Source organism: Mesoplodon mirus (genome assembly GCF_964341445.2).
Source record: "Mesoplodon mirus genome assembly, chromosome: 4".
In the NCBI taxonomy this organism is placed as follows: Eukaryota; Metazoa; Chordata; class Mammalia; order Artiodactyla; family Ziphiidae; genus Mesoplodon; species Mesoplodon mirus.
The window spans coordinates 22490657-22562745 of NC_138979.1; positions in this window are offsets into that span (position 1 = coordinate 22490657).

Sequence of the window (72089 nt, forward strand, 5' to 3'; positions counted from 1 at the left end):
AATGTAACTGCAAACACAGATTATTTCTTATGATAAAGAAATCATGTCTCAGAGAATGAAATGGGAGGTTGGAGGGCAGAACAGACACAGAGTCATCCGTGGGAGCAGGGTGGTGCCCTAAAGAAAGAGACCGTGATCTGTGTCCTGCTACAGACCAGTGATGGCCATGTACTTACTGCCTTTTGAATTGAATTAGCTATTGCTGTTATTTTATGCCTGTCCTACCATTGTGTGTTGGGAATGTGGGAAGAAAGTATGTTGTCTTTTTGGTTAACAAGCCTTCAAGCCAAGAGAAATCATACCTTGGTAATTGAACCAGTGGGCATCTGCTATACCTAGCCCTGATACAGATGAAGATATCTCGGACCTTGAACCTGAGCTTGATGCCATATGGGATGAGATCTTTGGGGTCGTAGGAGTGGACTGAGCATGGTTTACACAAGGGAAAAATGAAATAATTGTGGCCAAAGTTCTGATTATGACAGTGTGATGTCAGTGGAAAGATAACTGCACAGTCTTGGCTCTCTTGCCATTAAGATGTGAGGTCAATTTTTCCCCTCTTTAAATCTTGACAGGCTGTGACTGCTTTGGCCAATAGTGTCTGATAGAAATAACTCTATGTGGCTTTTGAGTCTAGGACATAAAAGACCTTGAAGCTTCTGGCTTGTTCATTGGAGGGAGCACTGTACTAAAGTGTTGATCCACTAAGAAGATTGACTACCCTGGGGTCACCGTGCTGTGAGGAAGCCCAAGCCACGTGTATTATTTTTCTTATATGTCACAATTGTCTTAAGGAAAGAGTGATGCTCAGTATAAGATTTTGGAGAACATTTTGAATATTACTTTTTTTCTTTCTGGATTGAATTTTAGATCAGTTCTTATCTGGAATAAGGCATTTAATCTCCCTAAAGGAGGGGCAGATCTAAACGTGTTTTATACTTAAGCAGGAGCAGCAGTAGATGGTATGTATTTAACATGTAACTGATGGTTTGACATGCTCCAGTAGAATCTTTTAGAACCTTAAAGTTTTGTGAAGAGCAACACACAGAAAGAAACAAAGGAAATGATATATGAGCATAGAGCATAGTTAGCTTTGGGACATGCAGGGGAAACCACATAGAGAGCATGCTTATGTCAGTAATAATCCTCCACAGTATGTGTTTTAATGAAAAAATGTGAGAGGATGCCTGGGTTCCTTTCTTACTCTGCATTTAATTAACATTTAAAGTTTCCTCATCTGTACTTTTTAGATTCCACATATAAGTGATATCATACAGTATTTATGTTTCTCTGATTTATTTCACTTTGCATAATGCCCTCCAAGTCCATCTGTGTTGCTGCAAATGGCAAAATTTCATTCATTTCTATGACTGAGTAGTAGTCCACATCTTCTCTATCCATTCATCCGTTAATGGACACTTAGCTTGCTTCCATATCTTGGAAACTGCAAATAATGCTGCTAGGAATATTAGGGTCCATGTATCTTTTTGAATTAGCATTTTTGTGGTTTTTTAGAATATATATCCAGTAGTGGAATTGCTGGGTCATAGGGTAGTCTTATTTTTAAAATGAAGATAGTATTAGGGTATTTCGGAGAAACAGAACCAATAATTTATACACACACACACACACACACACACACAAAGATTTTTTTTATAAAGTATTGTCTCATGCAGTTATGGAGGCTGAAAAGTCTCATGGTTTGCCATCTGCAAGCTAGAGACCCAGGAAGGCCAGTGGTATAGTTCAAGGGCCTGACATATACAAACCACAGAGCCAGTGGTATAGATTCCAGTCTGGGTTTGAAGGCCTGAGAACCTGGGGCATTGAGGGCAGATGCAAGGTCCCATCTCATCAGTCAGGCAGAGAGAGGACAGATTCAACCTTCCTCCACATTTTTGTTCTATTCAGGCCCTCAGTGGATTGGATGATGCCACCCACATTGGAAAGGGCCATCTGCTTTCCTCAGTTCATCAATTCAAATGCTAATCTCTTCCAGAAACACCCCCCCACCCTAGACACACTCAGAAATAGTGTTCAACCAGATTTCTGGGCATCCCTTGGTCCAGTCAAGTTGACCCACACAATCATCACAAAGATGATATTTCTTAACATAGCACACTGCATTAATGATTGACTGGTATAAAACTTATGAAAATAACTTTGCAGATTGCATCTCTATATAGAAATGGTGATTACTAACATGAGTCATGCCAGCTAATTCTGTCTCATCTTGGTATGCCAACATTCTCCACTTTGCCTGAAACTCCTAACTGTACCCTCTACAGTTTCATACAAATCACCTGGAGAACTCTTTCAACACAGGTTGCTGGACCCCATCATCAGTGTTTCTAATTCAGTAGGTCTAGTTCAGTGGGGCCTTAGAAATGGCATTTCTAAGTTCCCAGGTGATGCTGGTGCTAATAATGCTGGTCTGAGGACAGTAATTTGAGAACCATTAATCTAACATATGAAGTAAATCGATTTATTTCTTAAAAATCTGATAGCAGAGTGGGAATGCTTTCTGACCATGTTTGCATGAATCTCTCCCAAGAAATAGATGAGATGTTTACTCTTAAGATGTATTTCTTTTATGTTTTTAGTTATTTATTTTAGTCTTGGTAAAGCATCATATTTTAACAAGTAAAATAGTTCTTTTTAACCAAAGAAAAAAGGTTATATCTTTTATCATCAAGAAGATAAGCTTCATGAAGCCAAAGATTTTAGCTGGCTTTATTCATTGTTTTATTTTACCAGCACCTAGAATAGAGCCTAATATATAATAATTGTTAAATTAATATTTGGAGAAAGAATCTGTGAAGTATTACATTTAGACATAAAGTAAAAATAGAGAAATTAAATAAAATGATATTAATGAAAAGGTCATATTAATTTGTTAATTTTATTAATTTTTATTAATTTATTCATTTTTTTCAAATTAACAATTTCACTATCCTTTTACCTCTTAAAGAGAGATTTAATAGAAACAGTAATAATAAAGTGCAAGTAGCAGTTTTAATGCTTATGATGTATCAGACACCATTTTAGTCATTTCAAATGTATTAATGTCTTTAGCCCCAAAAGCTGCCCTATAAAGGAGGAATTAAAATTAACTTCCTGGGGCTTCCCTGGTGGCGCAGTGGTTGATAGTCCACCTGCCGATGCAGGGGACACGGGTTCGTGCCCCGGTCTGGGAAGATCCCACATGCTGCGGAGCGGCTGGGCCCGTAAGCCATGGCCGCTGAGCCTGCGTATCTGGAGCCTGTGCTCCACAACGGGAGAGGCCACTACAGTGAGAGGCCCACATACCACATAAAAATAAAATAAAAATAAAATTAACTTCCTATTGCACAGAGGTTAAATAACTTGTGCAAGATAGTCATTTTCTCAACTTGAAAGTTACTTGAAGAAGATTGTAAGAAACATCCGTACACCATAAAAATAGAAAATTCTAGGACTATGAGATACAAATTAGAATAGCAAGTCAAGACTTCAAGGTTTGATGGAAAAGAGACAGAGAAATGTTGGTGGGTAGAACACGGAAGTCAAGGGCATTTATTTTAGCTTTCCTTCCCAATAGGGAAAAAAGCCATTTAAGATGTTCAGGGACTAACTCTCTTGGCATAATAGCCTGGGGTGTGCCTAGTCTTTTTAGGTACCAAGACGTGATAGAGGAAGTTTCTCTAACCTGAAGCTGTTGGAATGAATCCACTTGTAGAATTGAAATGGAGTGAGGAGAGGTGATTAATTTGTGCCCAGCAACCCACTGCAATAAATATAACCAGAATCAGATATCAAATGTTCAGATATGAAGCAAATGTCAAAGAGGCTGGGTGATCAGAACAGAAAACCAGGAATGAGTAATTTGAGAAGACCTGGGCACCTTTCTGGAACAGGTGCCAAAGGTCAGCTTCTCAAGAATTTGAGTGGAGTGGTAAGTGGAGAGGAGCACAAAAATGATAATATTTACATGAAAATAGACATATTGACTTATTGTTTTTATCATTCACAGAGCATTTATTGAACATTTATTTATGCTGTGTTTTGAAGGGAGTAATAAAAAATGATGCTGTCCAGATAATGGTTTATGTAATCACTAAGGGCAGGACCTACAACTTAGTGATCTTGATTTTCTCCCTATATCTAGCACTGTGTAGAAAGTAGGCATTCAATAGACATGTGCTGAGTAACTAAATAAATGAAACAATACTAAAAAAAAGTATGGTCTCATAGGAATAAGCAGATCTCCACAAATAGCTATAACATGAAATATATCAAAAATGTCAGAAGCTCAGAAATAGAAAGAAATCATTTACACTGTTCATGACACAGGTGAAATTTGAGCTATGCCTGTTCAGGTTCATTCATCATTAACTTCTAAAGGTATTTATGCTTTGACATATTGTTTCTTCTTACTTGAATCACCTCCATTCCTTTCAGAAAAAGTAATGTTTACAAAGATACATAGCTTTTGTTCACTGTTTTTATTTGTACCTACACATGACATTATTGCCATCACTGGCATTATAATACAGTTCAACTGAGACATAGTGTGGAACAGCTGCTATGTGATCTACACTCTCCTCAGTAATGTGGTGGTTAAAAAAATGTTACTAAATCCCTCCGATTTGCAAATTTTTGAGGTATTTTGATAATAGCTGCTAATTCCCCATTATTAATATTATTGCTAAAGTTTGATTTTAGTTGGGGAATAAAATGAGCCAATGATTCCTCTGTACAAGTGAGCTGAGTTCAGTTGAATTGATCCCATCCAGTTTAACCATGTCTTGCTTAGTTTAAATGATGGCTATAGAACTATGCATTCTAGATCCAGAGCAGTTCGTGAGTCTGAGTTGTCCAGAGACTTGCTAATGATAAATGGACTTAGAAACGTATAGATTGAACAAACTTCACACGAACAAGGCAGTTGAGCCTCTTACAGTTAGTCTACTAACTTGTTCAGATGAGCTTGTCTACCTTGTTTTAATAATTTAACAATTGTGCAACCAGAACAACTAGTATATAAAGTAGTCTGTCAGATTTGGTGAGGGGAGACTTAATTTGCTTTATATTTGTACTTGCTAGACTTACTTTTCACTTACATATGACAGATTTTATTACAAACTTATGCTCAGCACCAATGTGATTACTAAACAAGATAGAAGAAGACCCATACTGTCACAAATATTAAGCTAGTCTTGGGTCCTTGGGGACATAAACCATATTTTAGGTGTCTGCAAATACTAAAAATATGACATAGTACTTCCTACATAAAGGGAAAATCTTTAAATAAAGGGTATGTCTTTAATCCCTTAAGTTGGAAGACTGAGCTAAGAATTGTTTTTTCTTCCTTCTAATGAATGAGGCTGAGACAGTTATGGGGATACAATACAGATCTTGAATACCAGAAGCCATATGTATCAATATATAATGCATTTTATGTATATATAAATAAATGCATTTCCATGCAGTTCTATTACATTGCTGAATTTCCTACTTCAAGGGGTCACAGATCTATAAATAATTATTTTTTTTGCTCTAGACCTAACATTTGGAACAGTTTGTTAATGTGCAATTTGTGTTGTTTGGGTATTAATTTTCTAGGTTTAGAATGATCTCTCTGTTACCTAGCCACTCATCAATCTGTTTAGACCTAAGCTTAAGCTTTATGTTTAGACTGAATATCAATTATGCATGCCATCCAATAAGTAAGATAAGCTCAATAAACTCCAACTCAACACAAAAATAAACATCCTGCATTATCGACCCAGAATCACTCAGAATGGTCCATATCTACACTAACACTCAAATCATGAAGTTCATGCTCATTTCAAAGTGGTTTTTCCAAAGTTTCAAATTCATGTTATTTGATGACACAGGTACATGATTAAATACTCTCCATCTGCAAGAGAAACATTTTTGCTAACTTCATGAATGTGTGATGTATATCTGGAAAAAATAAATTAACTGCAGAGCTTAGTTAACTGCCTGCAAACACCTAGGTTTCAGAAGGGTATCATTCACAGGAAAATATTTGACTTGACAATTTTTCTACTGCTAACCTAGCCTTATTCAGAGACTCTGAATCCAGATTTGTACAAAAGCACTTGACTGGGTAGCTGGCACAGGGCAAATTTAGTCTGGCATCAACCTAAATGAAACACAGTTCATTTATATTTCACACACACCCATACACACACACACAACAAAAGTAGGAAACAACCTTTTATCCAGATGCTTTAAAAAGATTTAACAGCCATGGTTACATTTCATACTGTTATTCGACAAGTCAAGGCATCACTAATTTTTGATGTTTTGAGAAAATTATTTTTATTGCTGCTAATGGAAAAAGAGGTTAAGGACACATGCGGGAGCACTGCTCAGAGGAAAAGCATTAATAGCAGGTCCAAAGAAAGGATTAATTTGTACATCGCCAGTATTCATGTCTCTTACCTCATTGGAAATAGCTGAGAGAGATGACATCATTCAGTTACTCTGTCCCCTTGGTCACCGCCTGGACCTTCCAGATCTCTGCCACTACCTGGCAGTGATGGGTCTTCTGGGAGGAACTTACAGGGTTAGTACATTTTTAAATCAACAAAAACGCTGACACACTCAGAAGGGAAATTAGGTATTTAAACTGTGGTTCTTTATTGGGTCAGGTGCTTTTGCAGTAAAAATGGCTTTAAAATTATGCTGGTCTCATCAGAGGAAACCTGAAAAATGTTCCTTTCTCAGCAGTATCATCCTGACCTATAAACCTATTGTTTAGCACAGTTTCAAAACCTTCTGTTTTCTGGCCATTTATAGATGGCAGCAAGCTTCAAACAAGGCTTCTTGTTTTCCCCTGTTGAACTTCAGTTGGCCTCATGCAGCTTTAACAAGATCCCTGAAGAAGCCAATTCAGAGAGATAAAAGGATGTGTGTACGCACATCTGTTTTATGAGTAGATGAGAGTCAGAGCCAAAAGTGTTTTCTAGACATTTTAAGGGAATTTAAACAACAGGTACTGTTTCATGCTGAGTCTTTTGTGCAAAATGCAAGCATTTTGGGAACTTATGTATACAAAAACAATTACATAGTTGAGCTATAAAATGTGTCAAATCTTTAACCACAAAACCCAAACCATAAAATATCTGTGACAAAATTACCAGCACCTTTGAAAAATACCTTCCCCAAATTAACCTCTTAATTATTTTTTTTCCTGCAAGCCATTTGCTAAAAAGAGGAAAATTACACTTTGGAAGGTCTGTTATTTTTATCCATCTATTTTGCCTGCATCTTTGACCAAAAAATACTAAATTAACTATAAATACATGAGTAGAATGAGCGGAAAAATATGAGTAGAAAAAATACACAAGTAGTGTCAGCAACATGTGCACCACTCATTATGTTAATGCCTCAGGAATGGTGAAAATTTATGGTCAAGGGCACCAAGGTTCCTTCCCTTTTATGAATAATATGCTTATTAGGAATATTTCATTTCTGACCCAGTCATCATACGTTTGGAAAGAAAATATGGCTTTAAGTGTAGATCTTTTCAAAGAAGAGAAATAAGTGGTTCTGGCTGAACCAGTATGTATTCTGGGCTGAACTCAAGATCATCTGCAAGATAGATTTTCAGCAGTGGTAGAGCCTGGGATATGTTAGTGACCAGCACCTATGAATGATGGCCAAGGAGGAAAATGTAAGTCATATCTGGGGCTAGAACTTTTCTCCTGGCCAAAATCATGCTGGATTGTGAAGAAGGAAAAGAGAAGCTAACTCTGGTGTGTGTGTGTGTGTGTGTGTGTGTGTGTGTGTGTGTGTGTGTGTGTGTGTGTGTGTGTGTGTGTGTGTGTGTGTGTGTGTGTGTGTGTGTGTGTGTGTGTAGTGTAGTGGTAGGGCTTCAGATAACTATGGAAAAGACTTGTTAGAAATTTCAAGAGCAAGTTTCCAGGTGAAATCTCTAATGGAACAGAAGGTAGATCAAGACTGAGGAAATCTTCAAGAAGTTTGATACACAGAATAATCACTGTCTTGGAGTGGAGCTTCTGGTGTCGCAGTGGGTGATACATCTATAGGCAGAGAAGAGGGTAGTCCACTTACTTGTGGGAGCTGCAGGGCTTACATTCTGACATACCCACAGAGATGGGATGAGGGAGTAAGGGAACAGATACATTTATATGTACAATGAAAATAGTCGGCTTGTTTAGTCTATGTTTGTTCTTTCCTTGGGAGCTGCATTATCTACTTGGGCTGCCATACAGAATAATGCAGATTAGGTGGCTTAAACAACAGACGTTTATTTTTGCACAACTCTGAAGACTGAAAGTCCATGATCTAGGTGCCTGCAAACTCGGTTTCTGGTGAAGACTTTTCCTGACTGGCAGAGGACCTCTTTCTCACTTTGTCCTCACATGGCCTTTCCTCTGTGCATGAGTACCCCTGGTTTCTCTTCCTCTTCTTATAAGGACATTAATCATGTTGGATTCCTTAATCCCACCCTTATGACCCTGAAGGTTCTTCCTCCAAATACAGTCACATTGGGGGTTGGGGCTTCAACACGTGAATTTGGGCAGGGGTTACATAATTCAGTGCGTAACAGGCACTCACCCTCAACTCTAGATTATTCTCTACTATTCTCTTTTATTGCCATTAGGTAATTAATTTCCTCTAAGTAGCTAATAATTCTTATATTAAACCTTTCCTGTTCAAATTACTGTGTGGTGTCTGCCTCCTGACAGAACCTGCCTGATATAGAAGATAAGCAGATGAACAGACCCTAAATCCCCTTTTCCTTATGATGGCTTAGTGTATAGAAATAAGCATTTGCTTTGCTCCCATTTTGATATCCCAGTTGGTAATTCTAAGTGGCCTAGGTTTACCTAGGCATTAAGACTTGATTTCATTTGTAATTTATATCTGTCTTTCCTGTGACTGGATTAAACCACATATGGGCAGATACTTAAACACTTCCTTTTTTTAAAATTTATGTTTTGGCCGTGCCATGTGCCTTGTGGGATCTTAGTTCCCCAACCAGGGTTCGAACCCGGGCCCCCTGCAGTGGAAGCATGGAGTCTTAACCACTGGACCACCAGGGAATTCCCTGCAAAAAAATGGTATTTCTTCGTTTTAATTTTAATTTTAATTTATTTATTTAACACTTCTTAATGAAGCCATCATCATGGTCTCCTTGATCTCCTGCTGTAGAATCCTTTCATCTTAGAAACTGAGCCAAAGTAAATTCAACATGACGGGCAGCCATCACAACATGGATTTCTAAATACGATGACTGTTGAGAAATGTGTAATCCCATGTCTTGTTTTGCCTTACTGATTGATCCAAAAATCACTTAAGGAATTAGGACCAGTGTGTGTCAATCTCAGAAATTAGCTGTTATGCTAAGATTTTCTTCTCTGGTAAAACCACTGCAAAATGACTCAGCCCCTGTGATTATGTCTGACCCTGCTCTGTGTTACCAAGTTGCTTCTTGGCCACGTCAATTAAGGGAGAAGTCTCTGAGCTCACTGCTGCCTGCTGGTTTGCCAGTTAAACCTTTACATTCAACTCGGAGTTAAAGAAGTTTACAAAGTAGGTAATTTCTGGCTTCCTAATGGCTTGCATTCAGTAATACAGGAAATACAACCTGCATGCCTCTCTCCACAACTCCAATTCCAGCCCTCAATTTTGTACTAAATAATTTAGGCCCTTCAGGCACTGGTTGATTTGATGTAAATATTACCTGCCCATATCAGAACCTCACAGTTCTTTTTTTAAATAATGTATTGGCATCTTCAAATGAGAGTGGAATCTGTTAACTAGAGCCCCATATGAAGGCCCAAGCATGGAAATGCACGTTAGGAGGAGCTGAGATAGAGTGAAATCCCTACCTGAGGAAAGGGCAAGTTGGGAGAGAGGACAGGGGTTAGATCTAAGGGCTCCACAGGTCAGTGCAATGAGGCAGGAGCTTAAAATGGAAGAAGAATGACTAGGCTTCTTGCTGTCATCATTTCAACCAAGTCACCACCATCTTGAGAGAAGAATCACATCCAGTGAGGATTCTGAGTTAATTTGCTGTGGGGGAAGAGATTTTTAAAAAGTCTCTCCTCCAGCTTGCCTTCTAAATCTTCAGCAAATTCGCTATTTCTCACTAGCGTTTTTAGAGCCACAGAGCCAATTTGGGACCATGTGTACTGGCACTGAAATCTGCTTCAGGATGAACACTGGATGGAAAAGGACTGCAATCAAGGACAGCCCCCCACCCGCAGTGTAGGATAGGGGTGAAGGCATGGGAATCAGAGTTCTAACCTGGTTCTGTCATTTGGTAGTTGAAAAGCAAGTGGCTTAGCCCTCTGTGTCTGTTTCAGTTTTCTCTTTCATACCATCATCATTATCATCATCTCAGAGTTCTGAGAGTTGAATATCAACACACCAAACTGACAAAACCAAACTGACACATTGTGAATGGGCAACAAGTGTTTTATCTATTTTTAGTTTTGCATGCTTTCGAAAGATAGGATTGCCTCCAGTCATATCTTCCAATATATCTGTTCTCTTTTTAAGAACATTTGTTGATTTGACAGCCTTATACATAAAAGAGCTCTGAAGTGCAGAAATGCTATTTCTAACTAATGAACCCAAATCTCTGTCTACTATTTAAGTCATTTAGAAACGTGATATAGACACAAGTTCATTTGTTTATTCATTGAGCCTTCTTCTTGTCCCTAATATCTAGATACTTTGCCCACTATTATAATATCATTAAATCAGACTATGTGTCTTGGAAATTGCTCTGATGATTGTATTAAATGAAAATGTAAGTGAAATCTTCACTAGAAGGACCTCAGTTTTGCTAAGTTTAGAAAACCTAATTTAGTAAAACCAATAGTGAGAAACTCATCTTGTTAGAGAAGAGGAAAGAAACGAACTCATGAGTACCTTGTAATGTTTACATGAAACCTAATTTAATATAATCCTCACAAGGAAAAATATTATCAAATCTATATACGTGTGAGAAAATCCTGGTTTTAAAATTAGGCATCCAAGCACCATGCACATATCACCCCTGGAGGTGGGTCTTTGGTTCTGCTGCACACTCTCCCTTGATTCTTGTTTTTGATTCATGCTTATTGCTCAAGCCCATCATTAATCCAGCCCATAATCTTTTGCCTTCAGTTTTATTCTCAGGATTTCTTCCTCTAAACCTGGTAACAGACTTGTCTTCTGTGGTCCTGACCTGCTTCTCTCTGCCCGACACTTCCTGAATTATCTGAGTGGCCACCTTCTTGAAGATCCCTCATCCCCCTACCCCCATTCAGGAATCAGTTGCTTTGAATGATCTTTTGGCTGTGTCTCCCTGGGTTCCATTCAAGAAATGATAGAAAAGACATGAAAGATTATTTTTGAAATATTCATTATACAGTAATATGCACTGATATTTTTAAGACAGTCAAAATGGTGAGAATCTCTCTGTCATTATATGATCAATTTCAAATATTGAAAGATATCTAAAAATGTGAATCAGGGGGCCTCTCTATTTCACATAGCAATATATAAATTAATTGAAGGTAGTTGCCAGTGTGTGTGATTAAGTAGTCAAGTAACTTTAGGGAAAGCATCTTATTCCCATAAACCCATCTAGGAAGAATGATTTGTGAAGTTGGAAATGTTGAAAGTGTTATTTTCAATGAACATTCAAACTGAAGGGAAAACTAAAAAAGGAAAAACAAAATACAACAAAACAAAATCCTAGGAGCATATGATCTCATAACCTTAGTGAAAGATACATGTGAAAAATGTCAAAAGCAGCTGCTCAGAATGGCGTGCAATTTAAAATATGAATTGCTTATTACTATAATTCGCTATTTAATATTTTTAGACTGTGGATGACTGTGGGTAACTGAAACCACAAAGAACCAAACTGCAGATCCTTCATATTGCATGCCTGGATGCTATAACTAGATTTCATCAGTGAGGAGGTGTGGTGGTTAGCCTGGGGTCTCTATCTTCAACAGAGATGGTCCAGATAAACTCTTCATTCAAGCAGAGTTTGGGCTACACTGTAGCCGTATGGCTGACAGGGTATTGGTGCTCCAGCCTGGTGTCAAGCCTGAGCCTCTGAGTGGGAGAGCCGAGTTGAGTACAGTTGGACCTCCAGAGACATCCCGGCCCCATGTAATATCAATCAGCGTCAGCTCTCCCAGAGATCTCTGTCTCAATGCTAAGACCTAGCTCCACCAAACAGCCAGCAAGCTCCAGTGCTGGGAGCCCCATGCCAAGCAACTAGCGAGACAGGAAGACAAACCCACCCATTGGCAGAGAGGCTGCCTAAAATTATAAGTTCACAGACACACCAAAACACACCACCAGATGCGGCCCTGCCCACCAGAAAGACAAGATCCAAACCCACCCACCAGAACACAGGTACCAGTCCCCTCCACCAGGAAGCCTACACAAGCCACTGAACCAACCTCATCCACTGGGGGCAGACACCGAAAACAATGGGAACTACGAACCTGCAGCCTGCAAAAAGGAGACCCCAAACACAGTAAGTTAAACAAAATGAGAAGGCAGAGAAATATGCAGCAGATGAAGGAGCAAGGTAAAAAATCATCAGACCAAACAAAGAGGAAATAGGCAGTCTACCTGAAAAAGAATTCAGAGTAATGATAGGAAAGATGATCCAAAATCTTGGAAATAGAATAGAGAAAATACAGGAAATGTTTAACAAGAACCTAGAAGAAATAAAGAGCAAAGAAACAATGATGAACAACACAATAGATGAAATTAAAAAGTCTCTAGAAGGAATCAATACCAGAATAACTGAGGCAGAAGAACGGATAAGTGACCTGGAAGACAAAATAGTGGAAATAACTACCACAATGCAGAATAAAGAAAAGGATTGAAAAGAATAGAGGACAGTCTCAAGAGACTTCTGGGACAATATTAAACACAACATTCAAATTATAGGTGTCCCAGAAGAAGAGAAAAAGAAAGGGTCTGAGATAATATTTGAAGAGATAATAGTTGAAAACTTCCCTAACATGGGAAAGGAAATAGTCAAGTCAAGGAACTACAGAGAGTCCAATACAGGATAAATCCAAGGAGAAACACGCCAAGACACATATCAATCAAACTATCAAAAATTAAATACAAAGAAAAAATATTAAAAGCAGCAAGAGAAAAGCAACAAATAACATACAAGGGAATCCCGATAAGGTTAACAGCTGATATTTCAGCAGACACTCTGCAAGCCAGAAGAGAGTGGCAGGACATATTTAAAGTGATGAAAGGGAAAAACCTACAACCAAGATTACTCTACCCAGCAAGGATCTCACTTCAGGCATCATATTCTTGTGAAATGTTACTATTATGTTCTCCACTGCCTATACTTGAAAATAACTGTAAAAAGTTAAAAGCAAAAGTTAAGACAATTCACCACCACCAAACCAGCTTTACAACAAATGCTAAAGGAACTTCTCTAGGCCGGAAACACAAGAGAAGGAAAAGACCTACAAAAACAAACCAAAAACAATTAAGAAAATGGTAATTGGAACATACATATTGATAATTACCTTCAATGTAAATGCATTAAATGTTCCAACCGAAAGACATAGACTGGCTGAATGGATACAAAAACAAGACCTGTATATATGCTGTCTAAAACAGACCCACTTCAGACCTAGGGACACATACAGACTGAAAGTGAGGGGATGGAAAAAGATATTCCATGCAAATGGAAATCAAAAGAAAGCCGGAGTAGCAATTCTCATATCAGACAAAATAGACTGTAAAATAAAGACAAGAGACAAAGAAGCACACTACATAATGATCAAGGGATGAACCCAAGAAGAAGATATAACAATTGTAAATATTTATGCACCCAACATAGGAGCACCTCAATACATAAGGCAAATACTAACAGCCATAAAAGGGGAAATCGACAGTAACACAATCATAGTAGGGGACTTTAACACCCCACTTTCACCAATGCACAGATCATCCAAAATGAAAATAAATAAGGAAACACAAGCTTTAAATGACACATTAGACAAGATGGACTTAATTGATATAGGACATTCCATTAAAAAACAACACAATACTCTTTCTTCTCAAGTGCTCATGGAACATTCTCCAGGTTAAATCATACCTGGGGTCACAAATCAAGCCTTGGTATATTTAAGAAAATTGAAATAGTATCAAGTATCTTTTCCAATCACAACATTATGATACTAAATATCAATTACAGGAAAAAAATTGTAAAAAATACAAACACATGGAGGCTAAAGAATACACTACTAAATAACCAAGAGATCACTGAAGAATTCAAAGAGGAAATCAAAAAATACCTAGAAACAAATGACAATGAAAACATGATGTCCCAAAACCTATGGGATGCAGCAGAAGCAGTTCTAAGAGGAAAGTTTATAGCAATACAATCCTACCTCAAGAAACAAGAAAAATCTTAAATATACAAGCTAATCTTACACCTAAAGCAACTAGAGAAAGAAGGATAAAAACCCCCCACACTTAGCAGAAGGAAAGAAATCATAAAGATCAGATCAGAAATAAATGAAAAAGAAATGAAGGAAACAACAGTAAAGATCAATAAGACTAAAAGCTGGTTCATTGAGAAGATAAACATAATTGATAAACCATTAGCCAGACTCATCAAGAAAAAAAGGGAGAAGACTCAAATCAGCAGAATTAGAAATGAAAAAGGAGAAGTAACAACTGATACTGCAGAAATACAAAAGATCATGAGAGATTACTGAAAGCAACTCTATGCCAATAAAATGGACAACCTGGAAGAAATGGGCAAATTCTTAGAAAAGCACAACCTTCTGAGACTGAACCAGGAATAAATAGAAAATATAAACAGACCAGTCACAAGCATTGAAATTGAAACTGTGATTAAAAATCTTCCAGCAATAAAAGGCTGGGACCAGATGGCTTCACAGGAGAATTCTATCAATCATTTAGAGAAGAGCTAACACCTATCCTTCTCAAACTCTTCCAAAATATAGCAGAGGGAGGAACACTCCCAAACTCATTCTATGAGGCTACTACCACCCTGATACCAAAACCAGACAAAGATGTCACAAAAAAAGAAAACTGCAGACCAATATCACTGATGAACATAGATGCAAAAATCCTCAACAAAATACTAGCAAACAGAATCCAACAGCACATTAAAAGGATCATACACCTTGAACAAGTGGGGTTTATCCCAGAAATGCAAGGATTCTTCAATATACACAAATCAATGTGATACACCGTATTGACAAATTAAAGGATAAAAACCATACGATCATCGCAATAGATGCAGAAAAAGCTTTCGCTAAAATTCAGCACCCACTTATGATAAAAACTCTCCAGAAAGTAAGCATAGAGGGAACCTCCCTCAACATAATAAAGGCCATATATGACAAATCCACAGCCAACATCATTCTCAATGGTGAAAAACTGAAACCATTTCCTCTAAGATCAGGAATAAGACATGGTTGCCCACTCTCACGGCTATTATTCAACATACTTTTTGGAAGTTTTAGCCACAGCAAGTGGAGAAGAAAAAAATAAAAGGAATCCAAATCAAAAAAGAAGATGTAAAACTGTCATTGTTTGCAGATGACATGATACTATACATACAGAATCCTAAAGATGCTACCAGAAAACTGCTAGAGCTAATCAATGAATTTAGTAAAGTAGCAGGATACAAAGTTAATGCACAGAAATCTCTTGCATTCCCATACACTAACGACAAAAAATCTGAAAGAGAAATTAAGGGAACACTGCCATTTACCATTGCAACAAAAAGAATAAAATGCCTAGGGATAAACCTAAAAAAGATCTGTATGCAGAGAACTATAAGACACTAATGAAAGAAATTAAAGGTGATACAATGAGATGGAGAGATATACCACGTTCTTGGATTGGAAGAATCAACATTGTGAAAATGAGTATAGTACCCAAAGCAATCTACAGATTCAGTGCAATGCTTGGGAAACTACCAATGGCATTTTTCACAGAACTAGAACAAAAATGTTCTCAATTTGTATGGAAACACAAAAGACCCCGAATAGCCAAAGCAATCTTGAGAAAGAAAAACGGAGCTGTAGGAATCAGGCTCCCTGACATCAGATTATACTACAAAGTTACAGTAATCAGGACAGTATGGTACTGGCACAAAAACAGAAATATAGATTAATGGAACAGGATAGAAAGCCCAGATGTAAACCCACGCACATATTGTCACCTTATTTTTGATAAAAGAGGCAAGAATATACAATGGAGAAAAGACAGCCTCTTCAATAAGTGGTGCTGGGAAAACTGGACAGCTACATGTAAAAGAATGAAATTAGAACACTCGCTAATACCATACACAAAAATAAACTCAAAATGGATTAAAGACCTGAATGTAAGGCCAGATACTATAAAACTCTTAGAAGAAAACATAGGCAGAACACTCTATGACATAAATCACAGCAAGATCCTTTTTGACCCACCTCCTAGAGAAGTGGAAATAAAAACAGAAATAAACAAATGGGACCTAATGAAACTTAAAAGCTTTTGCACAGAAAAGGAAACCATAAGACGAAAAGACAACCTTCAGAATGGGAGAAAATGTTTGCAAATGAAGCAACTGACAAAGGATTAATCTCCAAAATTTATAAGCAGCTCATGCAGCTCAATATTAAAAAAACAAACAACCCAATCCAAAAATGGGCAGAAGACCTAAATAGACATTTCTCCAAAGAAGTTATACAGATTGCCAACAAACATATGAAATAATGCTCAGCATCACTCATCGTTAGAGAAATGCAAATCAAAAATACCATGAGGTATCACCTCACACCGGTCAGAATGGCCATCATCAAAAAAATCTAAAAACAAATGCTGGAGAGGGTCTGGAGAAAAGGGAACCGTCTTGCCCTGTTGGTGGGAATGTGAATTGATACAGCCACTATGGAGAATAGTATGGAGATTCCTTATAAAAGTAAAAATAGAACTACCATATAACCCAGCAATACCATTACTGGGCATATACCCTGAGAAAAACATAATTCAAAAAGAGTCATGTACCACAATGTTCATTGCAGTTCTAATAACAATAGCCAGGACTTGGAAGCAACCTAAGTGTCCATCAACTGATGAATGGATACAGAAGATGTGTCACCTATATACAATGGAATATTACTCAGCCATAAAATAAAGCAAAATTGAGTTATTTGTAGTGAGGTAGATAGACCTAGAGTCTCTCATACAGAGTGAAGTAAGTTAGAAAGAGAATAGCAAATACTGTATGGTTATATATATATATATATATATATTATGGTATCAGAAAAAAAATGCTTCTGATGAACCTTGGGGCAGGACAGGAATAAAGACACAGATGTAGAGAATGGACTTGAGGATATGGGGAGGGGGAAGGGTAAGCTGGGACGAAGTGAGAGAGTAGCATTGCCATATATATACTACCAAATATAACATAGATAGCTAGTGGGAAGCAACTGCATAGCACAAGGAGATCAGCTATGTGCTTTGTGACCACCTAGAGGGGTGGGATGGGGAAGGTGGGAGGCAGAGACAAGAGGGAGGTGATATGGGGATATATGTATACATATAGCTGATTCATTTTGTTATACAGCAGAAACTAACACAACACTGTAAAGCAGCTGCACTCCAATAAAGATTCTAAAAATATATATATCGAAAGTATTTAATTTATCCTGCTGATGGTGGTATAAGCTGCTTGGGCTCATTCTCCTGCATTCATCTATACCTGGCCAATGACACCACTGAATCCCTTCTTTTAACTTATTTTTTTCCAGCCTTATTGAGATATAATTGTTGTATAACTGAGTTTAAGCTGTACAATGTGATGATCGGATATAGATGTGTATAGGGAAATGATAACCACAATAAGGTTAATTAGCATAACCTTCACCTCACATAATTACCAGTTTGTAGTTATTGTTATGGTGAGAACATTCAAGATCTACTCTGTTAGCAATTTTCAAGTATACAATACGGTATCTTTAAGTGTAGTCACTGTGCCGTACATTAGTTCTCTAGACTTGTTCCTCTTGTAACTGGAAGACTGTATCCTTCAAACAGCATATCATCATTTTCCCCACCCCCCAACCCCTGGCAACTGTTTCTGATTTTAGCTTTTTTAGATTCACACATAAGTCAGATTATACAGTATTTGTCTTTATCTGTCTGATATTTCACTTAGAATAATGCCCTTGAGGACATCCTTCTTGTTGCAGATGGCAGGATTTTCTTCTTTTTTTGGCTGAAAAATATTCCATTATATCTGTATCTGTATCTATATCTATCACATATTCTTTCATTTTATCGAAGTATAGTTGATTTACAATGTTTCAGGTGTACAACAAAGTGATTCAGTTATATATATACATATATATATTCTTTTCAGATTCTTTCCATTATAGGTTATTACAAATCTTGAATATAGTTCCCTTTACTATACAGTAGGTCCTTGTTGTTTATCTATTTTATACATAGTGGTTTGTGTCTGTTAATTCCAAAGTCCTAATCTATCCCTCCCCCACCTTTCCCCTTTGGTAACGATAAGTTTGTTTTCTATGTCTGTGAATCTGTTTCTGTGTTATAAATAAGTTCGTTTGTATCTTATTTTAGATTCCACATATAAGTGACATAATATGATATTTGTCTTTGTCTGACTTACTTCACTTAGTACAATAATCTCTACATATCACATTTTCTTTATCCATTCATCTAGCAATGGACATTTACATTGTTTCCATGTCTTGACCACTGTGAAAAATGCCACAGAGAACCTGGGAGTACAGATATGTCTTTGAGATAGTGATTTCATTTCCTTCCATTATATACCCAGAAGTGGGATTGCTAGATCATATGGTAATTCTATTTTTAATTTTTTGAGGAATCCCCATACCATTTTCTATAGTGGCTGTACTAATTTACAGTCCCAACTGACTCTTAATAGGAAAGACAGGTAAGTAAAGAGGCACTGCAAGATAGGTAAGTGCCGTGGTAGAGGTGGTTATAGCATGCTATGGGAGTTAGAGCATCGGGGCCTTTTTTGGGAGGTTTCTAGAACATTTCCAATGTGAATGGAAGTAGGTTCAAGGGGACAGTCCATTGCAGAAGCCAAATACAATAAAACGGTTAACTTGGCCAAGGGGGGAAAAAAAGACTGAGGCTCACCAGTCCATCAATAAAGAAAGTTTTTTGCCTCACATCCTTCTTTATGTACTTCTTACCTAACAGCACCAGAAAGTGGGGAACTCTTGCCTGAGAGTGTCATCGAAGTTTAAATGCTATTCTTACCCTAACGTACTTGGCCTATTCTCACCCACTGACCTCCCTTTGTGTCAAAAGCTGTGATAGTGGTATTGGAAGGATGCTTTGAAGAGCATTTGTTTTGAAGCCAGAAAGACATGAATTTAAACCCTGCCTCTGTCCCTCACTAAGCTTTTAAAACCCAGCTTCCCCACATGTCAGATGAAGCTAATAATAATCCTTATGAGATAAGGCATCTAAAGGGCATAACATGTTACTGATACATACAGGATACATAATAATTATTAGTTTCTTTTCCAAATTAGGGTTGTTGAACAGCTGTGCAACCAATTCTTGGAAATGTTCTTCATATCAAAACCCCTCCAAGATTTCCAGACAATAGAACATCCTTTGGCATTAATAGGGGTTCAGGACAACCTAAAAGGCACAATCTGCAATATCTCACACTTAACATGTTTTATGCCATTGTGGCTTTGCATCTACTGTTTGAGCAAAGAGCTTTGTTACTCATGCTTCAAGGTTTAGTTTGAACATCAAATCCTCTGCAGTGCTTTCCCTAGTCCACTCTTCCATCTTCAGGTGAAGTTGCCCATTTCCTTCCTTGTATTTCACTAAATGTGCAGTTCTCAAAATATGGTCCATTTGCATCATATACTTTGTATAATATCTTTTGTTACACATATCAAACTATATTTGAACTATCTTTATGTGTCTACCTATGGAAGCTGTGTTTTATTTCATGCCCATAGTTTCATTATCTAGCTGCATACCTAATAACTGCTTAATAAATATTTGAGTAGTTGAATAGTCAAATAACTGGGCAAATAAAGGAGTGATTGACTGGTGAGGGAAAATGATCTTTTACTTGGTGCACAGCTCTACCAAGAGTTAGGAAGATGAATTAAACATAGTCCCCTTGATAATGTGACAAATAAATAGTTGATAAATTCCATGTAAATAAAAAGCCATAGATATTAAGAACTCCAAACCTTGAATTCATGAACTTTATACATAGGTTTTATGTACTGATCTAGTTCCCAATGTAAATGGATCCTTCATACCCTATATATATAATATATATATTATATAGATATAAAATCAGCATTATCATGACACCATTTAATCTGTTACTATGGCATAAGGAGCTGCAGTTAGTTAGCATATTATGACAATGGACCAAATAGCTGACCTCAGCAACTACATGCCCAATATCTCTTTTATCAATAGAGTTTTGTTTTTTTTTTATGGTTACCATTCTCTAGTTAGATCTTAGTTACTAATTATTCAACTAAAGTCATATCATCTATTATATATAAAGATCTTTTATTTGAGAATGATGTTTAATGAAATAATTTAAAGTGCTGCCTGCATTTTTTTCCTGTATGTCTTATAGTAACATCCTTCTTTTGCATCTTTTTCACAAATCTTAGGTATTCAAATAAAATACACTGGTATGTTGAAAGCTGGTACCCTATTAATTAAATGAATAAAGCAAGACAATTTAAATTTTAGCTTAATAAGCAAACCAAAGTGAAAGCAGCTGTGTCCCATTAGCTCCTGAATTTCTGCAAAATGGAGAGGGGATCAGATACACAAAAAGAGTGTCTAAAATTGAGCAGCTTGTGGTTATGTTGCTATAGCTACTGGAGCTCTTTTTGATGCTTTACTGGGTTGGCAAAGAAATAGACCATTTGGAATAGTTGCACTAAACACTCTTATTCACTGAAATAGTGCTGACATTTGACCACGAGTATTCAGTTCCTCCACAGAGTTAAAACACGGATGTGAAAGGAAGAAGGGAAAATTCATATTACCTCGTGAACATTAGATCCATTTTCTATCAGCCAAGGGAAGGAAATCCTTCAGTTTAAGGACAAACATGAGGGTAGAAACATTCCAAATCACTTATATGCTATCTACCAAAAGCTGATCGGGTACCTCTGAATAAAAATAAACCCATTTGGGAGGCGATTTAGGAAGTGGAGATGATACTGACACAATCAATAGGAAAATTTTCTTAAATGAACCACTTTCCTTAAGGAACTCCCATGTACATGGCCACATCAAAGAAATCCCTTATGCTAGTTTGGCTCTGTAGCTATAATGAGAAATGTATCCAAGAGGAAATAAAGTTAGAGAGAAGGCATAAATTGTGCCACTGTTTAAAAATAAAGGCAAAGGTTAAATGTTATTTTTTTCAGGAGTCTCAGTAGCACCAAATAGAGTTGTTTTAATGACTGTTAATTTTCTGGAGGATCATATTATAACCACAGGAAAGTTACAGTGATTCCAAGAATACTATGGGTTGTACTATGTTATTTTGGATGGGAGCCAGCACTACCTCCATCCTGCCATTTTTTTATTAAAAAGAAAACACTTTCCTTTTTAAAATAAGATTAATCAGAAAGGTAGAGAAGTCTTTTAAGAGTTTAGCATAAGAAAAAGACTCTAGCCTGGAAAGAAACAGGGCTACACATCTCAGAATTCTTCTTCAGTTTGCCTCCTCTGTGAGTTGTTCTGCGCTGATAAAATCACCAGTACTACATTCGCCCCAGTAACAGCTTTATATAAGTTTCAAGCTCAAGAATGGACAACCTCTTAGCACACCATATCTCCATAAATAATTGTGAAGTGAGAGAATTCTGAATAACAGCACTCATTATCAGGTCAGTGCTCTAATGACAGTTCTCACCCTGCCATATACCTGATTCCTCAGCTGAGAGGCACATTTCTTTCTAGGATTTTGGTGATTTACTCCATGTGTGACTTTACCTTTCCCATTTGATGTAGAAAGTATGATTTAATTCCTTTTAGAACCAACAGAGTAAAGAGTATTCTACCATCATAATAACATCCATGGGACAAGAATGACACTCAAACGTAAACAGTAGGGCTCTGTCGGCCCTTTCTTCTTGCTTGTTTGCAGAGAGACAGCAGCTGAGTGCGACACCAATAAATGGAGCTGCCTTATTTCCTATGATTCCATTGTCCTTCCAGAGCTGTGAATAAAAAGATAAGGAATGGAATTTTTATTTTCTAATTACAGGAGAGTGGCAAGATTAGAGTCAAGTCTGTTTGTCCACAGGAGTTGTGATAGGTCATGTGATGGCATCCATGTAGTCAATATAACTCTAATGCAAAGTTCAAAAGCTTTAAGGCAGTACATTTTCTAAATACCAAAGCAAAAAGAAAAAAAAAGTAACAGGAAAGAAAAATATGAATTAAGGTAAATAATATTACTGGTGTTATTCTATAAAAAATCAAGTGGACTATATTTGTACTCTATTACCAGTTTCTCAATAGACAAATCATGTTATGCTGGGGAAATTATTTCTTCCTAATTCATTCATTCTCTCTCACTCTTACCGCACCACTCTCTCTCTCTCTAAATCTAAGAGAAAACAATTTATGTAAAAATTTGCACCAAGCCATAGCAGTGATTAGTCAATACAGATAACTGTATATACCTCTAAGTTATTTTCTTCCTTTTGTAAGGTAAAATTTAAATGAATCTAATACCGACAAATTATTACAGCTTGTATATTAAAAGACTTTTGATTAAATGGATACAGTATTTTAAGGAGCTTAATTTTGACAACAGCAAGTAGTTGAAGGTTTACTTTTGTGCCCAAATATGGTAAAATGTTCATTTGAGCGTATGCATATGTGTTATCTTAATGTGCACTACTTATCAAATAATCTTTAAGAAATGTTGCAGAATAATTTAGAAATAAAATGTGGGTATTTTCTTTATAGAAATGCTAAAATTGTTTTGTTGGTATATAACTTTCAACAAGAGTTTCTGCTCTGGCAACCTGATATTTATATGCAAACAAACACCACATCATCCGATCGTTAGAGAATTTAACTGACTCTAAAATTACAACAAGGGAAAATGTGGAAATGGAGATTCAGGGTAACAATTTCAGTGCTTCTGAAACGGTGGCTGAAGTAATCATAGTATCAAATAGGTTCCCATGTTTTATTTCAGAACAGCAATTAAGGAAAAAAAACAAAAACAAAAACAGCACTTTAAGCTGAATAAATAAAGCCAAACAGGCAATTTTAACATTCTTCCTGGTGAGGGTGTGTATTTGTGTGTTTATGACACTGTGTGTGTGAGTTGTTGTTTGCTTAATTCTAGTGAAAGCATTTAGATGACAGAAGCAAAGGATTAGATGATTTTTTTTTCTTAAACAAGACTTTTTTCTGTACAAGTCTTAGCTCCGTTTTTTGAAACAAGACATATATAGTGTTTCTGTGTGTTCTTGATGCTATTTTGCCTTTCTTAAAAAAAGAGGACAAGCGTACTTTAAATTGCCAGGCATATGAAATATTGTTGAAAAAACATAATCCTGATGTTCTATTTTTTATGCCTCCTTTGTTTTCAGAGCAGATGTGCAAGGAAAGGGCTGACAGAATAGAAGTAGTTACCTCCACTGAGGACCAGACATATCCTTTCCTGCCCCCATAGTGTAGCAGCAACAGCAACCCTATCTATCTTTGGATAATTAGTGTCAATTTTCATTCCAGTATAATAGTAATTCCTTTATTTGCCTGCTGTTCTCTATTGGAACAAGAACATATTTAGGTTAAATGGAACTCTTACCATGTTCTCTAACTCTGACCCCTGATGAAAGGGTTCCCCACTTTTGGCAATCAGGACATCTAGACAAGCAGAGACAAAATTATAGGGTTGGGAAGCACAAGTTCCCCAAGTGGGTCAAAGGGAGTTCTGATTAGATGAGCCACTTCTGTTTCAACCTCTTGTTTCCTGAGTCCACGTATTCTAACAGTTGGGGACACTGCACGTAAGGCTGCTGGTGAGAATATACAGAGCATCATGCAGGAGAGTGTCCTAACTGCTGGCTGTCATCTTTGAGCTGACATGCAGAACTCTGAGCTGACACGCAGAACTCTGACCCTTGACCTTTTCCTTACTACTCCTACCTTAATTACTGTAGGAATTTCTTTTTTCACTCTTTGAAGTTGACATTCTGAATAAGAGTTTTCATTCTTTCCATTCTAGGGTTAATTCAGAGGAAACTGTATTTTTTCCAAAATGAAAAAAATGTTAGAAAAACAAGTAATTATAACTTGATTCAAAAGAGCGATGCAATCAGTCCAAAGAGAGAGAAAAAAAGGTAGATTTGACTATGTGAAATTGTAACACTATTGTGTGGCACAGTCGCAATTAACAAAATCAAAAGGCAAAAACCAACTGGAGCCAAAAAATAACATAATATATACAACAGTTAAAAGATTATATTCTTAATATGTAAATAATTATCACAATTTATTTAATAAAGATGGATACGCCAGTAGGGAAAAATGTATCATAAATAGGCTATTCACAAAAGAAAAATTATAAAGATAATAAATACATAAAATGTTGACTCACTAGAAAGGAAGACCCATTGCAAACAAAAATCAATATCTTTAACTTAATATGGTAAGAAATACTATGGCAATGGAGAGTGTCTTAAAATGGTCACTGTCAAACCTAAACCTTAAAATAATTTTTTTTTTTAGAAGAGAAAAGTGTTCTGTTTTAGAAAACGGGAAAGTGTCCCTGAAAAATTGCACTGGGGGAGGGCATATGAACACATTTATAAGTACATGTGAGCTATGTTGCAGAGTTTTTAGTAGCAACAAATATTTTAAAATTGCTTGTGTCCTGCAACAACATCAAAAACCTAAAATAATTTTGTATATAGTGTATATGTATATGTGTGTATACACACACACACACACACACACATACAGTAGAAGACAATGCAGCCATTAACATAAAGGTATGTCTTTACTGACAGAGAAAGATATTTAATGTATAATAAATGAGAAAAGTGAAGCCGTATACTTTAGAACAATGACTCAGTTACTCAATGTTTCATATATATTTATCTTGATTACTCAACAAGTTTGTGAGCTTATTTTGCAAGGGAATTTTATTTTATTTTTTAATACAACTTTCACTCTAAATTCTTGTATTATAGTGAGTTTTTGTAGACTGATTCATACAATTGTGTGCATTCACACACACTCACTCTTGTACCTCACTCACACATAGATACTCTATTTAGATAGAATAGGATCTTTTTTCCTCCTAAGTTTTGCTGAGGAAAAACATCTACATTTCGTCTCATAGAATAGCTTGTGGGAATTAATTTTCTTCCAAATTAAAAAAAGCACGAAACACAAGTGAGAAATTATAACTTGTTCCAAAAGAGAGATGTGATCAAACCAAGATAATAAGACGAATTCTTGCTGGTCTCTACCAGAGATTTGGTATGCTGCCAGAGGAGTGAAAGAAAGAGGAAAAATTCTTCTGTGTTAGGTTTTAAGAAAAATCAACAACCAAATGAAGAGAGAAAAACAATAAAATTCTTACTAAAGAGTACATCTGAAAAAGTCCTTACAGCACAACAGAAAACAGTCTTTCAAGAGAGGGGAAAAAAAAAAAAAGAAAAGAAAAACCCTTGAACCCAGCGTATGGCATCCTCAGCTGAAGCAGAAGTTATAGTTTAGAAATATATCTCTAACTTCTGAAAAGATTGATGAGGAACCCCGTAGACTTCCCCCTCAAAAAAAGCTCTCAGCATATTAGAGGGCATGGATACCACTATATTATTCCTACTCCACACATTTCAAGCAAAACAACACACACACACACACACACACACACACACGTGAATTCCTCAAATCCCCTATAAATTCACTAACTACTGATATCATGGGTATAAACTTTGCTGTGGTTAATGTTCAACTCGGACAAACTATTTTTCTATAACTTCTCTGAAATCAACTGTCTGTTTCACAAGCCTTGGAGATAAATCTAGATATCAAGATTTTGCAACATATAAGGGAAGTCGAGAAGTCAGCAGTATTTTAATGACAATAAATAATGACCTGTTTATAGTTTAAGAATTTCTCAGAATCTCAGAAATTTGCATATTGGTGAAAGATAAATAATGCGAAATTTTAGAGATGAAAGGGATCTTGGAGTTTAATCAGTACCTCTCTCCCCCTCCCCTATTATTTTCCTTGACTGGTGAGGTGGCATAATTTGTCTGAAACCTCATAGACAGCTATAGGTGGACATGGGGCCAGAACTTAGTTTCTGGCTTATTTCCAGTATATCATATATCAAAACATCAGGTGAGCTCAAAAATATTTTGGATGCAATCAGTAAGCTTTTCTTGTGTAACTTCTGTGTATCCAAAAGTGCGTTAAGGACTATGGATGTCTACAAGGATGTTAACACGTGACACAAATGGTCTTCAACGTTGAGATATCAAAAGAATTAAAGGTGGAAGCTCATCTTCCGATCATAATTATCAAAACTGGATAGGAGTTGAAACGATAAAGTTTTTACTAATTTCCAAAATTACAATAATATATTTCATTTTGTATTTTATGAAAGAACAGTGAGCTTAGATTTACACATGCAGCAAGCTTATCTTTTCACATATATCTGCAGGGATGGGATGAGAAAAATTAAGAATAAATGTAGATAAGTATGAATTGTAACTGTTGTGAGGCCAAAAAAATTTGTTCTTTGTCAGTGAGTTTATACATTTCTCCCCACCTTTGTTAAGCTATAAACAGAGAAATTCTGTGATAATGTACCTTACAGTAAAACAACTTCTAATAGAATGTGATTGTCCATTGGCTCTTGACCTCTGCTACTGGTTCTCTTTAGTTATTTCATTAACCGTGTGACAATGTGATCTTCCATTTTGCCAACTGAATTTGGGGGACCTCAGAGTGGTATGTGGGTTTTATAGACAAATAGGTTTTTTTGTTGCTGTTGATATGAATATCATCATTGCTGTTAGTCTTCCTAAGAAGAAAGATTAAAACTCAGCTCCACACAGGGAATTACAAACTCCAATCAAATTTGGTATTCAAAACATTAGAAAATATGTATCATCCCTGGAAAATCATGGTCCATATCTTCATCAGGCTAGGATCATGTGCTACATGGATCCAAGAGCTGACTTCGGTGATTTATCTATTTTGGTGAAACTGCATTCTTCCAAACAGAAGATTGATTGACACCAGGCAGAAAAATGCTACCTGGTTATACTCATATTGATTTCACAATTTAAAGGATGGGTTTTGTCAAATTGCAGGAAACGCTGTTGTTTTCAGTGGATAGAAAGACTTTCTAGAAGGGAACTCAGCTGACATGTTTCATATCCTTTACTTGCTGACATGACTGACAATGTTTCCCTATAGTCACTGGCATGAGACTAATAAGAAAATCATACCAGACTATTGATATCAAAGAAAAACATGAGGCATGAGGCATTCAGAAGGTCCCCACGCAGTTCAGTGATTTAAGAAAAGAACACAGGAAAATGATAGATTACATTCTGACTCTAGGAACATATGTGGATTATATAGAAGGCTCTCACTCTCAAAATATTTTTTAAAAAGCAATAAAAAAGTTTCTGAAATATTTGGGATTCTTACTCTGCTACATAATATAATATTGTCTTATTTGATCTTTAAAGTGATTATCCTTACCTTAATTTACCTGCTGAAAATCTATACTGAATTGCACCAATTCATCTCATGTCCTGAGTCAGTGAATGAAATTAAACACATGCTTGAGTTGACATTATGTGCAAAACAGGTTAGATCCTCAAAGGGAAGGAAAGAGGGAATCACAATTTTGTATAAGACATAAAATATGAACAAAAATAATTATAATGTGAAGCAGAATATGCTACCCACGTGATAACAGATGCAAATAAAGTGAAAACCCACAGGAAAATGTTTGTTTTCTTCTTGGATCAAGAAAGAGTTCAAAGAATCGTTGAAGTTGATTTGGATATAAGGAGTGGGATTTCAGATAGCAGATGTGTTGGGCAGTGACAATTCTAAAGGACTGTCCTTTTCTTTGTCCTGTCCCAGGGCATAAAGTCTGGCATGAGTATTTGAGGATAGAAGTTAGCAAGGGTCCAGAGAGTGCTCCATTGTTCCTTAAGACATCTCACTTATGTTTGTGGATACACATCATCACAACTTGTGTATGTATACGGCAAACTCAGTTCTCCTATTTGTATCTAATACTCATCCCTTCCCCATGTGTTTTCTTTTGGCAAATTTCTTTTGGTTGTTTTAGTTTCAGCCTAAGTTTTCTGTTCCTGTGATTCATTTAAGTAGACTTGACTTTCCCTTCTCTATATCCATGTAGCACGTTTTATGTTTTTATTTAACTTAATAGTGTATTGTAGTTACATGATTGTGTATTTAAGTCCCCCCACCCTTGGATTATAAACTCTTACAGCTAAACAAGTGAATGTTATTATTTCTATACTCTCAGGGCTTACCTTATAAACTGACACATTGTGTATTTTCAATGAGTCTTCATTGTTTTTAACAAATGAAAGAATGTATGAATATAGAGGTGTTTTTAACCTTCTCTCATTATTTTGACTATTCTTTTATGATGGTAGTAGAATGCCTGTCTCTTTACAAGGAACATGATCATGGCTATAAGTATGTGTTTTATCCAAGGGTCATATTGCTGGCTATATTCTTCCTAAAGCATTTTTAACACATAATTTTGTGGGATAAAAACAAAAACTTTGAAAGATTGTGTAAAACCACATAAGTTGTTCAAAGTTATTGCAGAATTCATGAAGAGACAACTGGAACATTTCCTTTTATTGCTGAGTATCTGGAAAAGGCTGTTCTCCCTCTAATATCAGTTATATATAGAAGGAAGGAAGCACTTTATAGGTTTGTGAAACTATCTCATAACACTCTCAGACTGTTCAATAAAAGCACCACTGCAATAATTTTCCACTTCAAAATATAAATGTCTCTTCAAATACAGCACTTAGTTATAAAAATTTGAAACTTATTTTCCTGCTACACATTCACATGCCTAGTTCATAAAACAGAAATAACTACTTTAAGTAGATCCATGAGTATATAACATCAGACTTTCAGGTTACATGATTTAAAGGTAATGAGCTATACGGTGATAATATAAACTTTTATCACAGATGATTCTTCAGCTGTTCATAATCTATAGAAATGCTTATAGCACTTAGATGATAATTAATTGTGAACATTAATATCTACTCTTTGAGCTAAATTCTAGCCTTAATGGTCCATATGAGTTTTATTTCAGTTCTTGAGCGTGGCTGTATCATGACTTTTACAAATCCCTGCTCCAAAACCTTCTCTCTCATAAAAGGTATATAATATGACTATCATTTTTACATCAAAATTTTTGTTTTCAAAATCCTGATAGTTCGCATGTAAAAGCTAGGTCAACACAGAAACAATTCTACAAAGAGTTTCTCTTCCTTTTCAATTTAGAGTAGTTCAAAAGAGATTGCATGTGCCCCTGACATCTGTAGCTCAGGGGTTGGTGAGTTATCAATAGTGTATTCTTTGAGATTTGCATTCTTAATCAGAAGTAATTTATTTTAAATTCTCACATTAAAAATTTGAGATGTGGCTCATACCCTATTTTGAGCAAATATAAAGAGTTTGATGCTCCGAAAATGTAGTACTTGGTTATCCCAATAAAAGAATTCAAGATCTTTTGTGCATTAAAACTGTTAAGCTAGAAATATTTTTTGTAGAACATTTAAAATGTGAACATCCAAGAAAATTAATTTTCCTTGTTTCTTTTCAGGATATTTTACTTTATTATATTTTTTACCATAAAACATTCTCTCTTCAAACAGCCCCTGTTTCCGTTATGGAAAAAGGAGCAGCTGTTTGTCTGGATTAACCACTTGTGAATTTTCACTCTTCAGTTTTACCCATTTGTTAAACATAAAAGCCACTATGAGCAAAGTATCTATCTAGGCCCTTAGCCAAGACTATCTGATATGAATCACACTAATAAAAACAAAAAGATATATAAGTGTTTGTATTAAAAAGTTACAGGAGGCACTAAGCTATTTTTTTATGTATGCATTTTCAGAAAAGTGGAAAAATATGTTATTTCTGAATATAGTTTCTCCCATTCTTTTTACATCCTCAAAAAATGCATCAGTGATTTTCTCATTCACATTGTGATTATTACTATTATCATTACCTTACCTTTCATATTATCTCAGAAAATATGAAAATAAAAATAAAAATGGAGAGATATATTCTAAAGCTTTCCCATTCTGGAAATTCTTAGTTCCCCAGTCATGATTGAAGCTTGTATCAAAACCAGTGGATGGTGAACCCTCACTTCATGACATACATTCATTCATTCATTCATTCATTCATTCATTCATTTATGCTTAAGGTACTTTAAGCCGAAGTCACATAGATTGTTCCTTGAAATAATCATGTAGTCTAAAACTAGCCATATACAATTCTTAATCCAATGAACCAGTTGGCTAAGGACTGGTGGGGAAAAAGAGGAAAAATTAGCTCAAAATGGGACAATAAGGATCTGGAGAATATTGCTTTCCTCATAAGCAGCTCTTTGTATGGTGCTTGAGTAGTTGTTTTAAAATTTCCATAATATTTTTCATTATGTTCTGAACAGTATTTTTTTTTTCTTGTGGTATGTGGGCCTCTCACTGTTGTGGCCTCTCCCGTTGCGGAGCACAGGCTCCAGACGCACAGGCCCAGCGGCCATGGCTCACGGGCCCAGCCACTCCGCAGCATGTGCGATCTTCCCAGACCGGGGCACAAACCCGTTTCCCCTGCATCGGCAGGCGGACTCTCAACCACTGTGCCACCAGGGAAGCCCTGAACAGTATTTTATATCTTACTCTGTTTTTCCTGCTAAGCAAAGTCAGTTGAATGATTTGTGGGCTCATTTTTAAGTTAAATATTTTAACAAGAATGGCTTCTTGACATCAGGGAGTCAGTCAGATATAATGGAATCCTGCTAACAAGCCTCATAAAAATATAGAAAACAAATAATAAATCTGACTTATATAGTTCATACATAATATAGTTCATACATAATAATTTGAAATTTGGAATAATTGTCTAACACACTATGGCATGCTTGAAACACTGAAAGTTTGATTCAGACAGGAAAATACATATCAACCCATATTTAAAGCTGATATTCCACTCAAATCAAGTCACCAGGTCTCTATGCTGACATACTGGCCATCCTAACCTAGAAATGGTACAGAGTCCTAAGGGTAACCACTGGAAGTATGACAGGTTCCTGGAGTTCTTTGGGAAGGTGACTAGAAAAACAGAAACAGTTTTGAATAGGTTAGCCACAGCTGGTCAGGACATTTTGTTAGTGATATTACCATCAATCTTTGCTTAAAGTAGTACATGGAAGTGCTATGAATTATTAATGTCTCTGAGCTGAGCTGAAAATGTGGCTGCCACTTTGCCTTAGGGGTGGAAGTTTGAGAAAGCAAAGAATGACTGAGAATTTCTTTGGTTTTCCCAACACATGGTTATTTTTCTACACAACATGACACCCACAATATTGAGGGCTTGATATAAAACCTGATACTGATTTTTCCACAAGTACAAGTCACCTATATCTAAGAAACATACACAGTATTATATAATTTCAAAGTTAAAGTTTCAAAGTTAAAGTTTCAAAAGTAAATAAACATGTCAGCGCTAATATTACTTTAATTTGCATGGTGCTTTTCATCTGACAGTTGAGTCTCTTCAAAAATTGATGCAAGTCTTTAACGAAAATGGCTGACCTTCAGTGAAAATTGTTACACTTGTCTTAACCTCAGAGTAAAACTTTTAATTTAGTCCCATATTAAAAAAATAAGATATTTCACTTAAGAAACCTAACCCCTCATGGTATACCATAAAAAGCAGTCAAGTTTTCTTTAATATATGCATATTCAAATAGGATTTATTTACATTTTTTCAAAATGTTTTAGAAAAGACCAGAGAGTAAATCCTAAGACTTCTTATCATAAGGAATTGTTTTTTTTATCTTTTTTTTTGTAGCTATATGAGATAATGGATGTTCATTAAACTTATTGTGGTAATCATTTCATGATGTATGTAAGTCAAATCATTATGCTGTACACAAACTTAATACCATTCTGTATGTCAGTTATATCTCAATAAAATCGGAAGGAAAAAAAAGTAAAAGAAATGTTTTAGTAAAGACCAATGTGTGGTTAGTAAACATTGCATAGTAATTGGAGACATTTATTTAGTATGCAAATATAATTATTGATCCCATTTTTACCAACCTAATTCTAATTGCCAATATTAAGCTATACTGCATATTGCCAATGTTTTACCTAATATTTATAGGGAACAGGATATTAGAAAGATGTATGATGTATGATGAAAAGATAAAAGGTAAAAACAGGCCTTCCATTTCTGTATTTACAGCCATCAACATTCATAGACATATATACATAGAGAGCCATCAAATCACAGCTTAGAGCAAGTTGAATGAAACAGATGTGGTGGTACAAATCAATCTCCCCATTTCAGTTTTTCCCATTTTATTTTTTCAACCATATGTAGTATAAATCCTACTCATTACATTTTAGCAAAGCAGTTAAAAGAACAGACCAGAGAATGAAACTACCTGTGTTTATAAACTGACTCCATGGGCTATGTGAACTTGGAAAAACTACGTGGGGTTTACCTTTTATTTCTCTTATGTGTAAAAAGGGGATAGAAGCTCATAGAACTATTACAAGTATTCAATGAGTTAATATGAGATAAACACATAACAGAGTGCCTCACAAAGAATAACTGCTCAATCAACACTAGTTATTGTTAATAAAATTATTATTTCACAAGCATTAAGCTTTTAACTGCTTCTTACAGATATGTGCAGAAGCAAAACTAAATGCAAAATGTTAGTTAAGCAAAAACTGTGCATAACATCAATTTTAGGCAGTGATGAGCAAAATTAAACCTGAGCTCAAGGAGTTTACTTTAATAGAAAGAACATTAACTTAATAAAATAAAACTGGAATTTATTTAACTAGTTATAAATTAAATGAATAAGATAGGCACACAGAAGGTTTATTGTGTTTTGATAAACAAAATACTTTAGTCCATTTTAACAATCTTTATGGATAGTTCTTTATGTGTACTGTTTAACAAACAAAAAACTCTTTTATTGTTGTTTCTTGTGCTTTTGATGTCACATCAAAGAAAAAGTTGCCTAATTCAATGTAATGAAAATTTATATCTAGGCTTTCTTTCATTAGCTTTTTAGTTTCAGCTCTTACATTAGGTCTTTGGTCCATTTTGAGTTAATTTTTATTTAGGGTATGAGGCTATCCAGTTGTCCAGGAATCATTTATTGAAGAGACTGTTTTTTCCCAATCGAATTGTCTTGGCATCCTTGTCAAAACTTATTTGACCATAGATGTAAGGGTTTTTATATGTGGAATTCTATTCCAATGACACGTATGTCAATTCTTATACTACTACCACACTGTCTTGATTGCTGTCACTCTGTAGTAACATTTGAAATAAAAAAGTATGAAACCTCTGACTATATTCTTACATATCAAGTATTTCTTGGCTATTCTAGGTCCCTTGCATTTCCATATGAATTTTAGGATCAACCATTTGCATGTTTTGTCTTTGTTTTCATTATTCTCAAAGTAATCTTGTTATTTCTCTTGTAATTTCTTCTTTTCTCCATTGGTTCTTTAATAGTATATCATGAGAAACCCAATGCCCAGCCAGATGTATTATGCTTAATTCAACAGTGTAATAGAAATGTGAAAAATGAATGAACTATATTTATATCCAACAACATGATTAATTCCACAAGCATGATATTAAGTGGAGGAAGTGAGAGAAAAAGCAATATACTGAATGATTCCATTTATATAGTTATATATGTATATAGAGTATTATATATTATATATAGTATATACATGTATTTTATATATATATATACACACACACTAAATTGTAGTGTGAAGAGATACACGTTTGTGTCGTAAAACTAAAGACTTGGGGTGGGGGTGGAAATCAATGACATAGCTAATATAAAATTCATAAAAATGTGATAGTGATTAATTTTATTCACAGGAGGATATAGAGATGGGAAGGAGACAACAGCAAAGCTTCTCAAGGTACTGAAAACCTTCTAGCTCTTGCCCTTGGTGGTAGCTACATGAATGTTTACTTTATGATAATTCATTGAGCTGTAACTTTATGTTTTGTTCCATTTTCTATATGTGGTCATACTCTATATTTCAAAAATGGGTGTTTTTATTTATTCGTTTTGGCTTTATTTGTTTTTAAAGAAGAAGAAGAAAAAAAAGCACTTAATGGTTGCAATATTTCTCTTTTTTTTTTTTTTTTTTTTTGCGGTACACGGGCCTCTCACCATTGTGGCCTCTCCCGTTGCGGAGCACAGGCTCCGGACGCGCAGGCTCAGCGGCCATGGCTCACGGGCCCAGCTGCTCCATGGCATGTGGGATCTTCCCGGACCGGGGCACGAACCCATGTCCCCTGCATCGGCAGGCGGACTCTCAACCACTGCGCCACCAGGGAAGCCCTCTTTTTCTTTCTTAAGAAAAAGACTTCTTTCCTGAACCATTCTGCATTGCTTCAGAAGGGAAGGCAAATGCTTGTTGGAGGCTGTTACTTATATTTTCTCTCTATTTTTTAGTTCTCTCAGTTCCAGTTGAGCTTGGTTGAAAATTTAGATTGTTGGTTACTCTCAAATTTAAAATGTTAGGTATAAATTTAAATAAGCATCTCTCAATAACTATTATAGTGTATCTCTTCTGTATATTGTATGTGGGCCATTAGAATATCATTTGGGAGAAAATGTGTAGAATATTATTTGGTACAAAGTGTGTAAAATGTCATTTGGGAAGAATGGGTAGAAGCCAAGTGGCAAGGCTTCTGTTCCAATGATAGAATTGAATTTCTTCAGTTCTGAACAAGTCCCAAGGATAATTGGCTGTACTGCCGATGGAAGTGGAGTCAGTTGAAAATTATTTGTATTAAAGTTCCTTTATGTATTACCTTTTCAACTCTATATGCAAAGTTATCTGCGATGGGCTGATGTGACTGTTTTCAAAGGTATTATATATCTTTTAGGTGTAACACCAAGGGAGGGATTCTGCACAGAATCATACTATGCAAATCGATTTTATAAATAGATTTTAACTCACTTAGATTCTTTCATGATGTTGAAAAAAATACATAACCCACAAAATGTAATAAACTATTTAAAGAACATGCATGTTAAAAAACCTGTCTTGGGCTTCCCTGGTGGCGCAGTGGTTGAGAGTCCGCCTGCCGATGCAGGGGACACGGGTTTGTGCCCCCGTCCAGGAAGATCCCACATGCCGTGGAGCGGCTGGGCTTGTGAGCCATGGCCTCTGAGCCTGTGCGTCCAGAGCCTGTGCTCCGCAACGGGAGAGACCACAACATTGAGAGGTCCGCGTACCACAAAAAAAAAAAAAAAAACAACTGTCTCATTGTCAAAAACTCTTGAGACATGAGATAATCCAGAGGATAGTGTAATTTAGTAGACTGTGTGTAGGATTAGAAATCAATGAAGAGAACACAGATCTTGTTCTGGATTCTTTTCTATGGTGAAATTACTTATCCATTTGGGGTCACGGATTCCTTATTCATAAAACCAATGAATAGGACTCCAACTGTGTGATTTTCAAACTGTATTCCAAGAATCCTTAAGATCCCCAGAAATGATTCAATGACAGCCATAGGAACAACAGGGAAGCTGATTGAGCAAGAATCCCATGGTTGATTCAGAAGAACAGCCCCATATTTTCAGGATTATATATCAGGCCTTCATTAAGATAAAGGAAATCCTGGTGCTAAACTAAAACAAATAAGAATATCAATGATATGCTCAACATAATTTGTTATGATATGATTTCAAAGTAGGATGAAATGGTTGTTAGTATGAAACATAATGCGTTTCATATTTTAAGTACATATTAAATGTCTGTTGAAGTTATGAAATAATGAGTAAGTTAGCTCACAATTATGCAAAGGGGTTATAACTCCCATATAAGAAAATTTATTGAAGACCACAAAATATAATAAGGTGCTTTGCTCTCTCGAGTTTTATAGCCAAAAGAAATACGAATATAGAATGCTCCCACCTCCTTACTTTATATGAGAGAAAAACAGAGTTCAAAGAGACTATGTGACTAGAACCCAAGTTTCTAATACCAAACACAATGCTCTGAGCATTACAACAAACTCTACCGATTAGTCATGCATTTTTGAACTCCTTTACCTTAATCATGTGTAAAATGAAGAGATTGAACTAGATAAACTCTAAGGTCTCTTTTAGCTTAAAACTTATGACTCTAAATCTTGATAAGAATCTTAATAAATTCTGCCAAATGCTTTACATAAAAAGAAAGAACATTAAGCAGTCTCCAGTGGATCAACCATGAACTATTTTTTTTAACAAGCTAATAATCCTTCTTAATATATTTAAGAACAATACCTCCAGAAGCTTATGAACTGATAAGGGAAAGTTCAATAGTAGTTCTTTCATTTCCCTTAGAGTCAGATTTATTTTAAAATTACGTTTATTGAGGCAAAGAATCAGAGAGCTAATATGGAAATGACATCTAAAATTCCATCATTCCAGGGTCCAGATTGAGTTGTGCACCTCAAATTAAATGTGAGTGCTTATGGATTTAAGCTAGGTTGGCTTAGAGTCCACAATTCTAAAATAAGTGCCTTAAATTTTAAAATATAATCAAATGTTTATTGGGGATTTTGTAGATTCCAAAGTTAATTAAGAGAGAATAGAAATTTTGACACATGCAAAGTTTTACACATACCTGTCTTGAAAATATCAGTAGATACTTACAAAAATCTTAAATAGCTTCAGTTCAATTTAAATTCTAAATAACTTTAAACATTGAAGCCAAAACACAGTAAAGATGAAATTAAAATAAATTTGGTACTCAGACTCTAGGTTAAATAGAATACAGAAAAATCTCTAGAGAATATCAGATGGATTTATGGTATCTCTGGGAAATACATCATTTGTAGTAACATGCCAACAAACAAAAAAGATCTTTATATCCCTCAATTGTTTTAGTTTTATTATTCCTTATAACTGTAACATATTCTGAGGTGCCTAAGAATTTTAGAGAGGCAGTAATCATAGCAGCATTCCCATAAAGCCATCAGTGAAACTCCCCTCTTACATACATGGGTGTTTTGGGTGATCATCTTCTCATGAATAACTGTCTATGACTTCACCAATTAACTGCAGAGATACTTTGAAGAATGCTGACAGATGCCAAGCTTTAAATATTGCTTCTGTATCCTCTCCACTAACCTACCATATTTAAAGTTACCAATGACAGCATTAAGTTTCTGAAATTGCCCTATTAAAATGAAAAAAATAGTAAATAAATGTTTTCAGGTTTATGGATCAGTTGCTTTATAAGGTGTTCTTAGGCACAATAGTGATTCTTGCTCCTCATAGCGCTCCTCAGCAATGAGGCCATTCCCCCATCTACATGCATCTGCTTGACCCTCATTTCATGCTGTTCTGTGGGAGAAGATGGAAACTGATGATCCAGCACCTCTTTTTTTTTTTTGGCTCTGATTGCATTATCACTGTAGGTGAATAAAGGCTTGTGACTTATTGTTTTAATTGACCATCTCAACATCTGATGGCTCAACAGAACCGCAATGGCCAGAAGCAGTTTGGAAAAGGAAAACATGGTTGGAGAACTAACAATCTGATTTCAGGTTATTGTAGAGCTACAGTTATAAAGATAGTTTGGTATTGATGTCAAAATAGGCAAATGGGTCTGTGGAATAGAACAAGGTACAGCTATAAACTCACATATATAAGGACAGCTATTTCTTATAAAGATGCAAAGACAATTCAGTGATAAATTATTTTTTTCAACAAATTGTGCTGGAACAATTGAATATACATATGCAAAAATATGAATTTGTATTCATTCCTCATACCATATGCAAAAATTTCTCAATATGGATCATAGATAAAAATTTAAAATTTAAAACTTTAAGATTTCTTGAAGAAAACATAGGGGAAATTTTTGTGATCTTGGTTTAGGCCAGTGGTTCTCAAACAGGGGCAGTTTTGTCCCTTGGGGTCCTTGGAAATATCTGGAAACATTTTTATTTGACATACTGGGAGGAGGTGCTACTGGCATTAAGTGAGTAAAGGCCAGGGATCCTGATAAACATCCTACTCTGCACAAAACAACCACTGACAACAAATAATTATCTGGGTTAAAAGTCAATAGCTGTCTGGAGACCCTGGATTAGGTCAAGTTTTCTTCAGTATACAGCAAGAGCACTATCTATTGATGTAAAAGAAAAAAAACTAAAAAATTGAACTTCATCAAAATAAGTACTATTCGTCAAAATACACTGTCAAGGGCTTCCCTGGTGGCGCAGTGGTTGAGAGTCCGCCTGCCAATGCAGTGAACACGGGTACGTGCCCCGGTCCGGGAAGATCCCACATGCCACGGAGCGGCTGGGCCCGTGAGCCATGGCCGCTGAGCCTGCGCGTCCGGAGCCTGTGCTCCGCAACGGGAGAGGCCACAGCAGTGAGAGGCCCGCGTACCGAAAAAAAAAAAAAAAAAAATACACTGTCAAGAGAATGCAAACAGTGACCAAAACTGGAGAAACTCTTTCCAAAGCACGTCTGATAAAATATTTGTATCCAGAATCTATAAATAAATGTCCAAACAGTAATGAATAAACAAACAACCCAATAAAAAATGAACAAAAGATATGAACAGGCACTCCATGAAAGAAAATATAGAGACAACATATAAGCACTTAAAAAAATGTTCAGCATTGTTCATCTTTAGGGATATGAAAATAAACCCCCAATGAGATACAACTTCACACCTATTAAGATGGTGAAAAATTGAAAGAATGATCATACCAAGTTTTGGCAAAGATGTGGAAGAAATGGAACACTGGTACACTGCTTCTGGGAATGTAAAATGGCACAATCACTTTGGAAGACTTTTTGGTTGAATCTTAAAATATTACACATACACCTACCATTATCATCCACTTTTGTTTATTAACTCAAGAGAAATGAAAGCATATATTCACACAAAGACATACCCAAATGATCAAAGCACCTTTTTTTTTAAGCCAAAATTGGAAACATCTCAGATATCTATTGTCAGATGAGTGGATAAATAAACTGTGGTATAACCATACAATGGAATACAGATCAGCAATTAAATTAAAAGAATATGCACTACAACATGGATGAATCTTGAAATAAGTATCCTGGCTGAAAGGACCCAGAGTAAAACATATGTGTATGTACTGCATGGCTCCTTTTATATAATTTTATAAAGAAAAGCAAACTCATCTATAGTGGCAAAACACTGATAACTGGTTATCTTGGGATGGGTGATATCATGGTGAGAACCAGTAAGAAGGACATAAAGAAACTCCTCAGGGGGATGGATATATCATTTTTGAGATCGTGCTGATGATTTTTCAAGTGTATACCAATGTAAGTACTTTAAATTATTCCGTTTAAATGTGTGTAGTCTGTTGTATGTCAATTATACTTCAATAAACTGCAAAAAAAGATAATTAAACAACTAAACAGGTATACAAAACTAGAGACATCAGGAATTGACAAAAACTGTGTGCATCTATACAGCACCTAAGAGCATCATATTCAAACTAGAAAAACAAAATCTGTTCATGACTTAAACTTGCAGCACTTTAGAAAGATCTTATTTAAAACGAGAGTTGATTTAAAATTATATTTAATGAATAAACCTCAATTAACAGGGGAAGAATCTCATATATGGAAAAGCTGAGCCTTTGACTATAACTGGTCAAAAGTATCACTATTCTATACTTAAGTCCATTTTCCACAAGGCATGGGATTTCATGCCTAGAACGCTTTAAGGTTCTGCAAGTACAATCAGATAGCATCTGCAGTTCAGTTTCATGCCTACGACATAACAGAGAAGGCACAGTTAAAAATTGCATAACAGATAGAAAGGACTGTGGTTATAATTTGAAATACCCAACCATTGTGAATGAGCCTATCAGCACCATCTGCTCCTCCAAGGAAGTTGTGGATTATTGCAGCTCTGAGCGGAGTTGATTCTCCCCCATGACAGCAGAAAGTGGGAGGCAGTGAGAGGCGTTCAGGGATCATGCTTGTTTTTAAGGCTGATGATTTTTCTGTTGACAGTACTGGTTGTGAACTCATTTGTACTGATTAGTAGAGGGACTGCTAAAGACTTGAAGCAGGCTGGGAGCAAAACAAAACAAAGAACAGAACTTCCCTCCTCCTCCTCCCCAGCTTCTTACACAGAACATTTCCAAACAATTGTCTCCACCAAGATGTAACGTGACCGCCTATGCATAGAGCGGTAGCTCCAGGTGTTATTTTTATAGTGTTTAGCCCAACTCAATACACATGAGACCATTTAAGTAAATATTATGGCATTTATTCTTTTTTCAACATCTAAGCAGGAAATTAAAGTCATACAAACTTAACCTAGAGAGATAATGGCGTTGGATAAGATACTCAATTGCATTCAGCTGTGGCTGTTATACCGCTAATGCTAAAATAAATGTGAGGATGCCAAGAGTTCTCTGAAAAAAATCACAGTTACTAGTCTCTGTGTCAGGAATGAGTCAGTGTATAATTTCCCTGTGCAGAAACAAGAGCTTCTATATAGTATTTTACAACTCCAGTACAAATACATAATTTCTTCTTTTTGTTCTGTACATCTTCAAACGGAATCTTAAAACTGAACTAGAACTTGGCATGGCTAAAGAGCCAAGAAAAAACAGACTTTCCGAATCTTCACAATGTTAGGGCACTACGAGAATTTTTTAGATGTGGCATTTAGCCACCTTCTCTTTCCAGGAAAAGTTTACAAAGTACAAATTATGATCATGGGTCACAAGTTAACACCACTGTCTCTCTGTGATAGTCTGATTCTTATAAGAGAACAAAACAATTTATTTTGTGTATATTTATGTGTGTGTGTATGTGTATATATATATACATATATATACACATATGTAATGTAGATAAATGAATATTTATTTCAAAATTACCTAAGTATCTTCAGCTTTTTATGTAATTTTTCACAATCTGTTTGTCCATTAAAATATTTATGGATGACACATTATGTTTCCTAAAACTTCCACTTGTTAGCTATTACATCTTGAACAAAATATTTCCTTTATCTTTCCATCAGTTTCTTTTTTATCGGTAAAATAGTAATAGCCTACCTCAAAAAGATTTTCTAAAAATTTAATGAGTTAATAGAATAAAAACTATTTAGATGAGTGCTCAAAATAAAATTTAAAAAATAAATAAATAAAAATAAATAAATAAAATAAAATTTCAAGATTGCTAAGCTTTATATGTGCCAAGCACTGTGTTAAGCATGGGAAAAACCATGGTAATAAGACTAATGTACCCCCTTGCTTCTCAGAATTAAATATTAACACCAACAGTATTACACATTATTATGGTTACTTATTCAATAATAAATATTAATTGGATACAAACTATGTAAAAAGGGGCAGAGTATGAAACATGGCAACCACCAGTGCCTTACAGTTTTGTGGATGTATAAATATGTAAGGGAGTGCCCAGACAGATGTTAAGTAATAAAGCATCCTGTGTTCAATGAAGGCAGAAAATGCTACAGTGTACAGGAAGGAAAATCTCAGTTCCATTCGTATGAAAAGGAAAAAACATTATAGAGAGTAAAGGAGATGAATTGTGCTCTCACTTAATTTCTAAACATGGCCATAGTAGGCCTTTCTAGCCTTAATTTAAGATCACGGGATTTTAAGCAAAAGTTGTAAGGTGACCACAGGGAATTCCAAAAAGGATGTTCCTGTTGAAACTATAGTTCCTAAAGCAAAATGGTAAAATCCCAGTGATGTCATGAGAAAGACTGAGGAAAGTCACAAAGGAACAAAGAACTTATATACTATCATAGCAACAAAATGATTATGTATTAACAAGTTCATTTTTTCTCAGTGAAAATTAGAAGACAACTACTCAAGGAATGGGAGGGAGGAATTGGTGAGGCCAATTTAGGTAAATATTTTGTTAAATAAAATGGACACATTAAACTGACATTCTCTGCATGTGACATAGTGTATGATGGTTTCCCACATAACTAATGAAATTCTCATTTTCTTTGCTTATTCGTTTGTCCTGAGGATAGGAAAGACATTTTGCAAATTGTGCCTGTTTTTTTGTTTTGTTTTGTTTTTTAAGAACTCTCTTGGCCAGTTTAAAAACACTGGACATATACTACTAAGAAAAAAGAAAACCCTCGTTATGTATATAGACTGTTTTTAATTCACATTTAAGGTGCTTATATGTATTTAATTGTGAAATGGGCATGAGCACTGGTGCTCAGAAGTGCTCTGGAAACACAAGCTAATGAGTCTTGGGAGAGCAATGTGAGAGATTACATGTTAAAGTGTTAGATCAAATGAACACATGTTCATTTCCTTCTTATCTGGAGGTGGCATTCAGATGCCCAACTGCGGATACATTATATTTTTTCACAGACAAGACATTTGGCTTCTTACTCAGATGCTTACTTGGGAAGACTGTTGATTTGGCAGCTGTAGCCATTTCCCATCATCAGAAATGAATAAAATTGTAAGTTCTAGGATGATTCTTAAAAAAAAAAAAAAACACGAGATAAAACTTTTTGTTCTTCCATCGGACGCATATGGATCACTGGAAGAAGAAAGCGTTTTCCTTCTGTCTCTAATTAAGCTTTCATGAATCCCTGGTTTCCATTAAGCTAGAAAAACAGAGACTCTGTATAAATGGGATTACATATGGGAAAGAACTTGGAAAATGCAAAGCATTATACAGTTCTAAGGCTTAAACACTAATGTAAATATCATAGGTTCTTCCATCTTTTCCATGAAATCATCACTAACTACCTTAATATGTAACGTAACCGCCTTCTTTTAAATCACATTACTATAGTCTTGCTAGTCATTCTATAAAACAAAGAATAAGTTTCACACCACCAAGAATGTGTTCAGATCATTCCATCAACATGGAGAATTTCTCTCCTTCCTTTGCTTATATATCGTCTCACCCACTTGTTTAAAAACACTTATTGATTATCTACTATCTACCATACACTGTTCTGTGTCCTAGACTATAGAAATGAAAGGAACAGAAGTATTTATCTTTGGAAAGCAAAGATTTTTTCCCCAGTATTTCTTCAAGAAAAAAAAAAAAGGTAGCTGGGTGGGAAAAGGGGAAGCCAGCAGACTGAAACGTGGTGAACTGGGGGAGAGTTAAACCATAAGAATTTGCAATGATAAGTAAATTCTGCCACGTGGAGAGCCTGGATGTCATGGTAAGGAATATGGATTTCATTGTAAATGCAATGGAAATGTACTGGAAGTTATTAAGCAACAGGGAATAATGGCCTTACTTATATTTTTATAAAATTATTCTTTTTCTATAATTATTCCCCTTAGTCTGAGGCCACAGGATTCCACTGCCCTGAGCCCTATCATTTGGAAAACTCTGTATACCAGACACACAAACAATACATTTATTACAGAAAATATGCCTGCTTCTGTCATGCAGGACAGGACAAGCAGCACTGGCACAGGGCAGCTTGTAACCATGAATACCTACTCCCGAGACAAATGATATTTAGACCCTAGGGCAGTGTGTCTCCAAATCTCTTGCCCTATGTCCTTAAGATTTAGGGGGACTGTTTTTTAATGTCATAAAAGTTTGTGATTTGTACCTCTGTCAGAAGTTAGAAACAGACACCACTCCAGTGTTTAAGGAGAACTTGAGCAGCAGGAATAGTTAGGTAAGAGATAAGACAAATGTGTTTACTTGCCACAGCCAGTTTCTCAGCTAGTATAAATACACTAGATTTGTGTATTCTAAAACAATTTTCCAGTAGTGTCAAGTATTCATTTTCTTGTATCTCTGTATTGTCCAATACACGTTTCTGTGAATACTTACAAATCAATGCACTATTTACACTTAGGGAACATTTTACAATTTTAAATAATTCCTGTTCTTTTTGAATTTGTATAAATGCATATCTAGATCAGGGACAGGGCAGAACATTATAGCTCCTAGGTTAAACGAGCTTACTTCCTGTTTATATAAATAAAGTTTTATTGGAACATAGCCACAGTCATTTTAAACAAATGTATTTTCTGTGCTTGTTTTTGTGTTACTGTAGCAAGGTTGCAGAGTCATTGCTACTGAGATTCTATAGCCCAAAAACCCTAAACTATTTATGACCTAGACCCTTAGAATAAAAGTTTTCTCTCATCTACGTATACATGAACTATAATGCAGATTCTTGTATTGCCTATATGTTGCTTAAGAAGTTGCAAAAAATTGGGCTTCCCTGGTGGTGCAGTGGTTGAGAGTCCACCTGCCGATGTGGGGGACGTGGGTTCGTGCCCCGGTCCGGAAAGATCCCACATGCCTCCAAGCGGCTAGGCCTGTGAGCCATGGCCACTGAGCCTGTCCGTCCGGAGCCTGTGCACCGCAACGGGAGAAGCCACAACAGTGAGAGGCCCGTGTACTGCCAAAAAAAAAAAAAAAAAAAAAAAAAAAGTTGCAAAAAATAATAATATTAAGTGGCTAGCTGTGAAAGTTTGCAAAGTTAATTTCCCAAGAGAAGTAGAAAACTATACCCACACAAAGCATACACTGTTGGTAGTAACAGCTTTATTTATAGTATCCCCAAACTGGAAACCACTCAAATGTCCCTCATGAGCTGACAAGCACATTTTAGTTCATCCACAAAATGGTATGATTCTCAGCAATGAAAGGAAATAACTTCTGCGTAGACCCAACGGCATGCATGATTTCAAAAATATCATGCTGAGTGATAAATAAACAAGAACACCTATTGCATGATTCCACTTATTTGAAATTCTGGAATAAGCAAAACTATTTTACATTTAAAAAGTAGTTAAGTAGTTGCCTATGGCCACAGGTATGGGGAAAGGAGTTGCCTGTAAAAGTGCCTAAACTGGAAAACTCCTAAAAACTTTGGCCCCAACTCAAGGACAAAAAAAGAAGATTTTTGGTAATTGGCCTGATTTTGTACCCAGGATACCTAAACCTAAAAGGAAAGCAGAGCTGAATTTTGCAAGCAGCTAACTTCTTTGCCGAAAGCTATTGAAAACTGTCTGACAATGTGGGGCCTCATGTACTGTTTTCAACAGACTAGGAATAAGCACAAATGTGCAGATGATATAGAACCTGATGATACAGTGTGAGGAATGTCTGTAGTGATTGACATGGTTGCCCACCATGTTTTCTTAGAATCCAGTGCACCTATCTCCCAGCTTTGGGGACTAGGTTCTGTTTACTATGCACTGCTATGTCCCTCACTGGGAATTCTACTCAGCCTTAGAGACTTGCCTCATCCCAATGTAGTGTTCCCTCCCACAAGGCCACACTTGGTCAGTGGCTAGCTGATGAAGGGACATGAACTCTGTGATCCCTTGCCTTGCTTTGGGACACCTCTGAAGGACCAACTACAGAGCTCCCTATAGGATCCATAGCATTGGCTAAGTCTTCAGTTGCAGTCATTGTCTCAGCTATGCTCTGTGCTCAAATTTCTGACTCTGCTTCCTCAGAGGAATGTCTCATGACAGCTCTTCCCAGAAATTTCTCACCTCAGAGTCTATTTCCAAGGAACTCAGTTTAAGAGCATCAGTGCTAGAAGTGGTCCAAGGAAGCAGATTGTAAATGGGATTTGGGGCTGGATTACTCCACATTGCTAGTCAGCTTCTCTGTCCAGTCCTGCTTTCCCAATCTCCTTATAAATGTACCTCCTGAATATATTCCCAGTAAAACTTCTTCAAGCAATTCACTATTTGGGTATCTATTTTCAGATAATTTAAGACAATGATGTAACTTGTGACTGAAATTTTTGATCAGATGCACAGAGGGATAAAAACTACAAGATTAAATTTAGTAGAGCTAATCATATTCTGAACCTCCAGTTAAACATTGCATTTTGAACATCTACACTTTTACCTCCATCCAAAAATGTCACCAACGTCATAGTTAAAGAATTTTTAAAAAAGTATTAAACCACAAAGTGAAAGAGAATGAGAAACGAGAAGAAATATGCACAAAGTTTTGAAAAAAATAAACCCAGTGGACAAATGATACCTGACTTAAGAAGGGTAAAAAGGGAGAAATCCCTGCCAACAGGAGATAAAGTCAACATCAAGCAAACTGATTTGCATCTCAAATCCCCAGAAACTCACAAGTTAGTGATGCAGTTGCCACTGATGGCAGGAACATGGATGGAGGCTGGAGGCTGAATGCTCAAGGATTAGTTAGAAGTCTTTAGGAAGAACAATTAGTGTGTAAGGTCACTTCTCCTACCTTGTCAACAGGAAGACTTCTGTGTTCATCTGAAGAGCAGGCTGCATACTTAATATGTAGCAGTTTAACAGTAGAGGTTCTGGACTCGGAACTCCAGCTATGGATGAAAGTGAAGGTGAGACAGTTTTACTGTATTATCAATTATGAGGAGATGCAGGCCTCCCTTCCTGTGTTGTGCCCTCAGAGCTTTCTATCTGCATTTTAGTGCCTCATTGATAAATTCAATAAAGCACTTTAAAAAACAAAACATACAGAAGAAGACAATGTAAAGAAACCAGAAACAATGCATGGAACAGAGGGAAACAAAATTAATATAATCAATACACTCATTGAGTTAAGACAAATATTAACATTCCTCAAAATAGACAATAAGTTAGAGAAACAGAAAATTATGAAAACAAGAAAAGCTATTGGAAATTAACACTAACACCCCAGAAATTGAAATAAAGTTTAGTAATTCAGTTAGAAGACAGTGTAAAGAAAATCTTACAGAAAGCAGATAAAAAAATCAAGAAAGATTATTCCAAGAGATATAAAATCCAAATAAGACCTCTGGAAAAGAGAACATAAAATATGAAAGAAAATGATATTCAAAAACTAATAAATACCCCAGGGAGTTTTGCCTCCACTCATGTAAAGACAAAAGAGAACATAACTCCTACATGAACTACAAGAATAAAGCTGGATGACCTACAAAATCATGACATTTCTTGAGCCTATCGGAGGATTGAGGTCAGATGGCATCCAAGAAAAATTAATTCCAAAGAGGATCAGTCTCCTCCCAGGATAAACAGATCCCCTTTGGCAGGACAGAGAAGGAACAAGTGGCAACTATTCAAATGATACCTAGTGGAAATGGTGGACAACCCAGGAAATTTCAGCAAAGAGATGGGAACTATGAAGGAGTCAAATAAACATGCTAGGAAAAAACACGATAGAAAAGTTGAGGGATTTCCCTTAAGGCTTATTGGCACCATTAGACAAAACTGTAGAAAGTATCAAACTAATACAAAGAAAAAAATGATGTGTGTGTGGTAGAACCCAGCTTCTAAGAATGGTTGGAAAATAGCAAATGTGTAATAAAAGTGTAGTATAGGAATAGAAGAAGGAGGGATGGCTAAATATTTTCCAAAATTTATGAAAGACATCAATCTCTAGTCCCCAAAGATCAGAGAACCTAAAGCTGGATGAAGACAAAAACACATATTAAAGTCAAAGTGCTAAAAACCAAAGATAAAGAGAAATTATTGAAACCTGGCTGGCAGGAGAAAGAAAGGAAGGAAGGAACGAAGGAAGGAAGGAACAAAGGGAGGAAGGGAAGAAGAGGAAAGAGGAAGAGGAGGAGGGGGTGGAGAAGGAGGAGGAGGAGGAGAGAGGAAGGAAGAAAGAAAGACTTTTACCTACTTATAAGGTAAAAAAGGTAGGAATTATACAATGCTTGTCAGAAACTACACAAGCCAAAGAAAACGGAGTGACATAACCAAAGTGCTGATGAAATAAAAGCTATCTAAATACCAAGAATTCTATATCAAGTGAAAATATCTTTAAAAAAATTAAGGCCAAAAAAAGGAAAAAAAAAAAAGATTTTTCAAAAAAAAAAAGTTGACGGGCCTCCCTGGTGGCGCAGTGGTTGAGAGTCCGCCTGCCGATGCAGGGGATACGGGTTCGTGCCCCGGTCTGGGAGGATCCCATATGCCGCGGAGCGGCTGGGCCCGTGAGCCATGGCCGCTGAGCCTGTGCGTCCGGAGCCTGTGCTCCGCAACGGGAGAGGCCACAGCAGTGAGAGGCCCGCGTACAGCAAAAAAAAAAAAAAAAAAAAAGTTGAGAAAATTCACCAGAAGCCGATCTGCTTCAGAAAGAACTAAGATAACAGATGGAAACTTGGAGTGACACAAATAAATAAGTATTTTTAAAACTCCACAAATGCTGGTTAAAATAAAGGTAAATATAAAAGACTTTTTTTTTTCTTATTTTTAATCTCCTCAAAATCTAGTTGTCTAGTGAGGTGGTCAGCAAATTACATTCAGGTCAAATCCAGCCTGTTGCTTATTAGTGGATATTGTTTGATTGGAACATAGACACATCTAGCCATTTATGAATTGTCTTTTGACTGCTTTTAACCTACAACAGCACAGTTGAGTAGTGACAGAAATATTATGCCCCTCAAAGCCAAAAATATTTATTATCTAGCCCTTTACAGGAAAAAACAATTGTGCTGTCTTGACCTAAAGCAAAATAGTAACAAGTTATAGTAGATGTAAAATGTATGTAAAAGTAAAATGTATAAATGTCATAGTACAAAGGATGGGAGGGATGAATTGGATGGATGCTTTTGGGAGGTTCTTATATTATACATGAAGTGGAAGAACATTAATATAAAGTAGACTGATAGACTGATAAATTAAAGGTACATTTCCTAAGTGCTTGGTAATCACTAAAATAATTAGAATTGCAATTATAACTAATAAGCCAATAATAAAGATGAATTAAAATAATAGAAAATATGTAATTACTCTAAAGTGGGCAAAAAAGAGAAAAAAGGAATAAAGAGTAGATGGAAAAATAGAAAATATATAACAAGATAGTAGATTTAAATCAGATGTATTGCTAATTACATTAAATGTAAAGGATCAAACATATCAATTAGAAGACAAACGTGTCAGACTGGGGAAAAAAATGCAAGACCAGACTGTGTGCTGTCTTTAGCAAACCTTTAAATATAAAAGATAGGTGAGACAAAAGTAAAAGATTTTAAAAGATTTATGATGCAAACACTAATGCAAAACACTTGGGATGGCTGTATTAATATCAGACAAAATAATTACAGAACAAAGGCTATTTCTGGTATTAAAGAGAGACATTATGTGATAATTAAAGGGTCAATTCACCAGGAAGACATAACCCTAAATGTCCAAACAACAAAATGTACCAAACAACAAAAAAATACCTGAAGCAAAAACTGGTAAAACTGAAAAGAGAGAAAACTAACCATTATAGTTGTAGAGTTCAACATTTCTCCCAGTAATCAATAGAAAAGTAGACAGAATATCAATAAGGATATAGAATACCTGAAAAACACTAGTAACTAACTGTACTTAATTGACATTATACAATGGATAAATGCACTACATCAAACAACAGCACAATACATATTCTATTCAAATAAATATAGAATATTCACCACACCAGACCATATTCCGGGCAATTAAACAAACCTCAATCTACTTTAAAAGAAATAAAATCTTACAGTGTATTCTCTGATCACATTGGGCTTAAGCTAGAAATCAGTTACAGAAGTATATCTGGAAAATCCCCAAATATTTGGAAATCAAACAGGATACTTCTAAATAATAGTTATGCCAAAGAGTAAGTCAAAAATAGAAAACATTTTGATTAGAAATGGAAACACAACTTTTAAAGGTAAAGGAATTACTAGAGGGAAATTCACTGAATTAAGCTATTTTATTAGAAAGAAAAGAAGTTTCAAATGGATGATCTAATAGACCTTAAGAAAATAGAGGAAGAGACATACATTAAACCCAAGGTGAGCAGAAGGAAAAATATAAAAGAGAATCAAAGACTCTGTAAACAAAAGAACAATAGAAAAAATTAAAGCACACTAAATCTTAGCTGAAAAGATCAACAAAAGTCTGTAGTCAAACTGATCATTAGAGGATATAGAAAACAAAAATAACCCACGTCAGAAATAAAAGAGAGAACTTCACTCAGATTGTGCAGACATTAAAAGGATAATAAAGAAATATTTTGAATGGCTTTATGCCCATAAATTTGACAACTTAGATGAAATAAACCAATTTCCTTAAGAACACAAATACCCAAAGCTCTCAAAAAGAAATAGAAAATATCATTAATTCTGTATTTATTAGGTTAATAAGTCAAATTACTAAATTTATAAATTTATTTGTGATTTAAACTCCTCCAATAAAGAAAACTGCAACCCTATATATAGCTCTACTGTGAATTCTACCAAACCTTTGATGGAGAAATACCCATTCTACACAGACTTCCTAACTCATTTTATGAGGCAAGAATTACCTTAATTAAAAAAAAGAGACAAAATCAGAACATAAAACTACATACAGATCAAAATATCTCATTAGCATGGATGCAGAAATCCTAAAAACATATCAGCAAATCAAATAATCAAACATTGCAGTATAGAAAAAGAATAAGATATATCTAAATGGAGTGTAACACAAAAATACAAAATTTGTTGTGTACACAGAAAATCAAGCAATGTAATTCTCCATATCGACAGGCTAAAGAAAACACCCATAGGATAATTTGAATGTATGCAGAAGAACATGTAGCAAATTTCAACATCCATTCATGAAAATATTCTTAACAATGGAGGAACAGAAGGGAATTTCCTCAAACTGATAAAGGCATCTATATAAACCTGCAGATAATATTTATTAAAGCAATCCTAGAAGCTAAAAGTAATGGATTGATGACTTCAAAATTATGAGGAAATCTTCCCAATGCAGCACTTTTTTAAAAAAATTGGGGTATAGTTGCTTTACAACGTTGTGTTAGTTTCTACTGTACAATGCATACATATATCCCCTCTCTCGGACCTCCCTCCCAACACCCACTCCATCCCATCCATCTAGGTCACTACAGAGCACCGAGCTGAGCTCCCTGTGCTATACAGCACGTTCCCACTAGCTATCTGTTTTACACATGGCAGTGCACATACGTCAATCCCAATCTCCCAATTCATCCCCTCCCCCACCCCGTGTTCACATGTCCTTTCCCTATGTCTGAGTCTCTCTTCCTGCCCTGCAAATAGATTCATCTGTATCATTTTTCTAGATTCCACATTTTTCTAGATTAACATGCGTTAATATACAATATTCATTTTCTCTTTCTGGCTTCCATACCTAGCAAATAGTCAATCAAGATCTTTAAAAAATTCACTCCTCATGCCACCCCTTCTCAGGAAGCAACTGTGAGATATACTTGATGAAAACATATACTAACCAATTAAAAGAAAGAGATGGGGATAAGGAAAGAAGGTATCCAAGTACAGGAAATATGAACAGAACTCTTAGTATGTTAGTAAATGGAGCTCCCAGTATGAAACTTACTCAGAAGCTTAGACAACAAATAATGTAAGTTGGAATAGGAAGAAGGGAGGATTCTAGAAGAAATTTGGCAAATTGAAGAATAATAGATTAATTCATATTTGAAACAACCAAAACCTGATTTTAATTCTATTTGAAGATTAGGAGATAGATTATTTGTTAAGAAAACAGAGAATTTAGCAATCAAAAAATAAAGGAAAAGAAAGACAAAAATAAACACATGGGACCTAATGAAACTTAGAAGCTTTTGCACAGCAAAGGAAACCCTAAACAAGACCAAAAGACAACCCTCAGAATGGGAGAAAATATTTGCAAACGAGTCAACGACAAAGGATTAATCTCCAAAATTTATAAGCAGCTCATGCAGCTCAATAACAAAAAAACAAACAACCCAATCCAAAAATGGGCAGAAGACCTAAATAGACATTTCTCCACAGAAGATATACAGACTGCCAACAAACACATGAAAGGATGCTCAACATCTTTACTCATTAGAGAAATGCAAATCAAAACTACAATGAGATATCATCTCACACCAGTCAGAATGGCCATCATCAAAAAATAAAGGAGGTAAATATTAACTCAAGGAAACCAAATAATTGAATACACTGGGAAATATTTTGTAGTTTGATATGTGATTCAATAGTGGTTAATACTTCCATAGTTATAATAAGGTACATTACATACTGGCTTCAAAATATTGTAAAAGAATTTCCATGGAAAACAAATTGATCTGAAATTTCTATGAAAAAATAAAAAAGAATAAAAATTGTCAAGACAATCACAAAAATAATAATATTGATATAGTAGCTAAAAGTTAAACAGTATTTCTTCTAGTCTTCCCTCAAACTTCAGGTAGAATGATTATCAATTTTTTTTTCAGCTGAGCAGACTGGGTCACAGACACTAACTTCCTCAAGATTATGCAGGTAGTTAGCAGGCTATCTGGGCTTTGAGCCCAGCTGTTGGTTTCTACAGTTCTTGCTTGCAACCACTGGGCTGTGCTGGATGCCCATTATCAAATGTCAGAGCTGAATATAAAGCTGTAGTGATAAAACAAATGTTGGTTTACTTGTATTAGGAGAGACCAAAAATGCAGAACTAAAAAGAAATCTGTCTGGGATATATGGGAACTTGACTGAATATATTGCAAATAAGTGAGAAATTGATAGGCTATTTGATGAATGGTATGGTGCTGGTGATAATTCACTTGAAAAGAGAAAGACCATGGCTTGGGATAGGTGGTGATTCATGAAATACGGTTTTATTTTTATTAAAGTAGAGTTCATACTTGAATTTTGTAAGTTTGTGGGAATTGTCCTGTGGAGATGGAGAAATTGATGAGGCAGGAAGGAAATTATGTGCAGAACCTGAATCCTTAAGAATTGAGATGGGAGTGGAATGATTAATCAGCCTCTGATAGGACAACTTTCCTTCCACTGTAATAAGAAAGATAAATGTCATATTCAGATGTGTATAGTTGTACAGATTTGTTAGTGGAAAGATAAGAAAGCTTCTGTCTGATTATAATATCTAAAGGAAGTGAGAGTGGCAGGAGGTTGGGAGGGGAGGAGAAAGCATCAGGTATAAAATAGTCAACTTGGAAGTGAACTACCCGGTACAATGGAGCGTTTATTAAACATCTGTGTTCATAAACAGTGAAGCCAAACATATGTTAGCATGATTTTTCACAAGTTATGTTCATTTCATTTACTTCAGAGAAATCAAGTGCTTGAATGCACCAAGTTTGAGGTTTTCTTAAGCTTATACTTTTCAGAAGAAGAGGAACAAGTTTGGTGATGTTGACAGGGGAGTGATTATAGAAAAAGTGCATGGAATCCAGGTGAGCCATGGAAATAGTGAGGACTTAAGAACAGTGAGCTAAGATGTGCAGTGCAAAGTGGGTCAGTGAATGGATTGGAATTTCAAAAATGCCCAAGATGTTTTGCAGTAGGGACACGAAAGATTCTAATTGTATGGGGTCCTAAAGCTTGTTAGTTTGGGGGCTTCTCTTTAAACAAGAAAATACAAAAATATCTTGATTTTTAAAATTTTACAAAAGTATGAGAACTCATTGCTAGGTCTCTTCCCTGGGACTTGGATGGAGCTACTCCAAGTGAGCAATCAAAAATGTAAACCTCCTGAGCTTCAGTAATTAACAGGAGAGCAGAAACTTCTCAGAAAGTAGGAGGCACAGTGTGTAGATTTCAAAGGTGTTGCAGTTACTGGTGGGTGAAACAAATTCTGTGGTTTGAGTATGGGGGAGAAAAGATCACTGGAGGTGAAGAAGAAAACAATAAAAAGGCAGAGATTTGGATTAGTTATTCCAAAGGATGGCAAAGACATGGAGAAGTATATACCACAAGTAGAATGAAGATGCAGTCAGCAGTCCTGACACTAAACCTGACACTAAAGAGTTAATGTCTTGTTTTTCATCCTGGAACCTTTGCACAGGTTCTGTTTCCCCTGCTTTGTTTTATTAAATACAGGCCAAAAGACTGGGCCAAAACCCCCCCAAAAACATAGTGTCCAAAAAAAGATTAAAGTGTTTATTTTAGTTTCACCTCAGAGTCCATAGGCAGACTGACTTTTCAGGGAAAGTGGAAGTCATTCCTAACCCAACAAGACTGGGTTAGGTTCTCCTTCAATATATCTCTACAACACCCTATACTCAGTTTAGCTCCTTTAGGTCATCCTGAGTTCCTTCTGTCTTGTGTCACCATTCCTTAGGGTATTGTGCTTGACCTTATGTTTAAAGCTGGTTCACAATTACATGTGTATTTCCTCTGTTTAAAGAATCAACATAGGAGGTGAATAAATTTCCATTCACTTGCATTAATGAGAACTTGGTCATGGGAACCATCCTCCTGATCTTTATCTGGATTGGCCCTGTGTCCTGCTAAAGGTAATGCAGTATCTGGGTGGCCCTGTAACCTGCTAAAGGTAATGCAGTATCAGGGAGTTCATTACTAAATGTAAAAAGGGAAATAGAGGTTGGGCACCATGAACAATCTCCACCCTACCCTTTCATTAATATTCCTCTAGTTAACAATTTCAAGGCATCATGCCCTTTGAGGAAGCCATTTCTAACCCAACAAACTGGATTATATGACCCTTCTTTATAATACCCACCCTCTACTTTTAAATTTTGCTAACACCTGCCATAGTATTTATTCATCAGTACTTCCTGTATACTCTAGTATCTGGTAGGTTCACAAACATTTACAGTTGAATATATACATGAATGGATACATAACTGATGAGCATCCCTTCATTTTAGAAGAAATCCATTAAATTCCGTGCTCATTCCTACTCTTTTGTTTTTCCTTTGAGTATGCTATTTCTTCCCCTTTCCACCTTCCCATCTATAATGTTAACCTCCTATGCAATGATATATATTAGAACTCAAGTCAATGTTTAGGCCTATAGGTTAATATTTATTAAAATTAAACACAGTAGAGTGCTAAATAGTGTAATATTGGTTAAAGTGAGATAGAAATGAATTGAGCTTGAGGTTTAAGAAACTGTTTCATGAAAGAAGCATTTAGAACAATTGTAGAGAAGTCAGAGAGCAATTTAGGCAAAGGTGACCTCCAGATATTAATATATTAATCAATTATTTCATTCATTCATTTTCTCATTAAGCATTTATTGAATTCCTATTACTTGAAAGTAGTTAGCCTATATAATAGTTACAGAGGGCCTATTGCCCCTTTTTATATACAGTGAGCTCACCATATAAGATTTTATTAGAGGTTTGGGGAAATTAACATAAAATAAATAGAAAGAAATTCAAAACTTGAAATGTTTTATCTTCAACTGGAAATTTATGAGTCTGATACTACTTCTTATTTTAAAAGATTCCTGTCTTTTGGCATCAACAATAAATCACCATTTTCAGGTGGTACCAGTTGTTTTACAGCTTTTGAAGTGCTGCAAAGAACACCATTGACGGGGTTTCAAATATCCCAGACCAAAACAATAAAAATAAATTGAAGAAAACAACATAATCTTCCTGACATTTCCATGAAAATTGAATGCTCTTCTTCTACAAACATAGAAGAGCAGTTTCATTATTGAATGCCAAGGATCAGATATCCATAAAATACCAAGAGATTTTGCATGCCATTCAGTCACACAGCTGACAATCTTCAAGAAAAACTGCTTTTCAGTGAGATGGAATGCTTTAATAAGCTAATTAGTCAGCTCTGGAAGGTGATTCTGTGACATTACTTACAGAATTACTCTGAAATCTACCTATTCTTGCTGTTCATTTATGATAAATCATACTACCTTATGGATTTAAGTCCAATATTTATTTAAAAAATGGAAATCCTGTTCAATAGCATTTTTCCTTGTATGGCAGGCTATTGATTTTTATGTTGTAGGGATTTTAATACTTTCATTCTGAAATATTTCATTCTATTTAGTGAGATATAATTAGCTGTATCATCAGTGCAAAATGTTCACTCTATAGATCATCTCAGACAAAATATCAAAGTAGAAATCTTCTGAGTCCTAATAATCATGTTTGTACAGTTTTCTAGTCCCCACCCCTTCAGACTTACTGTACTCTTAGAGACATGGAGGATCAGGACCATGGCTTATTTTGCAACTTTCTAATCATATTACAAAAGATTTGGCACATAAACAGTATTGAGAAAAAAAGAGTCAACTAAATAAAATGTTAGCAATGAAATTAAAAATCAGTAAATGGTTACCTGTAGCCCTGTATTATATCACTCTTAGATGTGCTAGGACAAATCAAAATGCACATGAGGGCAGTGGACAGGGAAACACAATTGAACATCAACAACCAAGGAGCTAGAGGCAGGATCTAGATTTTTGAGATCCGACTTGAAAAAGAAGGGAATATTTTATATTAGGGCAATTCTTTTAAGTGGAGTCATTCTGTCTGGCTCACGTGTATGTTTAAGAAAGTGTTTGCTATTCAGCTGGCTTAAGGGACCATTGCCTTTAACTCATTACTTGTCTCTCATCTGCCTTGAATTTTCCAGCAAAACAACTGTTAATTATTCTTCAAGCTGTGCTGTCACTCCTCTTTCCACTTATACAGGTTGTCATTCTTGTCTTGTAGTAGTGGACTTCTTCTCCACCTATTATGGTCTTAAATGTAGGTTGTAAGACAGAGCTTTAGTAACTTCTCTTCAGCAACACCACTGCCAGTTCAAGTAGATGTCTATACCTCCATAAATTATTCTCCCTGCATGCTTAAGGTCTGGTAATATGTTTTGGTCACTATGTTAGAGTTCTCCGGAGAAACAGATGTAGATATAGATATGGATATGGATATGGATATAGATGTATCTATAATTACATGATTGTAGATCACAATCACATGATCTTATTCCTTAAAATAAATCTCTTTGTATATCTATGCATCTGTATATCTATAAAATAGTCTGTCTGTAGAGCTGTCTCTCTCTCTCTCTCAATATATATATATGTATAAATATATATACATAGAAAGTTATTTTAATGAATTGAATCACATGATTGTCTATATAAATGCAGATACATAAGGAAATTTATTTTAAGAAGCTGGATCACATGATTATATATAGATATATATGTACACATAAAGAAACATCTATATAAATTGATGTAGATCTATAAAGATATTTATTTTAAGGAGTTGGATCACATGGCTGTGAAGGCTTGTCAAGTCCAAAATCTAATGGGGGAGGCTGGCAGGATGAAACTCAGGTAAAGTTGCAGTTTAAGTCCAAAAGCAGTCTGCTGGCAAGCCAGAAAGAGCCATTGCTGCAGGTGAAGTCCCAATGCTGTGTGCTGGAGAATTCCTTCTTGCTCTCAGGAGGTCAACCTTTTTTTCTATTCGGGCCTTCAGCTGGTTGGATGAGGCCCACCCAAATTATGAAGTGCAGTCTCCTTTACTCAAAGTCCACTTATTTATATGTCTCATTCAAAAACACCCTCAAAGAAGAATCTAGAATATTTGACCAAATATCTGGACCCTGTGACCCAGCCAAGTTGACACGTAAAATTGACCATCACAGTCACCATTGTCTCTTCATGTTCTAACACAGTGCTTGAATCCATAGACACTTAATACATGTTCAATTAAGAAATAAATCTAAGTCATTAAGCTCTAGCAAAGAAAAACTATCTGTTTCAGTGTCTAGAAGACAACGGTTTTGCACTGTAGGCAGACTAGCAGAATAGGGCTAATATAACAGGTTTAGTTATAAATTTTATAAGCAACAAAAGTGATTAATAAAGCTAGATGTTTATTTTTCAGGGTGCAAACCCTCACTTTTGAAAAGAATAGGAGAGTTTAGCCACTTGACAAGGCTGTACTTTCTCTAAAGTGTAGTAAACATGCTATATATATGCATATTGACTGCAGTCTTTGCTCTGTCACAAACATTCTACGCACTGCTTTTTTTTAAAATCCTTACAGTTAAAAGTCTTAAAAAATGTGCATGTCAAAATAGTATCTTTTCATGTGTGTTCAGTACTGCTAAAGTCAGAGAAAATCTAACATCCTGGCATCAATTGCTTTTTTTAGCTTCTGAAAGAGCAAGTGAGAATCCATAACCTGAAACACACTCACTTCAGAAAAAAAGTTTTTTTTTTAAATAACCCAATAACTATTAGCTTATAAAATGAAAATGTATGCAACCAGTTTCTAAATTTGTTGTTCAAAAAACCAACATTTGATATGGGATTAATGAAATTTCAAGAAATCCATTTCTCATGATTTTGTATTTTTTAATTCTGCATAATTTGTGTTTTAAACCTTGTACTTCATAACATACTTTTTACTTTATTGAGTCTTTATTTTAATATTGTTTATTGTCCTAACTTGTTTAGGGATTTCTTAATAAAGTTGATAAGATACAAAAAAAAAAGTCAGGAATGCCTTTGATTAAGCCAAGAGTTAGAACTGGAAAAGGACTGGGAAGTGGTCAGGAGCAAGCTAGGGTGTCAGGTGTCATCACTCCTTCTAACACAGCTGAGCATTGCATCCTGGTGCTGTGCCAGGTGTGAGAAGGATTTGAGAGCGCTGAGACTACTGGTATATGGTATAGAATCAAGGTAAATTATTATTTCTACTACTCCTCTGTTCCTGATATGATAGTTTGAAGTCAACACAGTCTTATAGTTGCTCTGCTGAAATATGCCCCACTACTTCACTGTCCTGAAACTAGCATGAAGGATAGATTGACTGACCATTGCAAAGCTATACTATCACTTTAATTGATCAAGACACTACATTCCTATAAGTAAAGCCCAAAACGGATGTTAAACTTATATTAGCTTTTTTTGGGTAACTTATTAATTGACTTAAATTGGAGCTAAAACCAATTACATTCTAAAGTAAATATTGCTTCTTGTAGGATTCCCAAGTGTAAGACCTACATTTTTTCTTTGTTAAATTTAATCCTGCAGATTTGACCCAATATTCAAGACTACAGCAAATGTTTTAGATTCTGATTTTGTTACCCAAAATGCTACCTATTTCTCCTAGATTTATGTCATCTACAATTTTTTTTTTTTTTTTTTTTTTTTTTTTTTTTGCTGTACGCGGGCCTCTCACTGCTGTGGCCTCTCCCGTTGCGGAGCACAGGCTCCGGACGCACAGGCTCAGCGGCCATGGCTCACGGGCCCAGCCGCTCCGCGGCATATGGGATCCTCCCAGACCGGGGCACGAACCCGTATCCCCTGCATCGGCAGGCGGACTCTCAACCACTGCGCCACCAGGGAGGCCCGTCATCTACAATTTTTAAAAGTACATGTATCACTGGCAGACAGTTCATAGTTTAATTGCAGTGATTTCCTTCAGCAAAGGATTATCCCCAACATTATTTCCCTTATGTTGCCTACACTTTGTCTGTTTTAATGGTCTGTAGTATCCTTTTATTGCAACCATTTTTGGAAGTGATCATTTCCCAAATAATTAAGCACATAATAAATTAAATACTTGTGTGCTTTTAGTCATTTATCTCATAAAGATAAATATACCAAGCATTTATAAAGTGTTTGGAAATAACAAATAATTTAATCATCAAAACCACCCTATGTGGTGGGTATGTACATTCTTAGCCCATTTTACGAACAAGAAAACGGAGGTATAGGGGAGTTAAATGACTTGCCCAAAGTCGTGGAGCTAATAAGTTGCAGAGCTACATAGGAACCCAGGGTGCCTCTCTTTAGAGTCCATGCTTATAATCACTAGTCTTTACTGACTTGTGCATTACGATAAGCATTAAATAAGACAAACTTAAGGAAAAGCCCTAAGATCTGCTTCTAAGATATCCTCACTGTGGATGAAGCAGATGTGTTAAAGCCCATATTATGTGTGTCTTACCATCTGGTGAAACTGAGAGGGTCTTGAATGGCCTCACCGTGAGTTCGCCTCCCCATTCTGCTCTCTTGGATAATGACCTAGTCAAACAGCTCTCCTTCCCAAGGGGATCAGGTTCAGTTCCTAACTGTCCTGGAAAAGCAGGCATCAGTTCCTACCAGCACATGGAATTATTCAGACAAGCCAATTACATCCTCCCTCAGGAACCAGGGGTCTCTAAAACTTCTTGATACTATAAAGTCCGCCTCCCACTAGCTCTGGCTGCCCAATATGCTCTGGGGTGCAACACCGAAGTGGCCCTAGGCTGTAAGTGCATGTGACCAATGAGCTGCTGTAGATGCTATCTGCCCTGTGTCAGGTGCATTGTCTTTGACCATCCCCAAACTCCAGGGCAGGAAACCCTCCTTCACCAACAGGATGAATAGAAAGTGATTAAAAACCACTCCAGATGAATATATGCAAAACAAGCTAGCCACATCTATAAATCCATCCATTTGGAAAGCACAAGCATTATTCTTTAGATGCTATATAAACTCAGTCTACGTTAAAGATTAAGCTAAATTATTAATTTTCTTATTAATGTATTGTTGACAAGCAACAGTGCCATGATCTTTCTTCCTCTGACACTTCACCCAGCAGGCAATCTCCAGTGTCAAATATTTACAGCTTTATTAGCCACTTGACTATTTTGTGCAGTTCTTCAGCCATATGCAGTGTGGCCATAAGCAATGTGATAACTTATGTTTAATAAGATGCAGCAGTGACTTCTTCTTTTCTAGTTTTAAAAGCAAAAACAAACAAATTTTGCTTTTAACAAGCTTGTAATATTCATGTTAAAATTTAAAAAGTAATTTTTCTTTAGCTTCTGAATGGTCGATCTCAAATGGATGCTCTAATTTAAATGGCATTGTAATAATATTTTTAAATGTTTGGTTACACAAGACACCTTGAGTTAAATTATAAGTAACTATAAGATGAGGGAAAGATAGATTTTTTTTGTATTATTTATTATTTAAAGGGTTATCCAATTTCTTTTGAATAGATTTTCTCTTCCATCAGTGAAAAAATTTTTCTGAATGTCCATTTCATGTTTTTTGGCAGCTTGTTTTGACTATCAATTTTTTTAATCTCTCCTAAATCAAAAATTTAATCTTAAATATTTAACAATATTTTATAACTTTCCTTTTATTTTAGACTAGTACATAATTTAGTTCTAAAATAATGTTTTAATTTAAATTTAAAAATTTAGGAAAGTTTTTTTTAATAAAATGTTATTGCACAAGAAGATGATTATATGTGCTTTTATCTTCTTGTGTTTCCATACGGTTCAAGGAAAACTTCAGGATTTTGATATAATAATTTATTAAACAATAATATGTTTACAATAATTATAGCAACATAGGAAAAATAATATAAACACAAAATGCTGAAAGTAAGCTCAGTTAATTTCTGAAAATCTACATATCTGTACCCTAAAACTTCTATGATAGAAAATTTTGTATAACACAGGAGTCAACAGTGCATATTCCATTAACCATTAAGGCAAAGATGTCATTATCATATATATAGCCTCTTGTAAATACTACCATTCACTCATGGGAGAACAAGAGTAAACAAAGAAAATGACCTGTAAGTATTAGTATGCAAACAGTGTTTGACAATTCAAACCCCTTGAAAGGGTCTGGGATCCCTCCCCAGGGTTCCTCAGATATCACCATAAGAGGCAATAAGAAATTAGAAAGATTAAATTATTTGGAGTCAGAAGATCTTGGTTTCAAATTGTTCTTACATTTTCATTTTATTTTAATATGTTCTACATTTTTATGCTCCTGTACAATGTCAGAATTCATCAGGTCACTACATACATAGGAAAATACACCCATTAAAGTTAATCTCTTTTTCCCCAGTATGGATATAGCTAGCTCTTTTGACAAATTTTCATTTTTGATACTCTTTTATTAATCCTTTAGCATCATTCTACATACTATTTCTTTCAGCTATGAATATCTATGTATGTACATATACACGAATGTAACTTTTATATATACACACATACATACCTGTATACATATACATGTAATTCCTTATTTACATGTTATATCACTTTAATAAATTTATTATTAATTACCTTTTGATAAATAGATATCTAGACTAATCTATGCTATTTATTCTCCTTCAAAAAAAAAAAAAACTAAATGCTATGCTGTGTCTCTTCTACCAGGGTCACTTCATATACTCATTTAATATATCATTGTTGGTCAAAATTAAGAATATGAAGAGTTCTACTTGAAAACAGCAGAATAAAACATCTGTTGCCATGTAGGTTTCAGTAGGTCACCCCACGTCAACACTTTCACTGCAGCAAGTACTAAGAAAAGGGGAAAAATTGTAAACAGGGCAGTGGAAGCAGTGGTGACTAGGTGAACAGAGATGGTAAACCATTCTGAGGGGAAATGAAAAACGTAACCACTAGCTGTTATTCCCTCTGGGAGAGGTAACTATCTGTCCATCCTCTGAAGAGCACTGCTCAAGATCATTGCTAGAAGAAAGAGAAAAAAGCAAAAATTTTACTACAACTGGAGAAATTCTATGATCTGAAATTTTTCATGGGTAACTTTCTGCATGGTTCTTGACCTATGATGGAGGCTAGGGAACTAAACCAACATTTCCCAAAGTCAGAGTAAAACTGCCTGCAGTCTTTCAGAAAAGATTGCTAGAATTACTTATAAAAATGATCAAGATAATAAAAGAAAATCTTGAAAGAAACTAGAGAGAAAAGACAAAGAGCCTTCAAAGAATCACAAGAATCACAAGCTAACTTCTTTATAGAAATGATGTAAACCATTAGATACAGGAAGATAACAGGAAGGATATTTAAAATGCTGAGGAAAATATATAGCAACCTACCATTATTTATCCAGCAATACTATACTTCCAAAATGGTGAAGAAATAATATTTTTCAAGGAAATGTCAAACAAAAACTGATATAATTTATTCCTCAAAGTATTGTTCTAAAAGAAAACCTAGAGACTACAGTGATTCCAGAGAGGAATAGAAAAGTATAGGAAGAAATAAAAAGCACAGGAGAAGGTGAAAATATGGATAAGTACAAATGAATATGGATTAAAGGAAGTAATAATTGCAATGCCCTATGGAATGTAATTTATGTGCATAACTGAAAATGTGTGAAAATATAGGACAAAGGTAGGTGAGAAGTAAATGGAGTGAAAAGGATTTAAGTTTCTAACAGTACCAGATAAATTAAGAAAGTAATAATTTATATTAGACTTTAATAAGTGAAGGTGAATTTTGTTATCTCTAGGTTTAAATCCAAATGGATAGTTTAAAAAGTATTAAAAATAATATAAGAAAAATGTATTAATCCATAAAGACAAAGAAAGGAGAAAAAATAAAGCAGATATGCAGATTAGAAAATAAATAATAAAATGATAGCTATCCACCTAATTATATCCATAATTTCATTAAAAATAAATGCACTAAAATAGGAACCCTTGGTTAAAAAAAAACACTTTGGAGCCGAATCTCTTGAATTTGAATCCTGACTCTGCTGCTCTTTAAGTAGGTGATTTAAGAAAAGTTACTTAAACTCATATTTATTACCAGTAAAGGGAAATAGTAATAGAATATACTTTATATGTTATTACAAAGATTAAGTGAGTTAATATCTGCAAATCTCTTTAGAAAATGCCTGACGTGGAGTATATGCTGCATAAAGGTACATAAAGCCTATATGAATTGGATAAGTTGTAGAATTTTTATAAATATCAAGTGTGATAACATACATGGAAGAGCATTGAATATTTCTAATAACTACAGAAATACAACATACTATTTTTGAATCACTGAAACAATGTAAATTAATACACAATTCTAACCTCACATACACTTCTTAATACTATGTAATCATACAGAGATAAAGACAGAAAGCTTGTTATATAATAGTATTTTCCTTGTGATTTCATTTTGCCTGTATGATTTCCTAGGCTCATTTTAATATGTCTTCAGATATGCCTGTGTCGCTAGGTAAATTTGCTAACGATTTGGGAATGTGGTGCCGTTTGTCTAAAAAGTTGAATCATACCCTGGAAATAATTCTCCCTTCTGTTGGGTCTCTCTCCTGACTATTCATATTATTATCATCAAATAATATTCCAGTGGTTAAATATATTTGGTGAGTTACAAATTGATGGGGAATATGTGCTTTCTGCTGAGAGGGTCCAGCCTCCTTTCAGATCACTTTATAGGTAATTGATTGATAAGCATTAGGGGAAGCAGTAATGTAAATAAGACGATAAAAAAATAATTACTATGAATGTTTTTCTACAACTATCCTTCTATAGTGTTAACACTAATTTAAGTATAGTGCCTTTTTCTACTTTTTCTAGAACTTTCTTTGTGTGTATGTCCATGTGGGGAGGGTGTGTGTGTGTGTTTTAATATTCCTAGTAGGATAAGCAAAAGAAAGAAAAGTGCCTGACTTGTGTTATGCTGGTTGTCTCTATATATGTCAATTTATTCATTTTTAAGTAAACTTTTCTGAAAGAGGCTTATTTTTACTGTGAAGATGTTCCACATAAATGCACATTGACTACACTATCAGAGTAAATTACAAGTGTTTGCAAAAATTTGGTAGAGATGGGAAGTTTGTGCCTGAAACTCTATGAAAGATACTGTGAATATATAAATAAATTTAAAAGGCTTATGCTGTCAGGCTTATTTTTATCTTTTAATTACCGATAAAGAGTTTTTGTAATTTGGGGTTCAGAGGCCATATATCTCTCTCTACAAGGGAGAATGATTCATTTAAAACATTAATTCTGTTCTGAGCTGCAGTACAGCAAATTAGACACCATTCTCTGCTTGGAGGAAGATTTAAATCAAATTATTAGAGAATTCCTGCAAGGAAGGTAAAAGGAAAGCTCTTATAGTCATCAAGAATGTCGTGCTTTTATATATATGTACCTTCAATTTGGTACCCCGCAAGAGGTAATTTCACTCTTATAGATGGAATATGTACTGTAAAAAAATCTGCTTTCCTTGGCTCACCATTAAGACAAGCTTCAAACTCACAGATGTTGGCAATTTTAAAAAATATTTTTAAAATTCCTACTCAAAAGCTCAATCTATTTTTAAAATATATCATTTTTTTAAATTACGTATTTTTTAAAATGAGGGTATTTAGTATGATATGGTCACTTCAGTATACCCTCCTATGTATGTTATTCACATCAAATTATTTTTTTATGTAGAGATGGTCTATTTTTTAAAAAATATTATTTTATATTTCCATATTCTTTACAAAATAAAGTTAGCTTTGAAAATTATTTCCTTTTAAACTCATTTATGCCTATTGTATTTAAAATATTCTTCTCTGCATTTATAAAGTCATCTTTTATTTTGCCATGCATACCTTTTTCCCACTTTCTGCTATATTTTATTTTAAAATGAAACATACCATTTAAAACAATGGACCAAACAAAACTCTTGCTATTACTAGGGGTGTGAAAATTTCATGTTGTGGAAGAAATCTAAACCCAAACTTCAAAAGACCCATGATTGCCTAGTGGATTTATTAATAATATATCCAAATCATCTCCCACACTATCAATGTTGTTTTTGCATAAGGAGTGAGTGGACAATATAAACTCTTCCATGCGACTGGAGAATAGACCTAAAAGAGCTTGGACTACAGCCTTCCAATACTAGAAAGATGGTCACATGGAAGACACCCTTCCTTTTCAAGTGATCCAGGATGAATTGTCCTGGAGCGAGGAATAGAAAGTATCGAGTGAATGGGGGGGCTGGAAGGAGCTAGGTAGACATTCTATGATAAAAATGTTTTTATGAAAGTCATCTGTTAGCTTTTAAGGTTGCTGTAAATGGAGTGTCTATAGCAAAACAGGAACTACCTGAAGAATCTTTTTTTAATGTGTGCAGTGAAACATGGACACACACATATGAAAAGAAGATATATTTAAAGTCGGCTGCATCACATTATTTCTAGACACAAACTCCAGATGTGAAAAGTTATGTCTTCTGTTAAGAGCCTATGTCTTTAGGAGGTACCCAAGGCCAGCACACCATGTGCTTTCCACGAAACTACATTGCTTGGCTCACCTGTTTCCCTTTTCGTTAAAACATTACATATTTTTGTACACCAGATTAAATTTATCCCTACTCTGCCATTTTCCAAAATAATCTTAGGAGGCATATAAAAATATATGCAACAAATACAGTCATGTTATGAGCTGAATGTTTGTGTCCTCTCAAATTAGGCTTAGATGAGGCCATGAAGGTGGGGCCTGCACGATGGGATTAGTGCCCTTATAAGAAGAGGAAGAAGGGAAGGTTCCACTCTCTCCCCATGTGTGTGCATGGAGGAAAGGCCATGTGAGGACACAGCAAGAGGGCAGTTGTTTACAAGCCAGGAAGAGACCTCTCACCAGGGACAAATATGCCTGTGATTCCCAGCCTCCAGACTGTGGGAAATAAATGTCTATTGTTTAAGCCACCCAGTCTGTGGTATTTTGTTGCAGCAGCCTGAGCTGACTAAGATAAACTGCAATGAAATAAAATGAGGAAAGAGGAATAGGGAGAAGTGGAACATTAGGGCAGAAGTGCTGTATTAACTTTCCTAGCAAAGACAGGAAAATGATCAATTACCAAAGTCAGGTGTTCCATTAAATTTTACATAATGAATGTGTTTAGAAGAAGCAAAATTGTTGCTTGTGTTTGGATACTGAAGCATGAAATACCACTCTACACCCTGTACCCAGGTTTTCCTACAGAGGGAAGATAGTATGTCATATAGGAGACAAAAAAATTCAAATGTAACTCCAAAAGAGGCACAAAAGCAAGCTTATTTGTTAATTCTGAGTTCCACTTTTAGTAAGAAGGCATGAGATGGGTGGATCCAGAGAGGACAGCTGATGGTTAAGAAGCAATGTTTTAAGGTCCAATAAGTAAGTTCCCTGCTAGTCTTGCTTGATTTAGGAATAAAAATCCTGCATAGTTTGAAACCCAGTTTAAACCTAAACTGTGTTCATGAGGCATGTGAAAGAGGTCTGACAGTTTGAAGGGAGCAGGGTCATCGAATCATACATGCATGAAGAAATAAGGAGTTTTAACATTGTGTTGTGATAGAAGATCATGAAAAACACAATTGTTTGGGCAACTAACAAAAGTTTCATTATCTCTGGGGAAAGGTAATTCTGAATAGAACATGTTGCCATCCTGCACCCCAACCACCACTGGACTATATTTGAGGCAGGGAAATAAAATATTCTGTTAATTCTTGGTTGCAAACAGGGCTGCAAAAAGTAATAAGGAAAAATTTTGCAATGTATTGGAGCAGAGTTTCATTTTGGAACTTCTCCAGAAAAGAGTAATACAAAGGAAGAAGACAGTTTGCATAACTGCAAAATCATTGCACATTTTTTGCACAGGAGAAGCTCCTTTGCTTTAACTCAGGCAAGAGATAAGAAAACTGGGAGGGACACAGCAGTGCTGAATGGGAGGCACTGGTGTCTGCAGAGAGACGGAAGTGCCTAATGGACACAGGTATGTCTAGGAATTCAGCAGAGGTGGCCAGCAGGAGCAAGAATATCTCCTACTTTTTTCTCTCTTCTTCTGGGCATCCACCAGGACTGCTGTGTGTACCAGATGCTGCATGGATACTGATCAGATAGGATACTTGGCCAGGCTTGTTTTTTATTTTTTTTGTGCTCTGCTATAGATTGAATGTTTGTGTCCCCCAAAATTTATATGTTGAAATCCTAACTCCCCAGGTAATAATATTAGGAGATAGGGCCTTTGGGAGGTGATAGGTCATGAGGGTGGAACCCTCATTAATGGGATTAATGACCTTACAAAAATTACCCCACTGAACTTCCTAGTGCCTTCTGCCATATGAGGACACAATGAAAAGACACCCATGAACCAAAAAGTGGGCTCTCACCAAACATTGAAATTGCTGGCACTTTAATCTTGGACTTCTCTGCCTCCAGAAGTATGAAAAGTGAATTCTGCTGTTTATAAGCTATCTGGTCTATGGTATTTTGTGATAGCAGCCTGAAAAGACTAAGACATTCTTTGATCCTTCCACCCCAATAACGTGAAGACTTCACAAGAGATTAGGTTCTTGCAATTGTGATGTAGGTAAGAGCAAATACAACATAGAGTACACAAGAATATTTAGAAAAATGGATGCTGGTTTACTTCTCAGAAAATATTCAAAATTTTATTTCACGAAAAAAAAGCATTTGGAGTTTGAGAGGCAATAAAAGTGGCAGTTTTATTGCCTGTAAATATTTTAGATTACAGGCCCTCTATGTGTCCATTAATGGCAGATCTAAGAACTTTAAAAATCAACCAAGTGGAAAGCAGGATTGGCATACTCATTAAAACTAAAGCACCTAATGCAAACTCTCACCTGCATCAAAGGACACTTCCTTAAATGGTGACTGTTGGCAGTGTCAAGATTTTTACCCTTGTGGGTCTTTCCATTATACAAACACAGAAACTGTTGCAGCCTCAAAGTGGCTATAGTCACAATGATTTTGACTTTAAAAATATTTGGGTTTTGGACTAAAGTAAAATAAGAAAAACTCCGAATAATGCAGCGATGAGGCACCTAATTGAATAGACACTCTGGAAAGTTCTTCAAAATCAGTTGAAAATAATTATAGCACCTGGTTTTGAGAATTAGTGACTATAAGCCACTCATTTAAAATATATCTAATAAATATATGATTTTGGATTTTAGCATAGTTTACTTCCCCTTTACCCCAAAAGAATTCTGTACCAAGACCAGTTAGCTCTGAACTTACTCTAATTTGTTACAATAAAACCATATGTCGAAGTGAGAGAGCATCATGGACTTACATATACTACCAAATGTAAAATAGCTAGTGGGAAGCAGCCGCATAGCACAGGGAGATCAGCTCGGTGCTTTGTGACCACCTAGAAGGGTGGGATAGGGAGGGTGGGAGGGAGAGGCAAGAGGGAGGAGATATGGGGATATATGTATATGTATAGCTGATTCACTTTGTTATACAGCAGAAACTAACACACCATTGTAAAGCAATTATACTCCAATAAAGATGTTAAAAAAATATGTCATCTTAGTAGAATATATTTATCTAGGAGTGGGATGCAGAATTGGATGTACTCAGTTCATTCAAAAATATTTTAAATTATTAAGTCACTAATTGAGAAGATTGTGGAAATGGGGAAGAAAAAAATCCCAAATCCTAAATTATGCTGTTGAAAATAATCTGGTCCACTAAGAGATGTTTCTACCAACCTGAACTCTGACTTCAGGTCAGGTTCTGTTTAAACTTCTGAAGGTTTTTGATGAGTTCACAAAACTTAGACCATGATAGATTTGTATCTTCCAGATCAAAGATGGAAGAGCTATGTAACTGCACATAACTGTGTATTACTCCAGAAAAAAATTTCAATTATATGGAAGAATAATGTTATCTGGTATTTCTTTAAATGTGAGCTCCCATAATCTCATCAGATGCATTACCAATTTTTTTCTCACCTGCCAATTGAGAAGTATAAAGTATCCGTGTATTATTCAAGGACTTACATTCTTAGTGTTTATAAGGAAAGGAAAATTCCCTGCAGTGTCATACTTTTATAACTTTTGTTAATAGTTTTAAATAATATGCAATTTTGGAATAATTTTTCTTAGAGCATTCTTGCTTTCCATGTAAAATGTTGTCTGAATAATCACTCACTTTCAATATATCAATAGGGTCCTGTCCTAGCATTTACATGAAAGGTAAATGATAGCCTTCTGTCTACCACCTGTACCACTGACCTCTGGATTTTTAGATTCAGTGTTTCTTTTATCTTTTACTTATAAAGAGATAGGTTAATTCAAGCCCAGAAGAATCACATTTATAAATTTATGTGGATAAAAAGAGAGCAGGGGGAAGGTGCATGGTATGATGGATTTTGTGTGGGTCAACTTGGCTAGGCTACAGTCCCGGTTAAAATGAGTGAGATTATTCTATATTGTCTTGAAAAACATCCTTTTTCTTACTTACTAGATCTTGTACATTTTCTCATGTAATAACACACACACAATTTTATGATAGAGATCACTCCCCCCATTTGATGAGAACTTAGGTTGTAATCTCACAGATACACCCATTCTATCAAAACAATAAGCCAATGTACATCTTGAGGTTTTAAAACCAGTTTTAACTTGTTCTGTCAAAAGTAGTCTACCTGGGACCTAAGGAGAAATGGGAGGCATTATGGGTGAAGTATAAAAATGACACTATTTGCTTTTTCGTATTTTTCTCACTCTGGGCTTGACATTTATTGCTTATTGTAAGAGTCTACCCAATGTGTCAATTTTTATGTAAAACTAAGTAAAAGAGGTATAGGACATTGCTTCTTTTTAATTAAAATTAAGAGGCCAATGTCTAAGTCCTAAGACTTATATAAGGGGTGAGTGGTGATAATTCTAAGAGACCATTTTATCAAAGGAATGGTTAGCTTCTTATCATGCAAAAAAATTTTGACTATGGAGAAAGAGATTCTCTAAGTGAGCAAAAAAAGCACATTCCAGTATTTCTTAGTGTTCTTCACCACAATTTCAAGGGCATAAATTCCAATAAAGATGATATGAAAGAAATAATTTACCATTGAGTGAAGATTGAAAAACATCTACACAATTTTTCTATCAGTACCAAATTGACTTACTTTAAATCACATTAATTTGACTGAATTTACTGTTCAACTTTTCAGGCCTCAATAAATATGTAAGAATTAACTTCCCATAATTAACACAAATTTGAAATAAATTATTGGATTGTACTAAGATGAATTATTCACAAACAAAATGAACTTTAACAAAAGATGAATAACAAGCATTCAGTTATAAAGACATTAGAGCAATGTAATAATTGTGCAACAGTCAGTACATCAAGAAGAAGAGTAACTTCTATTTCAGTACCAAAGGCTATTAAGGCATGTATGTTTATGCAAATTTCATTTCTTCCAATGAAGGCTTTAATTGTACTCATTTAAAAAGCTAGACTAGAGAATTTAATGTTTTATGTGAAGAGGAGAAATATGAACCTTTTTGTGGGAAGGTGAATTTAACTAATTTTGAAATAAACACTGAAAAATGTTACTCAAAATGAAACAACAATTGGTTTTGGCAAGTTAAATAACTCACAATATTAGATTACTTAGTTTTTGCATATCAGCTCACTCAATTTATTATAAACTTTCTGCTGAGAGAGAATGCATGAATTAGAGTTATTACATCAATATTGCTTTTCTGTATCAATTTAACAACACATTAACTACAAATGTGCAGCTGCTATTAGTACTTACCTCCTTTGAAATACATTGCCATGGAAATATTATTGAAGAATTTAGTCAAATGCTAACAAGGTAGCCTTGGCCGTGATTGGAACTGTAATTTATTTGCTTAAAAATACTTTTAGGAAATAAGTCTTTTACTGACCTTGTTTTCTATAGATATTTTATAACAGAAATCATATTCAATAGAGAAGTAAAGGATGGCCTTTGTCTTTAAGGACTTTCTCTAGAAAAAGGGCAAATATTCATTGATGCTGTACATAAAAAATAATTAGCACTCAAACCATCTGTAACTTAAAAATCAAGAGTCCACATTACCACCAAAGCAGTTGCACCAGTCATGTAAATTAGTTGGGCTCAGAAACTCAGAGATTAACAGAAATCAGAGTTTTTAATCAGAAACAAAATTACGGTTTTATACAGTTTACTCACAGTTTACTTTCACTCACTTCCCATTAATGATCCTCATGTCAGTGAAATGAGTTACTTTGATCATTTATTTTAAACAGTTATTGTTTTTTTGATTATAAAAACAAATGTTTAGTGTGAAAAATTTTAAAGATATAGAAGAAGTACAAAGAAGAAAGTAAAAATAATCCTTAATCCCACTATCCAAAA